Source organism: Netta rufina (genome assembly GCF_964035555.1).
Source record: "Netta rufina genome assembly, chromosome: 13".
NCBI lineage: Eukaryota > Metazoa > Chordata > Aves > Anseriformes > Anatidae > Netta > Netta rufina.
In genome coordinates this window covers 12,020,838-12,081,785 of record NC_140136.1, presented here as the reverse complement: position 1 = coordinate 12,081,785, position 60,948 = coordinate 12,020,838, and the positions used below count along the sequence as shown (strand labels likewise).

At 51.8% G+C, this 60,948-nt stretch overlaps 2 protein-coding genes across 9 annotated transcripts; both read right to left on the bottom strand.

Annotated features, from left to right (window-relative positions):
• Positions 1 to 373: 373 nt before the first annotated feature.
• CTCF (CCCTC-binding factor) lies at positions 374 to 35,377 on the bottom strand. Of its 5 annotated transcripts, none has more exons than XM_084294473.1 (13): positions 35,206 to 35,329; positions 30,673 to 30,822; positions 28,615 to 28,767; positions 12,659 to 13,451; positions 11,825 to 11,995; positions 11,016 to 11,149; positions 9,425 to 9,545; positions 8,480 to 8,629; positions 6,718 to 6,878; positions 6,105 to 6,287; positions 5,251 to 5,386; positions 3,049 to 3,216; positions 374 to 1,927 (listed from the first exon to the last, which is right to left on the bottom strand). In XM_084294473.1, exons 4-13 carry the CDS (start codon positions 13,437 to 13,439, stop codon positions 1,746 to 1,748), a joined length of 2,187 nt encoding a protein of 728 aa, XP_084150599.1. In that variant the 5' UTR covers positions 13,440 to 13,451; positions 28,615 to 28,767; positions 30,673 to 30,822; positions 35,206 to 35,329; the 3' UTR covers positions 374 to 1,745. The 5 variants fall into 5 exon arrangements, with proteins under 5 accessions (XP_084150599.1, XP_084150597.1, XP_084150596.1 ...); XM_084294471.1 differs by having other exon boundaries at positions 12,659 to 13,447; XM_084294470.1 differs by having other exon boundaries at positions 12,659 to 13,447; positions 28,615 to 28,738.
• A 6,046-nt stretch (positions 35,378 to 41,423) lies between these two features.
• RIPOR1 (RHO family interacting cell polarization regulator 1) lies at positions 41,424 to 60,938 on the bottom strand. 4 transcript variants are annotated; one of them, XM_084294461.1, is made up of 23 exons: positions 60,748 to 60,938; positions 52,996 to 53,122; positions 50,589 to 50,738; positions 50,138 to 50,216; positions 49,828 to 49,851; positions 49,485 to 49,538; positions 49,191 to 49,343; positions 49,044 to 49,107; positions 48,926 to 48,969; positions 48,664 to 48,789; positions 48,330 to 48,478; positions 47,972 to 48,101; positions 46,324 to 47,145; positions 45,976 to 46,115; positions 45,436 to 45,610; positions 45,150 to 45,285; positions 44,909 to 45,070; positions 44,662 to 44,820; positions 44,103 to 44,299; positions 43,937 to 44,020; positions 43,436 to 43,526; positions 43,129 to 43,192; positions 41,424 to 42,391 (listed from the first exon to the last, which is right to left on the bottom strand). In XM_084294461.1, exons 1-22 carry the CDS (start codon positions 60,824 to 60,826, stop codon positions 43,170 to 43,172), a joined length of 3,168 nt encoding a protein of 1,055 aa, XP_084150587.1. In that variant the 5' UTR covers positions 60,827 to 60,938; the 3' UTR covers positions 41,424 to 42,391; positions 43,129 to 43,169. The 4 variants fall into 4 exon arrangements, with proteins under 4 accessions (XP_084150587.1, XP_084150585.1, XP_084150586.1 ...); XM_084294459.1 differs by lacking the exon at positions 43,129 to 43,192; XM_084294460.1 differs by lacking the exons at positions 43,129 to 43,192; positions 60,748 to 60,938 and adding an exon at positions 57,376 to 57,471.
• Between the last annotated feature and the right edge of the window lie 10 nt (positions 60,939 to 60,948).

The following is a 60,948-nucleotide window of genomic DNA, read 5'->3' as shown; positions in this document are numbered from 1 at the left end:
TACCTAAATTTACCTAAATTGCCTAAACACAGCCCCAGCAGAGCAGCTTAGACACCTGGGACACAAAGGAGCTGCTGTAAGGTAGCTCCGTGCACTGCCTACGCCGCAGTAATGATGCCTGGTTATCTGCACACTCACCTGTGACTGACAGCAGCACGCCACGATTTCATTTCACAGCTTGCCACCCCACATTCAGCACGCTGTAGAGGAACACCCACGACGAGAAGAGCCCAGTGCACTGTAAGCAGCTGCTCCGTTTGTGCAGGCAGGCCTGCAGCATCCTTCCAGGAGGGGCTTTACAGTCCGGAGATCACTGCCAGCTCACGCAGTTGTTATGCCCAAAGAAAGCAGCCGGTGAGCACGCATGTTAATCCATTATTATTTATTAGCTGTACAGCAGTATATTCTCCTTCCCAGCTTTCAAACCCCATTACATATTTTATAACAGTATTTTTTTTTCCCATGTTGGCTTCCTAAAATAATGAAAAATATCACACAGTACAGCTAAGTACAAAAATGCATCAACCTAGAGTCTGATAGCTAAACTGATAGCTCTCTTAAAAGCGATACATAGAAGAAAAATTTGTTTGAAATCAGCAAGACTGAGGCTCTATAAAAAGCTTACATATTTTAACATGTGACAGTTTCATATACAGGCATCATTTGTATTTCACATTATTCCTTTTTTTGTCTTTATTAGAGATCCAAAATTGTGTAATTACTGACCTATTAAAATTTCCTGGCCCAGGTTTTGAGGGCTGCAGTGACCCACTTATAAATCACCACTTCTGCCTTAACATAGGATTCATAAACACAAAATACAACTACAAGATAGAGCAAAGAAAATGTAGTCGTGAAGTTATAACTCAAAAAGAAGGTTAATTATACATGTTTCAAATGCCAGTTTTGTGCATTTCAAAACCAGATTTCATGTGTGGGTTTCTGTTGTTCTGCAAGCAATAGTCTGGGTACATCTCTACGTGATTGGTTATCAACAGTTTTTCCAACATTTACACTCTATCGATCTTCTTGTCACTTAGTTCAAAAGGAATTAAAATACTGGGGTTTATTTAAACTGCATTTTTGCATACCTCTTAATTAATGGAAAAAGATTTAAATGTAAAAAAAAGTTATTTACAAGCTTGACCATTACAGAAATGCTTTGCAGAAAGCAAAGCATATTAAGGACAGAAACCAGTTGGAGCATGCCAAAACTACCGTGTGCAGCCGACTTGGAGAACCGGAGCTAGTCAGTGGGGAAAAGCAAAAAACATTTTAAAAGTCTAGAACCCTCCCAAGTCTGCATTTACAGTTAAAAACACTACTGAGAGAAGGAGGCTCAAGGACTCTGGGAACTGGAAGGGCAAGTCCGGAGTGGTTTACCACATACTCTAGTCAAGGCTTCCACTTTTGTATAATAAAAATTGTTGCATGTAAAGCTGGCCCAAGGACCGTGTTTACGATGCAGTTCAGAGCAAAACTAATCAAGCACCTCACAGGAAACCCTCAAGGACTCCAAAATATTTCCTAATGTTCCATGATCCTGTAATGCTAACATAAAACAGCAAGTTCTAGTTAAATCACATTCTAACATCATTTTGAAGTTTTATTTCCCAGTATGTTTGGTAAAATGGTCTAAAATGATGCATTTCCCAAAGCCAAGAAAAAAGGTAAAAGGAAAAATAGATTTGAGCCGCTTAAACACAGCCCAGGCCAGTTCAGTCATCCAGCGTGGTCTTCCTCCATCACCGGTCCATCATGCTGAGAATCATCTCAGGAGTGAGGTCTCCGTTTGGAGCTTCCACTACAGCAGGCTGAGCTTCCTCCTCTTCCTCTACTGTTTCTGCATCGGGTTCTTTCTTTACTTCAACTATAATATTTTCAATTTCACCAGTGTTCTGGTCTTCAACCTGAATGATTGCTGCAGCTAGAAGGGCAGAAAGAAAAGGGTGAGGGAGAAGAATTACACTTTTTTTTTTTTTTTTTCTGTTGTTGTTCCAGAGCTGGTCTCATCAGATGATTTTTTTAGTAGGCATTTAGACTCTTGCATGGAAAGAGAAGGCGGGGCCCACAATGAAGGCATTCCCACATCAGTGCAGTGATTCACTCTGCTTCACTCATCTAATCTGCCTTCTGTTTCCTTGCCTCTGTATAAATACTTGCTACCAGCACAAGTATCATAAGGTACACTGGAACTTTAAGACATTATACAAAGGGGATCTTGCAGAGTAATCCACAAACAAGGCTACACCAATGTCTGGATGTGTATCCAATCAGCCTCTCTTCATTCATGGTGCAAGGAAAAGCTTCAAATTTAGGTGAGTCTGGTGACACTAGTGACAGAGTCAGCACAAAATGCTTCTACAGGTTGTTATTCTAGGAAGGCCACAAGGACATCTGTAGCACTGAGCAGACAGCCAAGCCCTGCGGAGCCATCACCCCCTGCAGGAACAGATTTGCCTTTCCTGCTTTGTTCCTAGTTGGTTGTTTTGTGTTTTTGCTTTTTTGTTTGTTTTTTGTTTTTTGAATTTCAGACTTTGCAGAGTTATTGATTTTTATTCTTAAGGAGAAAACTCTACAGTTGAAACTGTCTGCACTCATGTTATGCTCAGCAGTGTGTTCACTTGTGGTTGAAGTGTGTTAATTTGTGGTAATATCTGCAAAAGCCTGCAAAGGTCAGAATAACACAGTGATTATACTAACAATTACTTTAACAGTAACTGTACATTAATACACACACCAACTAGGGAAAAAAAAAAAAAGCAGTTTGCTCATCTGTGAGTTTAAATAATACTAAAAAAAAAAAAAAAAAAAAGTCCTCTCCTTTTTGCATAGGCTGAAGCAGTTATGCATCCTCATGACCAGGAAACACTCGTAACTCTTTTCAAACCAACAGTGTGGTCTTTGCAAAGTAGAGGCAAGTACAGTTATTTATTTATTTATTTTAAATTAGCTCACTTGAGGGGATCAGTTCTCTTGTAAGAATTGCCAAATCCAAGGAACAAAGCAGTTCAAGCAGAGTAACACAAGCTTCAAGCAGTGACTTACGCTGGGATTGTTTTGTTTGAGTGGCAGCTTTGCCTGGTGGTCTTCCTCTTCTTTTCTTACTGGGAGGTGGTGCAGGAGCCTCTTGCTCGACTTCTGGTTCAGCCTCAATTTCTACTGCTGTCTCCTCCTCATCTTCATTATCATCCAAATCTGGTTCAGCATTTTCCTCTAAAAGAAGTATTGTACCAGTTAAATCTCCAGTTTAAACAAAAACGAAACATCTACCTACAGAAAACCACCAAATCCTCATCCAAAATGAGTCAAGTCAGGGGAAGAAGGCAAACAAGGCCTTTGTTGAGACGCTGGTGGCACAGACTGCCAGTTACCTTCACACTATAGGTGACAAATGGCCATTTAGAAAGGCAAAATGAAACATGACTATGTTAGACTATGCAATAAAAGCCCATGAAGGAGGTCAGAGAGATGTTGGCCAGATGGGGAACCCAAACACGACACTGCTGGGCTACTCCCAGGCCCATCAGAGGGGCCATCAGCCCACTGCAGCGCCACCTGCACAAGAGCAGGCAGGAACCCAAACCAAGGACTCTCAGGAACAAACACCTCGTCCAAGCCACTCCCAGGAGAGCCATCAGCCCCGCTGTCTGAAGTGCTTCATCACAAGGGTCTGCTTCACCATAGCTTTGCTCACCATTCTTAGAAATGTAGAAGTTGCAGAAACTCATGAAACTGCAGATCAAGAGATAAGAACAACACTGCACCCTGCAATTCTCAGCAGAGAATGTAGTTGGAACCTCGTCCATACTGCTACTCAGCTCACACTGGCGAATTATTTTTCTATCAGATGACTCCTGAAGAAGTCAGTTGAGACTTGGCAACTCATGTGAGGATGGAGGAGTTGTCTCAGCCACAGTCATACAACACTCACCAGTTCATCTAACAAGCATGATTCTTGACCACCTTCTCCCAAAACAGTTTTGAAACCCAGGCAATACAAACTAAATAAAATTAGGGTTTTCAACCTAAGTGATTCTATGATTCTACATTTACTGGAGGCCTGCAAATCAGATGTGATTCTGGAGTATCTAATTTGTAACATGTTTTGATTTGGTTTCCATCAAGATTTTGCTCTTTCTGGCTCCAAGATGTTTCCATGTTTTAAATGAACAATTAGTTACATGTGCTTTATCCAACTAACATTTTTTCAAGAATCTGTACAAATACAAGTTTCAGAAATTTGAGTTTCTGCTGCCAAGGTTTGCACAACCAGCAGTTTGACCATACCCATCTTAATTCCTGTAAAACCTGTTTGCCACGTAAGATTTTCAGATGCACTTTCACCAGAACGTATCCCTGTTGCCCCAACCTACACCCCTTGTTAATTGCAGAAAGCACTTGAGATGAAAGACTAATTAGCAACACTGCCTTTGCAGAATCATCTTTGAGCTGGCTGGTCTTTAGACTCCATCTGGATTTTCTTGCTGAAGACATGACTGTTCTCCCTCCATCAGGGGGAAAGGCTAGGAGCTTTTCCTTCACAAAGAATACCACAGTGAAGGCAGTTTGTCTGCTGCAACAGCTCCTGTTCTGGAGAAGCTTACAAACAGTAGCCACCCTATTACGAATTACACCCAACCCATCTTCTGGCATGCTGGCCAGCACATCCAAGAGCCCCTCAGCGACCATCTTCTCAATACCAGTGTGTCTGCAATGACACCTGTCAAGTGGAAGACACCACCAGCTTCCTGACCCTTTAACTGGCTCAGCAGGCTTTTTCCAAGAGTCCATCAATTGCCAGCACTCTCTCCACCGCTCTCTTGTATGCTCCCTTCCCTTTCCCACAGAAGGAGCCAAGCTAATCCAACACTGGGGTTGTTTGGACATGCCGCATGCCATCCTGTAGCAGTAAAGTGGGAGCACACGGCATTTCGTAACAGAGAAAGACTGAGTTTCTTCTGGGACACTAAAAACACTACCAGAGAATGTAACACACACAAAAGCAGGAAGGGCAGGAACTGAGTTTTTTCAACTGCATGGTCTTAGGAAGAGCAAGGATGGCAGAATCCATACTATCCGTTACAGGCAGTCATTTCTGTACCTGGCCGTATACTACTATTTTTTGGTTACCAACTACATAAAAGCCTTTAAAGTACCAAAACAAACCTGCAAAGCGGACAAATAAACAGCTAACAAAGACTGAATCACAGGTCTCTAACTCTCAGAGTGTACTGAGTTGTTTCTTACCACTGTCAGAGGAATCTTCTTTCTTAGAGCGCATCTTCCTCTTTCGGCCACGTTTGCCCTTCTTTGTTTCTCCCCCATTCTCTCCTTCCCCACCATCTAGGCCAGAACAATTATCAGCATGTCTGGCCATTGTGTTCTACTCCAAGGAAAAGAGGGAAAAGAACAAAAAAACACAACATACATTAAAATAGGATCAAATGTTCTGGTCCTGTATTTACAAACATATTTCTGACAACTTCTGATTAACTAAGAAACCTGATCAAGCTGGAGAATTGGGCCCACGTGAACCTAATGAGGTTCAACAAGTCCAAGTGCAAGGTGCTGCACCTGGTTCACAGCAATGAGACATGAGGACAGAGCGAGAGAACTCATTGAGAGCAGCCCTGCAGAGAAGGACTCGGATGTTCTGGTGGATGAAAAGCTTGACATGAGCCAGCAGTGTGCCAACTGCATCCTGGGCTGCATCACCACAGGAGCATCCAGCAGGTCAAGGGAGGTGACTGTGCCCCTTTGCTCTGCCCTTGTGAGGTCCCACTTGGAGTCCTGCGTCCAGTCCAGGGCCCCAGCACAAGAAGATGGGTCTCTTAGAACAGGTCCATAGGAGGCCCACAAAGATGATTTTTATTCGTAAAGTTGAATTTTCACTTTGTTCACAATGTCAGTGCTAGTACACAACAGTACTAATTCTGAGTTATATCAGGTCTCGTCTAAGAATTGTTCTGTTTAAAAGGGTAGTGTTGTGGCCTGTATCTCAGTGACCCTTCCCTGTGGGTAAATATGTCATTGTTCCCCTCTTCTCCCCCCACCGAGCCTCACCAAAAAAATCTGTAATTCAAACCAGTACGTTCCCTTACCCTGCGAGTGAATGTTTTACCACACTTGGAACAGACAAAGGCAGCAGGGACAAAGTTGGGATCATGGTATCGTTTGAAGTGCATATCAAGGAGCTGTTTCTGACGGAAGGTTTTATCACAATGGCTACAGGCGTAAGGCTTTTCTCCAGTATGGGTCCGTTTATGCATGACCATGTGCCGCTCCTGACAGGAACAATCAAGACAGCAAGAGTAACTTAAGTAACTCATACAAAAACAGATGAGATGATTTTTCAGCCACAAAGAAGCCAAACTTTAGTTTAAGAGCAGCGTCAGAAAAAGATGGTTCTGCAGGAACGTGAGAACATCTCAACGAATGGTATATTCGGTCCTAGCTACTGCCATCCTTACAGACTTATTTCTTCATCAACAGATACACCAAGGTTGTGACTTATCTGCCTTAGAAGGAACTTCTCTACAGGGGGGAAGCACTATACCAAGCAGCACAGGCCACCAAACTTTTCCTTCACACCCTTCAAAAAGAAGGGGAGAGCTTATTTGGTCTTGGCAGTCAAACTTAACAGCTAAGATTTCTACCTCCTGTTGTCATCTCCTGCTCCAGTGCTCAGAAGGGGTGCCAGTCCCACCAGCTTACCTGTCTGCATGCGTAATCACACTGGTCACACTTGAAGCGCTTCTCGTTCTTGTGAGACTTTTGATGCTGTATGAGGGCATAGCGTTCATGAAACACAGCATCACAATAGCGACACTTCTTGCCCTGTTCAATGTAGGAATGCTGCTTTCGCAAATGAACACCTAGGAGCAAAGAAACAGAGGCTTTAACCACGATGGCTTTCCAAACACGGAAGAGACAAGTTTGTGGTCCCTTAGCAATATTCCCTCCACATATTCCTGAATCAAGTCAGGCGACTGAACAGTTAATTTAGGATTCTACCAAAAAAGAAAGATATGTAAGTAAAAGCAACTAGAACAATTTCTAGACAGAAAGGTCTTGCAGAAAATCTCCAAGTTTTCCCACAGTTAAATTCTGATTTACCATTAGTAGTCATCAATGTTCACACAGTGCAATTCTATTTGATGTTATGCCATGTACGGTTTGTTTTTTTTAACTTAAGTTATTATACACAAAAAGCTCTGCAGGCATCTTAGATGATTTTTCAAACCATCTACACTAATCTCAAAACACAACAGACAACAGGGACATCAGCAGCCAGGTCTGATGCTGACAGTATCTGTCCACAAGGATTCCCTTGGAGGACGGTGCAATGTGAGTTTTTGCTAGTGAAATTTATGTAACACATGAAGATTATCTAAGTAAAACATAACAGTCCACAAGAGACTAAGACTACTCTGAATTGCCTGAATACAGCCAGAAGCCAGGTAATATGTTGGGAAACAGGATTTTCTGCAAGACTGGAAGCCAAAGTGACAGGGATAGAAGGCAATAAGGATACCAGCAGATAATCCTCAAGAGAGGTTTTAGCTACTCCTTTAAGATACTCAAACTAAGACCATACCACAGCTGCACAAGGTAACCTGTTGTAGACTAAACCATTATTAGGAGAAAGATTCTTCATAGTTAACATCAGTTTTTCTCTGTTGTAAACCAGTTCTCGTTTGCTCTGGGAGACACCTGACATCATTTGGCTGTCATCCACTCAAACTGCCTCTCATTGTAGCACTTCAAATTCTTCTTTATTGGAAGGGAGCCTGCCTTTCCATTACATGGTTGATATTTTGCTTATTTTGCTTACAGACTGAAAGTTCTGCCAAATCGTGGCTTCTTCTTTCTCAGCTGCTCTGGGCATGATATTATTTTTCACGTTCTTGTGCATCAGAGAGCTTGCCTGCTGGAATCACTGCTCACTAGATCAACACTGCTACTGCAAGGACTCAGGGCTTTTGTGGCAACTCTGTCTCCTATTCTGTCTGTGGCACACAGCTCCACTTCCTGGAAAATGAAAGTATTTATTCAAATTCAAGCCTTTTAGCTCAGTCAGATGTATATGGATGAAATGTAATGGCCTCCGACATGAAGGAGGTCAAGCCAATTGACTTTTTGGTTTCTCAAACCTAATCCACACGTAGTTGTAATATTAGTCTAAATTCAATAAATGCCTTACATCTATAGTCCTGAAAATAGTAACTTGCCTTGTACACTTGGAAAGCATCCTACGCTTTCAAGTAATGAAAAGAAACAGAACGTTCTCAGTCTGCAGCAGTTATGGTAAGCTAAGTGTGTATTACAAGCCACACATTTAAGCCTTTGCTTCATTTTGGAGTTATCAGAACTATTAGGTTAAAAAGCAGACAGCAGTTGGCTTACTTGAACTCTAGTTTTGGGAAAGTCTTTTGTAGTTATTTTCACCAAATGACCGCTTCTCAGAGATACATACCCAAGTCACTCTTTCTCGCTATAACAGTATCACAGTGAGGACAGTGAAATTTGGCCACGTTCTCTGTGTGCTTCTGCAAAATGTGCATCTTCATGGTACCACTTTGAGTGAAGCGAGCATGGCAGATGTAACATTCATATGGCTTCTCTCCTTCAGTAGCAGAAAGAAAAAAATAGCACAAGTACTTTTATTAAAAAAATCTAACCAAGAAGCCCCGAACCTCTCAAACTCTCAACAGACAGCTAGAAGATAGAAATAGTAACTACAGAAAGATCTCAATGTCTCTTTGGAAGTTTTAGTTCTTTTATGCATCTTTCTACAGAGAAACTAAAGTCCACTCTTTAAGCAAATCAGTTAAATTCATACCCTGAGGAAACACCTGGAAGGCTACCTGCTGACTGCCACAAAAAAAACAAGTAGCATCAGATTATCTTTTTTTTTTTTTTTTTGGGGGGGGGATGATAAGGTTTCTGAATACTTATGTACATGCAAGGGCAGTTCTTCCTCCTTCAGGTTTAAGGGTATCATCAACCTGGCATTCCAGTAACATTCTGTGCTAAAAAATGCTATTTCTATCAAAGAAAAAAAATCAGGGTCTTTATGAACTACAGACATGAGATGCATTTATAACTACACAGTTATGAAACTGAAAATGGCTCTAACCTTTAACTGAAACACTAATAATAGAAGAAATGTCTTCTTTTCCTACTAGAAGGGGACATATTTTAACACCTTACATTGAAACCAGATCCTCCAAAAGCTCACTTCTCAGTGTAGTAATTACTAACGTTTTATGAATTTTATTTGAAGTGCTTATAAACTATGGCGCATACTCTTCAGCTACAGAAAGTATTTCTTTTTTTTCCAATTAAGAGTGTCACCATGCATTACACAGTCTCAGCAATCTGACACTGAAACAAACCAAAAAAAACATGTCAACAATACCGGAGTGGGTTCTCATGTGCCTCTTCAGTTTGTAAGTATCCCTGCTGGCATAGCTGCACAAGCTGCACTGGAACGGACGCTCCCCAGTGTGAGAACGAATGTGGCGTTTCAATTTGCTAACCTGAAAGCCCAGAATAAGACTGAAGTTAGCATAGATGAGCAGGTCAGACTTCCAAAAGTACAAGTCAAGAAAAAGATTTTTATTTTACCTTGTCACTAAAACAAATATAAGCAAGCACGTTTCAATACCACTCTCATGCAGCACATAACCACTCCCTCTCTCCCATTGTACTTCATCTGCCAACCTCATTCACAAACAAGCCTTGTCCTTCCCACATGCAGCACAGCTTAATTTAGAGTTTTATGCTCCTTACTGGTATCAACTATGTCGTTGTTTGAGGACATACTAAAATTTGAAACTACCCTGGAGAGAAACAATAAAATGTTCTGGGAAACCAAAGCACCTAAGGAGAATATTGGATGGTGGGGGAAGAGCGTAATGTCCCCCCACACCATACATTTTTCTCCAGAGGGTGCTTTCCTGAGTGTTCTCCATTTACTTTGAGACAGAAGATAAATTCTTGCTAAGAAGAGCTGAAGTCTAGACCTACAATCAACAGGGTGACTTCATTCTTTTGCTCTCCTGCTTTTATCTAGAAGGCGTGAACCCAGGTTAAAAAAAAATCAGCATAAGGAATTTTCTGCTCAAGTAGGAGCATGCTGCATAATCAACAACCATTGTCCACAAAATGCAGCACAAGCTCACATTAAGACCAATTTGGTCGCTCTTTCTTAACACATACTATGAAAAATCATTGCAAATGCAGTTTACTCAGCACTCGAAACCACAGGGCCCAAAATTACAGCACTGCAGTCACAGCTCAGGGAGATAAACACAATCCCTTGCTCAACATCCCCCACTGTACCCTTCCTCCACTACACACGTCCCGTATTTTAAGTCACATTGCTTATATCTTGCTCCAATTTCTTATCCCCGTCAATTCCTATTACAACACAAAGGTTGTTCTGCAGCATCAGAAACAGCACTGCATTGGGGAAATCATTCAAACAAGCTTTGTTTACTTGAGCAAATTCGACAACCAGCAGATAGCAGCAAAGTTGATTTTCAGTAATATTGAGGCAAAGGGCCATTAATTTTGGCTACAGTCACCTTAACAGCATAAACAGATAATGTGTAGAATACATGTTTCTAAAACTGTCTGCAGAATACATCCTACTCAGGAGATGGCTGCCTCCTTCAACATGGAGCACACTACAGTTCCTGTCATCACCTTTAAGACCAATTACAAAAAGCAAAACCAGTAACAACTATTGTCACCAACAAAGGAAATGGAAGTCATCTAGGATCTCATTGTGCTCTCAGTGCTCTCAAACCAGTTTCTCATTAACTGAGGAAAACCCAACATTTGTTTCCAAGAACAGACCTGATTTATAACTTTTTTGCTTAGATTTTTTTTTTTTAAATGGCCAAGGAGGAAATGCCTAAGAGCAGAGCTTGTAACAGATGGTGAACAAGCCTTGAACTATACAAGCTTGAACTATTCAGAACTGTAACAATTAACTCACATACCTCCACACTAGCATAATCGCACATTGAACATTTGAAGGGTTTCTCATGGGTGTGTTTGTAGCGGCGATGCCGAACCAACTCTCCACTGGTCACAAAGGCCATGTCGCAGTCTGGGCACTTGTGAGGGCGAGTACCTGAACAGTTGCAGCAAGACAGGAAGATGATGACATTCAGATTTAGCGACAAAAAAAGATACAGGACACTCACAATACCTCTTGGTTATTCACAAATCTCAAAGCACCCAGCTAGACATAACACGGGTATTGATAGGAAGAGAAAACAAGAGATTACCTTTTTTTTGACAGAAACATCACAAGACACGTATAGTTTCATCACAGTTTAATTACCTGTTGTTTTATACTAGAAACTTAAGTAAGGATTAACAGAAATGCGCTACAGATCCTACCACTAAATTGGTCCTGTTTTATAAACACCTCGTGTTTGTTTTCAACTCCCTTATGTTTATCTCCAGCCTCTTTCCTTATCTTACTTCTCTGCAAGAAGCAACAGCCATGTGAAGCTTAAAACACAACTACTACTAACCAAGACAACTGGAACATTTTCTGCAGCTTTAGGTAATTTCAGGTCAAGCCTGGGACTGGTTTTCTATGTACAGGATGAGCTCTGCACCTGACCTGGCCAGGCAGAGAATAACAGCATGTATATGAGAAATGGACAGCAGCCTTGCATAGGTTCTTCTTTAGCTTGTTCCATTAACAGGTAATGAGAGATTCAAGATAGATCACCTTGCCTTTGCTCTAAAGACAAAGCAGATGCTCCAAAAACAACTTATACAAAAGCAAGAGTACCTGTGTGAGTGTTGAGGTGGTTCCTCAGTAACGTGACTGTCCGGAAAGCCCTGCCACAGAGATGGCACTTATGTGGTCTTTCATCAGTGTGGCTTTTCATATGGCGGTCCAAGTTGGAACGACGTGGACAAGTGTAACTGCACAGTTCGCACTGGAATGTCTTCTTTACACCTAACCACCAAGGAAATAATCTTTACTCTCAACAGTACTGTGGTCTTCCTCATAACATTAAAGAACAGCAGTGAAAAGGAAAGATTCCTGTAGGTTTAGCTGCTATGACGAACAATCTTGTACCGTTAAATCCAACAGCATATCCTTAGGAACACAGGCAATGACTAGCTTGGCTTGAATTTTCATTAGTATGCCAGTACTCAATGTTCTTACTCCACTTTAAAAAGGGCTCCTTAATTTACAGTTTTAAGTTTCCAGAAAGGAGAAGTCAGATGTACAGAACGCTGTATTTTACACCATTTACTCTACTCAGCACTTGGTTAGAAAAAACAAAGCTTATTATACTGTTTGTTACCGATGTAAAATGTGCACACAAACTCTTAAACATGTATTACAGCAAAACGCAGAATCTTTTCAGCTGTGGTTATATGGGAATACAAATGCCATATCGTTAAACCAAAGCAAATGAACTCCTCTGTAGCCTATATGCATGACAGGAGACTTACCCACAAAACAGTAGAGCTAAGTACTCTTATGTAATGCAGCAACACTGGACACGTCTCTTTTACTCCCACTTGCATCTACCCGGTCACTGCAACCATACGGCAAGGTCCCCTCCTAACAAACACATTCCCAAAACCCCCTTGCTAATGACAAGCTTACCTTTCTTTTTAATTTTTGTTGGTTTAGGTGGCTTCATGTTGCCCACCACCTTTTCTGCATTGACCTCAGACAATAAGCCCTCCTGCTGCTCCTCTTCAAAGTCATACACAGAGACATCCACGTCTTTGCCTTCCTCAGTGTAACGAAGCTTACTCTTTTTGTTTTTCTTTGTTTTTTTGGCTGGTGGCTGATAGTCTGGATCTTTTTGCCAATTGGGATCTTCCTGTGGCTGGAGTTCACCTTGTTCCAATGTCTCCACCTCACCATTTGCACCCACTTTCACTACTTGGAAGCCTTCTGGTAAAGGCAGGGTGTGGCAGATCATGGGCTCTCCTTCTTGCAGGCCTCCTTTGGAAACCTCGTTTTCATAAGCTCCCTGAAGCTCTTCCACAGATGTGGTGGCAACAGGTACAGTCACTGGAACAGGTACTTGGACCAGCTGAAGCTCACCGAGGTTTATAGGCTGCTCTTCCATATTAACAACCTGAAGAGTTATGATCTGTGTGTCATCCACCGTGGCCTCTGTCTCCTGAGGCACCGCACCTTCCATGACTTCAGTCTTCATTTGAAGAAGAGTTGGATCCAGCTGTTCCATCATCACCATCTGCACTCCGCTGTTGACATCCTGCACTACTTCACCTCCGTCTGCTTGGTTTGGTGGTATATGACAAGCATCGTCCTCCTGTCCGCCTTCGCGGCGTCTTTGATAGGTTTTTCTCTCTTTGCCCTTAATAAAAGTTTCTGATTCCTCCACAATAGCTTCAACTGCCTCACCTTCCATTTCACCTTCTTGCTGTAAAAACAAAGAGAGAAAATGAATGCTGCACATCATCCGAGGTATTTTAACAATTGCACAAAGCCCACAGAGGGACAAGTGGCCTAACAGAAAACAAGCAATGCAACAGCTGCAACATATTGTAGTTCTATTCAGCAAACAGAAACTGAGAATTAAGGATTAGTCTCTGCTAGCCTCCTGTCCCTGTAAACCAAGTCAGTCTCAGAACGCTCTCAGAGGTGAGACGACTCTACCAGTTCCTTGGAAAGGAAGGAAAACAAAGAGATGAAGTGATATACATATTCCCACTTCTCAAAGACCGTAAATCCTACTGGAAAGACATAAAGTCATATTACTCTTTATTGAGCTTCTTTAGTATTTCATTTAGCAATATCTGTCACTCTTTGGCTATAAATATCAAAAGCAAAAAAAAATACCGTCACAAGCAAAAAACTTTCTATTTAAACTATTACTTTTGAGAACTACAAAGTTTTTTCAGGGAGAAAAAGCACTAAAAATTGAGTACAAGAATTTAAGTCTTCAAAGTTACTGTATATATTCTTAGCTGTTTGAGAGTGGAAACGGTTATTTCCTGTACGTTTAAATTTCTCTGCACACTTGACTGGTACTGTTATTGAAACAAAAATTAAAAAAGACATGATCAAGTTATTCAAGCATACTGTAAGCAGCCTGAGGTTCAGTTCCTGCTCCCACCCCGGGTGCTGCCTGGCCTGAGAGCACAGTGCCCTCCTCCGGTTGAACGAGCAGCAGCAGGGCTCAGAACAGCTTCACTTCGGTGTAAGCGATCTGCACTCAGAGCTGGGGGACTCTCAGCCTTCTTGTGAGAACTGGGTTAATTTTATCTACACAGACCCAAGCACACAACAGTGCTAAAGCTGTTTGGGAAGGCTGTAATTCTGAACTGTTGTAATTCTGAACACAGCCATACACAAGCATAGCATTTTATGCTCTTCTTTCTCCCCAAACCATCCAGCACTCTTCTCAGCATTTGCCAAGGAATATGCAATTCCTGTACTCTGATTCTGTAGGAAGGTTGCTTCAAATCATCATTAAACAGTTATGTCTTTCTCAAAAAAAAAAATAAATAATAATGCCAGTTTCCCTATGGACTTCTGATAAAATTCCAATCCCAATACCAGATTTTATCATTTCCACATTTTCCTATTATATCACCTGACCTTTCAAGACCAGACCTCTTTAACCTGTTTTTTCAGCTCAGCAGTTAAACCTCATTATCACACTAGTTTCAAATGTCTACACAATCTTGGATATTTATTTTGGAGATACATGGGTACATATACATGAACACGAAACACAGCCGTCAGTCCTCATTAGCTGTTAAGAGTTACAAGACACATTATTTTTAGACTGGCTTTTCTAATATTCTCCACTTCTGCTGGGAGAACACGGTTCTTACTGTTCTTCAGCCTGTTCTGTCTAGGGTCATCTATTTACACGTGGTCTTGATACTGGTTGCATTTCTTTTGGGCAGCAGCAGTCTCCAGGGGGCACCAGATACCCAGAAATACTGGCATATGGCTTCACAAGCACTCCCTGCAGGGATCCTGCCTCTCCTTTCTTTAGCACCCCTCAGCATTTCAAGTCACAGCAAATCCATATGGACAAACAGCTGAAGTACCCGAGATGATGCAAGTACTTAACACTAGCCAGCAGGAGATCAGAACAGAGATTTGCTCTTTGGCCTAGAGCAGCTGTGAAACAATCAGAGCAAATTGTCTTTCAATTATCTCAAGTATTTGTAGGGATAGAGAAGGAGAAGCCTTTTCAGGTGACCAAAAGTCTCAAAGGAAAGGAAGGAGGGAGCTAAACAGAAGAACACGATAAATGGCTGGGGTGGGTGGGAATTAACAAAGGATTTCTGATAAGGCCTAAAAATACTGAAAACCCATCTGCAGGGCTAAGGCAATTCTGTCCTGATGCACGGCTTACATTGGCAGGAAGGTTTGTCAGTTCCAGAAGTAACGCTGGGGTCGCTCAGGCTCGTGCTGAGACCAGGTAAGTGTGCAAGCAAGACCTTGTTCAAAGGGCACTCGCAACGGGAGGATGTGCACACGTGTGGCACAGATGGAAGGACTCACAGCCACTCAGCAAAGAAACCAAGCCATCCCTGCCCCTTCTCCTATGCTAGGGACAAGCATCTCTCGCCCCAGAGCTCCCCAGCACTACCACGATGTCTTCCAGCAGCGAGCCAGCCACACGGCAGCAGCACTACCAGGAGGGTCTCAGCCCCAGCTCATAACCAAGGTAATTGAGCAGACAAACAAGGATTTACTCCTGCCTATTCCGTGCTATGAGATATGCTCTGTTCCTTGCGGTAAAAATAAATTGATCTGAAAAATGGCTGTATTTTTAAGCCAGGTTCTTGTCACCAGGGGAAATGCTACAGTATCTTACAGAGAACTACCAACGATCCAGGCCACGTTGGCAGTGTACCACCAAAAATAAAAAAAGAAAGCCGCATAAATGTACAGAAGGTGTCTCAGTTATCTCAGTGAGTCTTGGCCAGCTCAGAAATTGTGTCCAGCTGCCCAGGTTTGTCCCCAAGAAAGTCTGATTCTTCAGATTAAAATCCTCCTGCAATGCATGCACATGGATGGACGGATGGCCTCTGAACTCAAGGGGAAGGGAGGCAAAAGACTCTACCTTTGCACTGCCCGTCCAGCTTCACTTCTCAATCTTTACCTTCAAGTATTTTTTGCTCCTAAAAGTTATATTCCTCCCAGGCCAAATTCTGAGACTGTTTCCAATATTTCAGAGAACGTGTCCTTTGCTATCATGAAGGACATTATAGCAGGAAACTGGGAATAGTAATTGCTGAACATATTTTGTCTTACCACCTCCCAAATTTTTGTTTCTGGCTTTTATCTTCATCTCTCTTCCTAGCAGTTACCCTACCTTTTATCAGTAACTTAGTTCCAGAATGACTGAATCTAAAAAGGAAAACAAAGAAGCAGGCTAACAGTAGATGTTAAAGTAAAATCAAGACTGAAAACAACTTCCAGAAGGAGTGACCACTTAAAAACCACAGAGCCTCTGAAATCAACAACTAACACAATTCCCACATCATAGTTCAACCAAACCTTCACACACCTGCTTCCTCAACAGGCTCTAACCATTCAGATGAGACACAGCATCACTAACCAGGTCAACGCACTGTCACAATCCAGCTAACCAGATAAAAAGCTGGAATGCCAAAAAACAGATCTAAGATTATTCCAACAGGTTAATGAGTTACTTATCTAAAAAACTGAAACAACCAGAAATATGATGGGGGCAGCTTATTCGAAAAAAAAAAAAAAAAAATCAAGATGTTGCTTGAGAGAAAGAAATTTAATTCCATTCAGCCCTGCTGACTGCTGCACAGGAAAAGGTCTCAGCCACGTTACAGCACAACATTTTGCCACCCAGGGCCCCTCACAGAAGCCTCACGGTTAACTGACACAGCATTCATATTGAAAGTTTAAAATCTTAACATTCAGAAATATGATTTCAGAACATTTCCAGTACAGCACAGCTGACAAAACTCGCAGTAACAAAGATTGAGAGACACAGCATTCAATTAACGCATTCCCACAATAACATTCATCTTAGTCATAGAAGCATTGAAGACAACTTGCTGTGGATGTCAACGCAGACTGTACAAACCCAGAGACAGTTGTTTACGTATTAGGACTGCTAATGCCATTGCATGTTTTTCTAGCTGGGTTATTTATAATAAAGCTACAGTCACAAAACAACATTTGCCTGCCTCTCAACTGCCTCTGAAACAAACCCTGAACCACATCAAGCTTCATGGACCAAGTAACAGCAAGTATTTATTTGTTGCCAAACAAAGCACGGTCATTAAGAACCGTGGGACATTCAAAGAAATTGTATATTGCGGCTTTAAATCTACTTTTCAGTTCACTTGAGACAAAAAATCAAAAATCAATAGGAACAATGAAGCCAAGAGCTAGCTGTCAATATTTTTTTGGCCTTCATAAAGTAACAAAAGCCTCTGCAGCTGTACCAGTGCAAGCAAAAGCAGCATAGCATCCAGACTGAACTCAAGTCAATCCACATACACATCCCACTCCAAAACCATCATGGCTTTGACACTGATGGATTAGATACTTGCTAAAATTGATATGGCAGTGAAAATAAAACTGTGTGTTAAAACATAGGAACCTTGATGTTTCTCCTGCATACCTCCAACTTTTGAGACCTAAAGGGAGGAATAAGCAAAAACTTCACCTAACAGCCCCCAGTCATGCAGTGTTTCTGCCACGTAAAGCAAGAAAAGAATTTAAAGGAAAAAGCATACATCCAATAATGCATTTTTTTCTCATTTCCCAACACGTATGTCTTTTTAATTTTTTTAAGGGCATTAGTAGACACACAGATGTGCCGGAGCACTTGGCCGTTCTCCTTTCCCCATCACAAAAATATCCATAGCTTTCTTTCGAAAAGCCTCCCACTAGACACAGAGATAATGCAGATAAACTGGTGAGCTTCTGCATTTGTTCCAGCAGGGCTTCACTGATAAGAGATGAACACGCCATGAATGCAGCACAAAGCATTAAGTATAGATGTTCCTAGCACTGCTCTTATAATAAGATTTAAAGTTGATTAACATCAACTGCTTCTACCACTCCTCATCACAGTCGCTCTCAGTCTCCTGGGCTTATCGATAGCACTCCTATAAGCAACAAATCCAGAACGTGAACTTGCTGCATGTGCCTCCCCCTCAATTTAAAAGGATGCCAATTCTCCTTCTCCACACAGTGTGGCACTAGAACCAAAGAAATCCTCACAACTGGGAAAGCGATACAGAGGTAGGGAAAAAGCTGCATGGAGGGCTGCACACAGCCAAGCAAGGTTGCCAGCTGGGGGCTCAGCACTCCCCAAGCACAGCTGTAAAGGTTTTGAACTCAGGATGGTTCTAGAAGTAGCTCAGCCATATCTGCATGGTACTACACTCCAGCCAAGATGTTCAGATGACTCAAACAGGCTCGCTGTGCAGAACACCAAAGACCAAGTGTTTAAACAGAATTCAGATTATAAAGATTGAAATTTCCTGAGACTCTCACCCATTTCTGTTGCTAACTGTCCAAAGAAATCTAAAAGATTAATAGGGATAAATTTGCCTAAGCATCCAATTATAAAAGTCATACAAAGGCTTAATCTTGTGTTGAACTCTTTAGGAATACATGAGAGAAACAACTTTTTCCTCTTTTTTTTTTTTTTCCTTTTAAAGGTAAGCCTACCAAATGTCAAGCTACTTGACAAAGCTCACAAAGATTTAGCTAACAGGTAGCAGCATCACATGAATAACCTGGGGTAGGATACCTTCACAGTGCTATCACACGCAAAACTTGCCAGATTTACTACCATCAGCAGAAATTAAAAGCTGAGATCAGTTTATTTTGTAAAGTAATTTTCTCATGCTGCAAACTTAAAGCTTTCATTTGCCTACGTCCACTGGCTACAACTGCTACGCCCATCTCCAGCTGCTTTGTTTCCTCCTCGCCACCCAGAACCTGGCACTGAAAACATTTAAAAAATAACATTACTTGACAAACATCTGACAACTTTTTTTCTTTCAAAAAGACAAGCTCATTAATTCACTAGTAAACAATTACTTGGAGAAATATTTTACCATCTCAGAGAATAAGGAAATTAGGAAAAAAAAATCAAGAGGCCTAGAATTGAAAAGTAACAAGTTCATCAGAGGTTAATAAATGCTTCTGGTTTCTCAGTGTATGAGAAGAAGCCTATCAATATGTATGAAGAAACCAAGAAATATATAAAAAGCTATGTGAATGACAGCTGCAATTGCAGTAAAGGGTTACAAGCACGCAGCTGTAGGATGGCTTCCTGAAGGACTGACCCTTAGGGACAGGACACAGGCAGGCAGCTCTGATAGCACTTCAAGTCCTGCTGGTAGTTACCTAACCAAGGTGCCTCTGCTGGCCTCCCTAAACAGGGCAGGGAGAAGAGCACGTTCTTCCGGGGAATGATTCAAAGCATTTAAGTGGATCCCTGTGCCAAATTACCAGCCAGAGGAATCCACCTTTCTTCCCATTAATCAGATGGGACAACAGATCCTTAACTTGTACAGTGATTTCACAATCACTCTAACACAGCAAAACACCGTGCTGCCTCTCAAAGAGCTGGCTTCACCTTTTCCTTTGCACTGCTAGAGTAATTCACTCACCTGCATAATTAACTTGATCAATAACTAACTCCAGCTGAAAGTTAATACAGGAAAAATGGTTAATTATGTCAGAACATGTTCAATCCCTCACGTAACTCCCCGTATGAATGCTTGGGCAGACAGGGTAGGGGAGCAGGTTAGAAGTGCCAGCACCACTCTAAGCAGCAGTGAAAAGCAACCACAGCACCAGGAGCCTTCATCCCAGAAGCCAGGGGCTGCACTGAGCCGTGTCCCTCCACACTGTGCACCCCACAGTGACACTGCTTTCCCTCACACATTGTGCAACCCCCCGGGTCACAGCCAGTTTGTGGGCACCTCTTCAGTATCACTAGCATTCAACTGTCACCAAAAACACACTATTTCATTCACTTAGCTCTTCACTGTGAACCAAAGGTACTTCGGTGAAGGTAGCACGCTTTGGGCCAGATGTTATCAAAATTAATCTTTACCTTTTTGCCTTTATTACGCACTCCCCAAGAGCACGGCCAATAAATCTCCCTGGATGCAGGACAGTCAGCACCATGGTCGTTGTGGGCAATGAATTAGAATTACAATGCATCCGTGACATTTCTACAGCTACCTCAAGCCTTTTACAGAAGACATTTCCAATGTCCATAACGTATGAAAGCAATCTTCCCAGCTGCTGCTCCTTCCCCTGTTCACCCAGGGATTTTACCAGAGCTCTTTCAAACGTGCCTCAAGAGATAACACAAAGTGATGAGAACTTGCAGCCAGCACCAACGCCTATTTTTCAGTGAGTAGTGCACACCAGTGGTTTTCTGCTATTATTTAGGATAAAGTTAACCTGTTGATTTGGATCAAGAACTCAGGGGAAACACTCTTGTAAGACATGCAGAGAGAGTATATACACTAGGCCCCCCAGCCAGACAGAAGGAATCTCAATTCCATCTCTTTCCTAAGCAGTTTGTAGAACAAGCTCTCATAACTTCTGCACCTCACAGTGGCAAAGGTGCCAGATTCACAGATCTTCCAGAACCAACACTGATAATTCTGCCACGAGAAGCTGTAGCCTTCAATAGAGAAAAGCGTAAGAGAATAATGTGAAGTTTCAATTACTTGAAACTTCCATTGGGAAAAACTACTTCAGTTACTGATAACGAATCCCACACACATTCAAGTCTCTCGGCCTACAACTAACCTCTAACAGTAAGCCTTGATGAAGAAAGCAGGCCAGTGGAAGAATTTCAGCTTTATCTACAGAAGCATGATGTATTTCCTTGTTTTTCCTGAAGATTTGCAAAATTAAAGCTATCTTAAGAAGAATGTAGTTGGGACACCTTTATTTAATAATCTTGTTCTTAAACCTTGTTTCATTCTTCGACTTCTCTATTGCTACCTAACATTCTTACACAACTAGTTTTACATTTTTCCTGTTTCTTCCAATTAAGTGCTACTGCAGTCTCACTAGATTACACCAGTTCTTCAGTCATGCACAGTAAATCTCGAAGTGAAAAAAAGGGAAAATATGAATTATATGTTCTCACACCAACCATTTTTCAGAAATAGTTCTCTCACATTAAGTGAGGTGCTCTGTTTTGGTAACCTGATGGTTCATTTCAGAAGGACAAACATGCAATTTTATCTGGTGTAAAATATAGCAAGATTTACATTTTACAAATAACAAGCACTGAAGACTTCATTTTTCAGCTGATTAATAGTGTCTGGGAACTACTCAGTCCCTCCCCTCTTAGAGCTCTTCACAATATAAAAGTGATGAAGGAGCTCATAAAAAGAGCAGCGGAATACTTGAAGGTAATAAATTGAGAACAATGGAAAAATATTTCAAAAGTCAAAACAGCCTGTGAAGTCAACTGCCACTAAAGGGAAAGTCTGATACAGTAGGCAGATTTTTGGAAAAGATTAACAGTTTTATCGATAAGTATTTGTGGTCATTTCCCTTCCACACACGTTGATTTTGAAGAAATCTTTTCCTGCTTTTCGCAGCTTGCTGATACCCTAAATGGAAGCGTGAATCAGGATACTCTGGCCATCTGATGCAGCCTTGTATGATAACAAAATGGCAACACCAGATACTACCACACCTGGAAAGAGACCAGTGTGACAAGTTCCATGGCATTCTGGAGACTTCAAAACAAGGCACAAATATTTGGATTTCGTTTTCCTCCAGGGCTTCATCTAGATGAAGTACCACCCAGGAGCAAACTTTGGGGAAACAGCTACTCCTTTTATCTCCACACAAACACTTATTAAGCAGTGATACTCGGCCTGTACAGGGGAATTCACGCTTCAAATCAGAGGAGAAGGAAGTGCTCATCCCTCTGCCGGCTGCATGAGTCCTGCCCCATCAAAAACAGGCTGTGCGTGCAGTAACTATTAATCACCTCACAAATTACACCCTGATGCATTTAAGGGAAACCAAGGTCAGTGCTTGTTGGGTTAGCAGCAGCTGTAGAGGTGTAGTTTGCTGTCCTTGCAGCAGGGACAGGAAATTCCAAGAGTTTTAGAAACACTTATGGGAGAAGGGTGGACAAGAAAAACGCCTGTAGCCTTAATCAAGTCATCCTTCTCCTGAATCACAGATCTCAGGGAAGTTCGTCTGAATTAATGAGTGTTGGAACAGATGTAAACTGAATCTAAGCCACAAGAACCCTACACAGTGGTCCTCATGCTGAAGTTTTAATCCATTTTACACACATCTCCAATTCATCTGAACTCAAGTTTCAAACATTCTTAATACACCATGCCCTAGAAATGCCATTACAATCAGACTTCAAGCTAGACGAAAATCCCACACGGGCACTCAAGCTTGGATTAAAAAAAAACAACACAGAACTTTTCCACCAGGAGCAAGGCATCATTTTCAACGACTCCTAACCCTGCCAAACAGCCATCCCATCCTTAAACTGCCCGTGTGCTCCCACCCACATCACTTCAACTAGTCCTGGTGTTAGCACAAGTGCTTCCAAGACTGCAACCAACTGGTCGGGAAATCAATCCAGGCCAGAACTCACCCAGCCCCAAAGACACTTATTTCCAGCCAGCCCAGGTCTCTGGTGTGACCAAACGCTTGGGCCAGCCAAAAGAGAAGCACGGTAAGAAGGTTTCTTCCAGCAAAGTGCTAACTTGAAGTGTTCAGGAAACTACTGCCTCAGCGTGGAACACATGGCACATGTTAAAAACTCTTAATTTACATCATGCTCCTGATGCTTCTGCACTTCTGCCTGGACTGATTGGTTCTCTGCAATGTCAGAACACACTCTGGAACTGAATAGATGAGTAGCAGCAGTAACACTACATGGAAGAGAAAGGGAAGATCGGTGAAAAAGCACTGTTTGAATGCTTAATGCTTGTTTAAATAGAAAACGTGTACTCCTACACTGCTATGAACAGCAGCATTGATAATTGCTTATGAACTCCCTCACTTATCAAACAAGCCTTAAACAAAACCCAGAGAGTGTTTCCATCAGCTTTTATCAGGAAGAATGACTGTTTTTACAAACTCCTCTCTACCTCTTCTCAAATTCAACATCTAGTTCTTACAACCTAAATCTCCATAGATCTAGTGTGAAATTAAGAGCACGATGCAACATTTTAGAGCTGGATGTGTCTATTTCAGATGTCCTTCTTCTCCTGTGCTGTGGCATACCAAATCACGACATAAAACTAGTCATTATTGTCAAACAAGTGTAAATTACACAAAGCACAACCTGTTACATGCTGTCAAGGTAGCAGGTAACACTATCATACAGTAACAAAGTCAGCTCTAACACACTTCTGACCTCGTTACCCTGCAGAAGAGCCTCAGCTGGCTGAGGAGTTTTGAAGCCAGCTCCATTACCCTGATCAATTAAGAGCTTAAAATATTCACCTCCACAGAGCTAAAACAGTTACAAGACAGCACAGAACTTCTCATCTGTAATCCTGTTCAATCCGCGGTGTGCATACAGAGTAAAAACCCTGGGAACAGCAAGCAACCCCTCAGAACAATTCTAAAGCGAAACACGTGCTCTTGCTCCACTTGGTGGAGCTGGCCAAACAGTGTTAAATTTCACACTGGTTTCCATGCCCTTTGAATTCAGGTACTTCTTCCCCTGGTTCTTCCGTCATTTATTCAGTACAAAGCACTCAAGTCTCGCTCCTGGCTGCGGTATGTCCCTGCCAAGTCGATTTTTAATTGTTTATCAGCCTCAAAGAGCACTACTGAAAAACTTGGCAGAGAGCTGTGGATGCTCAGCGACAGCAAGCTTTCAAAGAAGGATCTGGAATTGATCTCTTTTTAGCCAACACTTAGTAAAAACTCCATAAGCTGTATACATCCACCGACCAGAGAAGGGGATGCTCAGCAGGGAGCTCCACTGTTAAGGGCACATTACGACTGCTGCTGCAGGCTGCATCCTCCACAGGTTCTGTGCACAGCGGCAGGCAGAGAACATCGCTTCAACATCGCTTCTCTTAGTGGGAACAGCGCCTCTGTTAGTGGAATTTTTCCTCCTGACCTGTAACCGCAGGGAAGACCACTATTTCCCCAAACTTAAGAACTTGTAAGTTAACACCAAAAAAAAAAAAAAAAAAGAGACTTAGGAGTGGATGACTTGAGGACACCTACTGCAAAGCAGCCACCTCCCGCATGGAATTGCATTGTCTGGCAAGCCGTGCCAGGGCTCTTCAACAGCACACATTTAGTTGAATGATCCTTTTTATCTACCTGTTTGTTCATCTTAACTTTGCTTTCCGTAAAATTTTGGCTTGAGGAATAAACTTCTGGTGTTCATAACCAAGTCATCTGCTTGGAAAATGACTTCACAGTGGAGAGACCTGTTTTAGGTATTTGTACCAAGGGCAGCCTCTTCGTAAGGGAAAAGAGACACAAAGCAATGGTGACCGTAGTTCTTTTCCACACTACACACAACACAAATTTAGTGTATTTTACAGGGGCATCTGGCCTTTACAGCCATCACCCTTCTCTTTCCAGAAGGTTTCTCCTTTACGACACAATGCACTGGAGTTTCAGAGACATTTTGCAATAAGCAGCTCAGCCACCACTCAAGAAACACCAGCTTACCAACGCACAACCCAAGAAACAGTTTCCCAGCGCTGCAAACGTACATATTACAAAAATGCAAGGCGTATTTGTCCTAATCCACTGCATGTTAACGTCACAGAGCGTCACAGAGGGAAGAAAAGCCACTCCTACACTTGTTTACTGGGAAAGTAACACGCGCATTTCTGGCATAAAATGCCTTGCAGGAATTTTCCTTTCAAACAGATCTTTGACATGTAGGTACGGTACGGTAAGCTGGAAGGAAAGCAGGATAAGCTGGAAATTTAACAGCTCCGTGTGCTGTTTTCTGAGCTCCTTAGTACACTGACAGATACTAAAAAGAGCCCAGCAGAGGGACACGAGACAATTTGGGGGCAGAATACACAACAACATATGCAGGAACAGGTTGCTCAGAGATACGAAACTTTTGTTTCAGATACTGAAAATGTTTGGTAGACACAACCTTAAACAACCTCACTTAACTTCAAAGCTGCACTAAGCTAGGGGTTGAGCCAGCGTACCTCCAGAGATCCCTTCCAGACCAAATGGTTTTCCATTCAGCAGCACAAGACTATGCAACACTAAGGATAACCCAAAACTTCAAACACCATGAGTTTTTATTCATTTACACAGTTAAAACTATAATGCTCTTAAGACAGATTTGTTGGTCTCACTCAGCACTCACTTCCACACAAGTTCTAGGGGACCTGGGATACTTTTTGCAGGATCCCAAACGCCTGCTAGACCTTAGAGGGCTGTTAACATACAGCAGCACTGTCATTCTTGGCAGATCAGTAATGACCTGCACTTTCAGAGGGGTGAATATACAAAGTCTCCCAGTATTTAAGAGAACAGCATTATCAGAGCAGCAGCTCACTGTGTCATTGTTTAGGAGAGAGAAACCATGTGTGATATCAAATCAAAGCAGCGCTACACAAACACCAACATCAGCCAAAAGCTCCTCTGTGAGCCTCCGATGGAAAAGGTGGAGGCAGTACTGACAACGGACCTCACTTTTTTTTTTTTTAGTTTGTTGCCAAAGAGAACCAAGGACCACAATGAGCAAATCAAAACTAATAAAGAAAATCTGTCTTTCAAGAAAGAAGGACTGATGTGCGCACTTCTCTGCAGAACCTTAAGAAGAGCTTACACTTGGAGTGCCAGGAGGAAGCTGAAAAGGCTCCTTGGCTGCCAGCAAGGCAGAGCCCATGTGAAGAGGCAGCTCTGGGACAAGAACAAGCAGTAACACACCGTGCTGACCAGTACGTGCACTGAACCAAACACCTCTAACCAGGGGGACCCAGTCTGATAGCACTGAATGTCCTGCTTTGTTATCTCCTTTCTTTGCATCTGGTAGAGTTGGAGAAAGCATCCCTAAGGATTTGCTTGCACAAGGCACTCAAAGCAGATGTCTCCAAAAACGTTACAGATGTCACGTCAAGCAAGTCAGACAAGTGAATATTTGATAGTCTGCTCCATCATACTGCCACGGAAGCTGCCAAATTCTTTTTCATGTAGGTCAAAACACTGGCAGAACAGGGAGAGAACACAGCTGCTTCAAGAGGACAAAACTATTTCCATACACACAACAGGAGCCAAGTATAAACTACTCTGGGCTCGTGTAACACTCCGGCAGCTCAAAGGGCCGGCAGAGCAGGTAGAAGTCACCAGTAGTCATCCCTGAGCAGGCTGGAGAAGAGTGCATGAATATGGAAGGCAGATAAGGACCAAGTAATCAGTGAGCACCTTTTGAGTATTTGGTATCACTACACAAATCAGTAAATTTATCTTCAAAGACCAGAAATTGCAGAAAGTTATATGTTCAGAAGGCATGCTAGATAATGCTACCTTCCATCCTCCAAAAAAGAAGGAAAAAGGCTTCAGTAATCTGGTAAGCTTTAACTGAAACCACGGTCTTAAAAATAAAAACTTCCAGCCTGTGGTCTGAGAACTCCTCAAGCGACTGAGGAGGGCTCTCTTGCAGTAAATATTGGGATCCTGGACACTGGCAGCAAAAGACCGTGGAGACCCGCTAGGTTTGGAAAGGTATCGGCAGGTCCAGGGACTGATCAGGCTCCCCAAGGACTGGGAACAGCCCTGAGTCTGCCCGAGTTCAAGCAGCCTTTGGTTAATGCTCTCAGACGTACGGTTTAATTTTTAGGTAGTCCTGTGAGGAGCCAGGAGTTGGACTCGATCACTGGGGGTCCTTTCCAACTTGGGAGATTCTACAATTTGTCAAAACTGAAGTTTATTTTGATATTCCCATCCCCAGTGCAAACAGCCTAGTACACAGGAGAAAGCTACCATTTTAAAATGCAGTATTATTGCACTTTTAAGGCAAGTACACCTAAACCAAACTTGGGGCATTTTTAATCCAGCAGCTTTTCCTGTTTGCATTTTAAATCCCTGGTTAGAGTTGGCTACAAGGTGACAACTTTGCAAACTGAACACAACCAGACAGAGAACCTGTACAAGAAGGTGCAGGAACTGGCCAAAAATCACTATGGGTTCCACGGCAGTGAAAAGTTCCTCTAGGAGCCAGTCCAGAGCGATGATATTTATTTCATTGTTAAACAATGGGAGAATTCAATTCCTCTGACAGTGATTTTAAACATACATACTGCTCTATTTCGGAAACATCAAAAATGCTTAAAAATATCCAAACGCTCTGATGCAAGTAGTGCTCCATACTTGTGGTCTAACTGACCTTTTCAGAAAGCCTCTACTTTCCCCAAGATATTTTGAGGCATGGTGGCACAAAGGCCAAAAACAAACTTGGAGCTTTTCCACTTCAACTTACAACTAACTGCGTGGGTGCATATGTGTAAGAAGAGGCATGCAAAGTCCATGCCCTGACCAACTCATTCCCTGGTGATGCATTTGCAGCACACAAGTGGAAGGACACGGGGTGACAACAGCCCCAGTGGAAGCCAACCTAATTTACCAGGAAAACCATGAATTTTACTTCCCTAAAAGATTTGGTGTTAACTTTCATGAACACAAACAGGAAAATCTCCCTACAAAGTACAATCAGTGTCCATCTAGTCCAGTAACCTGTCCTCCAGAAGCTCGAGCAGAAAACAGTGTAGAGAAGCAATCAGACCTAGTCCTGTCTGTGGGGACGAGGGATCTTACTCTCTGGACTTTCGAAACTTAATGTGTCTCCACAGCCTCTCAAAAAGGTAAATTTTCCATCAGTTGTGTTTTTCCTGTCTCTTCCTGCTACAGGCTCACAACAGGACTCACTGCATCTACCTAAAAAGTTGGCCTAGTATGAATGCTACCAACCACACTGCAGAATAGCAATCAGACTGGACACAGACTGAAATCCTGAAGGAAAAAAAAAAAAAAAAGTAGTAGCAACGGAACTACCGCATTTGCCCTCTTTACAAACTGCCAGGAGAAACCACAGTTGCCAAATTCAAGCTTCAGATGCTTGCACTGAAACTACCAGCCAGAACAACACGTGGGCTGTACGCAAGCTCACTCTGCAGTTGAGATGATTCTCAAGCTCACTTTTGCCCCTTACCATCTTTCTAAGGTGTGTAAGACATGAAAAGGACTTTACAATTTCAGCTATGTCCACCTAGAGATGCTTAGTCCACTGTCAGGCTAATCACTGTAATACTGGAGAGCTTTGCAAATGTCAAACTGTCAAGCCTCTAGACACGAGGCACTACCGAAACTTCAAGCTATTACATGTTGTTTGTTCTTTCTTCCACGGCTTTACCCTCCTTAGTTTCCTTCCTGATTCAGTATATTTACTCAGCATGCATTTTAAAACAAGGATCACTGCGTATGAAGTATTACACAATGCATATAAATACAGTATAAAAACGATTCAGTAAGTATTTTCATAAAATGCATATAAAATAATGATTTTACACAGCTGTATTTTCAGAATTGGATTCAATACCAACCACCTTGCTTCACCCTCACTGAGGGCATCCCATGACACGTCCCTTCCCAGAGAAGGAAGAACCCCTTCAGTGATGCAGGCTTGGGACTGGCTGGCTGGACAGCTCTGCTGGCAAGGTCCTAGGTCTGGTGGTAGACAGCAAGCTGAACGTGAGCTGGCAGCAAAGAAGGAACGCTTATTCCACCAATAGCTCCCTCATTCTATAGCCACAGATAAAGATTTTTACAGTCACAGGCTCGGACTAAACATATGGGACCCTACTTTCAGACACCCCCGATGCACACCAATACCTGTTTACTTCCCCACGTTCACACCATTTTACTGGCTTGTTCATATTCTAGATACCCACTGAAAAGTCCTAAGCCTCTACTTAGAAAGAGGGAAGCTGGCAAAAGATGAACACGAGGAACTGCTCCCCATCTGTTTTCTTTAACACGATGACCCACATTTGATCACCTTGCCTGACCTCTCATGAATTACAGTTCTTAAAGTGTACACAAAACAAAAAAAGTTCAGTACCTTGCAGTGGACTGAAGCAATTTTCAGTATTTTTCCACAACATTTCAGTATTTTTCCACAAAAGATATTGATAAATAGAGAAATGCACAACTGTTCTTCATATCACATAGTCCAGTGGTTAATCACCTTCACTGTGAAAAACCTGCATCGTGTAAATTGACCTTATCTGGCTACAAATTCTTGTCGTGTTTGTCAGCAAGGTTAAAAAAATCTAGCTCACTAATCTCCCTGGCAAGATAACAGTGGGTGTACCTGAGGACTAATCAAGTCACATCTCAGTTTTGCTGAGAAGCTGCACAGTAATCTAACATTTTACTGCATGGCAATATTTCCCAGCTCTCTGTCAATTTGGAGATTATTCCTCCTTGCAGCCAGCATTATTATTTTTATTATTTTTTAAAGTGCTGCTGCCAGAGCTGTACCTTGTGTTATGATAATGACTTCACCCCACACCATACAGGTAAGAACGCTACCTCCACTCATTCCATTAACGCATTTGGCAATTACATTAGCTTCTTTGTCACAGCATCACCTTGGAAACTCACGTTTAAGGTGTTTATGCACTAAACTCCAAAAGGCAGTTCAGCCACTGCTTTCTAGGATACTGTCTGCCTTGATTTAAATTCAATTGAATCTCCTCGTTCCCAGGCGTATAGCTTTACATATGGCAGCCTTAACACACACATTTGAATGACCTCACAGCCACGATTGCTGCCTCATTGCTGTTTGCCATTCCACGAGCCACAATTTTATCCTGAAGAAGTTCTAAATTGGACCAGCACAAAACCAGTAATGAAAAATTGTGACAAGTTCCAGTTTTTGCCAAACTTCCCTGGAAACTATTCTGTCTTGTATAGCCCTGGACTATTCTTAACCTATCCTGAACCACATAGCATTTACTGACTTTGTGTACTTTGTGTTTTGTGAGTTCCTCAACGCAAAGGTACTTTTACCAAAGTCAAATAGTAAAGGTAACAAGCTCTGGTCTCCTGAAAGCCTTATTCACTGGGATGAATTACTTAATTTCTTGTTAACTACTAGGAGAGCTGGCATTAACGTGTGCACACATGCACTACCATCGTGCAGTGCTAGCCAAAGACCCAAGGTGGCTCACATGTCCCCATGGAGCGCTACATCACTTGCTGTCACGTTTATCTGCTTCATCTCCTTTTAATGCTGCTATATCAGCATTTCTCCAGTTTCCTGGGATTTCCTTATTATTCGAAAGTGTATCATCTATGCAATACTCCTTCCAATACCACAGCTAGGAAGGTTCCGGTGATCAAAGTGGAAAAAACATGCCAGCCAAGACAAACATCTTTCTCCCCTCCCAACATATTAATGTACTTTTATTTTATTAAAATAATAATTAAAAAAAAAAAAAAAAACACAAACAGGAAGAGGAATTTCAGAAGCTGCAACTTATTTCTAAATACCTCTAGAGGGAGTAAGGATTACTGTGACTTCCCCATTAAAGTAACTTGGTCCAAATACATAACAAACGTTACTTCTCCTCTAGCTTACAGATAGCTTACTTTACCTGCTGGTGTTTCAGAGACATACAAGCTTCTAATCTTGATGCATATTAGTACAGACAAAGGTACATTTCATGCTCCAAACAATCTGTGTTTTGGCTTCCGTTTTGTTAGCATTTGACAAGTTCAATGATGTCAACATAAATTTTTAGACTCTGGGGAAAAAAGAAGAGAGGTTAAATAAATTTTTCAGTATAACCCAAACTTAGTTCATAGTCCCTTTACATTTGAGTGGCTTTAAAAACTTCAGGGGTTTGTTTCTGCGGCAGAGAAATAAGAGGATGCTGACAGCTGACTGACAAAGTATTTGGGCGTATTATCTGAACTGCAGGATGCAAGGAAAGTACCCTGTAACGCAGCTCGCTGCACTGCTACAGCAGTCCTTGCTTGAGTTACCTGCCCAGAATATCCTAGCTGAAAGCTGCACACCTTGGGCTGTTAAACATACCTGGCCTAGTCTCTTAGCATCAGCTCCATACAGCTCACAGCACACCAAAATCCTTGGGTAACTGATGGTAAAATGTGGGAGGGCTGGAACTGAAAGGTCCACAAAACCGGACCTTCACATAAAACGTGCAGCTGAACATCTGGGAGACGATTTAATCGCATGCTCATCTGCAGGGGCTGTTAACAGAGCTCTTCAGGAACCCACCCTATCTCAGGTCTCCCAAGTCATCAGCACAGTTCTTGTACTATTTCTGGATTTTCACCCTTAAGAACCGGAATGGAAAGACATTTAGACTTGATAGCTTCCAAGTTTTTATAGCACCGAGGAAAATTTCACCTTAGCTGTAATTTATATCAGACATCAAAATTGAGTTATTCGCTGTACCTGAATGCTAACACGACCCGAAAATAAAACTCACTACCCCACCTTTTATGTATTCTACCCTCCTTCTCAAGGTTATTTTTGTTAACCAAAAAATACTGAGATCACTCAGCTGAGCAGCTATTTAGATTACGTATTAAGTATGTCTAGCACAAGCGCATGCCATACAATTCCTGGAAAAGGATGGATTATTAGCAAGAAGGGGGAGAAGCAGCAAAACAGAGGGTTTTAACTGAAATTTGAGCATCCTCAAGTACAAGGAAAAGTAACATCTGAGTTATACTTTCTGTAAGACAAAGATGCTAAATTTCAGAAAAAAATAGAAAAAAGCACAAAAACGGTGTTGTGAACCATTTTTATGAGCAGTAAATATAGTCTGAAACAAAAAAAAAATGGGGGATTTAGTGGATTTCATGGATCTACATGTAAAAAACAGACCAAGTGCAGAGCAGCAGAGCTGGACACGGTACTGAAATGTCAAGGTTTAGCACAACAAAGATGGGACCAGGCATCTGAGCTAGGGCCACCTGGATGAAGAGAGGTTTCCAGTTACACAAACAGATCAGTGCAGTTCAGTAAGTTCATGCAAACAAAGCCACCAAGGCGAGGCTTTGGTTTCTTTTAGCTCCGCTGCGGGACCTGAAGACTCGCAGCTCAGTCACCATGTGTGCAGGGAGCAGCGGGGCCGTTCCTCGCTGCGAGCATCTCTAGAGCACGCGCTGCGATCCTGCTGCTCTGCTGCTCCCTCGGGCATCCCACCTCCAGGGGACAGAGGTAAGAGAAGCACAAGTTGCCAGGAAGGGAGAATCACGAAGTCATTATGCCAGGGTTTAGCAAATATAATCAATGGGTAGAAGAAAGAAGCCTTGAACTTCGCAGTGGGATGGCGTCCAAGAGAGCTTTAGCCTCTCCAGAGAGGCTTCCAAGGTGCCAGATCTGAGGCCAGAAAACAACTTCCCTGGTAGTAGTCAAGAAGGCAGGAGGCTGCTGCAGCAGCGAAGGAATTGGATTCTCCTTCCTCTATCCAATGGAAGGAGGCTTGCTTCTTTGGCACTTCTGATGCCCTAGGTCCATCCCCACTGCAGTAACTTTGGTCTTGGTTTCCTTCCTGCCTAAATTACATTTTTTTTAAATATATTTTCCCCGTTGGGTGCTTGTTTATTTTGTTTTGCCTTTTTTTCTCTAGAGAAAACGTAGAAAAAGCTGTGACAGAGCAGGAAGAGCTATCCAGAGCTGTGAGAGCTCACCATAGCTCGCTGGTACAAGAGTTAAGAACTCACCTAGGTACGGAGCATAAGGGCAAAGGATCGCTCCAGCTCTGCTCAGAGAGCAGATTAGCCTAGCAAAGCTCAACACCTGCCTTCCAAAAACGTTAGCAGGAAAGCAGAAGTTCTTGGCTATGAAGCACCACGGGGAAGAAAAGAAATTCCTAAGCAAGCTAGTAATCACATACGATTAGATTTTTCAGATAAACGCTAAACAAACAGGAAAATAACCCAAGTCAGCTTCTGGCGTTTTTAAGACAACAGCAATGGCACCACATCAGGCAGGTACCAACCTGCAGCCACAAAAGCTGGTAATGATACACAAATTAGTTCATATTCAAGATACAGCCTGCTAATACCAGAAGCAGGTCTTGAAATAGCTCTCTCCCTTGATAGCAGCGTAGGCATGAGTTGCCAGCGAGCTTAACGCTGTAGTGACAACTCCCCAAACTCTCCCTGAATCGGACACGGCTTGCTGCGTATTATTACAGCCCAAGTGCCACTTGAGAGTACAAGACCTGTAATTTAGCACCTCTTATTCTGGCGTTATTCCTCAAAAACATCCCACAAAGTGTTTCATGAGCATTAGGGAAACCGCTCTGTGCATCTGAAGGATCTTTCTGATGTACACTATAAATACAGAGGATATTAGAAGTGAATTAGTCCTATACATCCAGAAGAGAAGCCAAACAGAGGTAACGAAAATCTATCACCCTAAAAAAAAAAAGAAGGAAGCCACTGCTTTGCCCCTACGCTCAAATTGTTGCTTCCTTCAGCCTTAATGATTTCTTCTGTACTAACGTGAAAGGTTAGATGTGTCTCAAGAAAGAACTACAGCTTGGATACAGCGCAGAGCTATTTCTTATACCCAAAGGACTCCTGCAAAATCAACAGGCTCTGCATAACTAGAATAAACGGCAGAACCTGAGAAAATGTTTACACTTCCCGCACTGAAACAGAAAAAACACATAGGCTGGAAGCAGTACGCAGAGCATTTCAGATACTTTTAATGACACCTCTGGGGTTTATTACCAGAATTCAGCAACTGGCAGGAGGTGAAGAACGGCTATGCGCTTATTTGAGGGAGGGGAGGGAAGGGAAAAAAAAAAAGATCGGGTGAAAAAATAGGAAGTCACCAACAGGAAAGCGAGCTCATTCGCACCAGCAGGCAAGTCCCAAGGATTGCACGAAGCAGAAAAAGACGCGTAAAGAACGCGACAAAAAAAACCCTGTATTGGAGCTGTTTGACACAGGGAGAAGAAGCACGATGCTGCCCAAATCCTGGCGCTGGAGAGGAAACCCAAGAGTCGATGCCGGGCACAAAAAGCCAACTGCGGGCTGAACATGTGCCATTATTTCCACCCCCACGCACACACACACACACACACCCCGCGGGGAAGGCTCAGGCTCTGAGCCTTCTTCCCCACGGAGAAGAAGGGGAGGCCAATAAATAAATAAATAAATAGATAGATAAATAAATAAATAAGCGTTTTCACAGCGGGTTTTCGGCCTCTGGCTCCAACACCGAGGTGCCTCGGGGAGGGAAAACCGAGGACCTTGGGGGGGGGGGGGAGAGGAGAACCGGGGGGCAACCGGAGCCGGGCAAAGAAGCACAGGGGAAGGGGAAGGAGGTGGAAAAGGGGGGTGGGGGGGTGGGCAGCGGGAGGGCAGCAGCGGCGAGAGCGGGCGCCCCCCAGCCGCGCCGTGCCGTGCCCGCGCCCCGGTGCTGCATGGCGCTGCTCAGCCTGCCTTGCAGAGGGAGCTCGAGTCCCTCTCTGCGCCTCGCAGCGCCTCTCCCTCCGCAGCACACGCCAGCGCAGCGAGGAGGTGGCGGCCGGCCGGCAGGAGAGGAGGCCGCGCAGCCCCCGCCGCTGAGGGCCCTGAGGTTGGAGCAAAAAAGAGAAAAAAATAGTAATAACGATAATTAATAAGGACGGCGGAGGAAGCCGGGGACGGCCCCGAGGAGGTTGGAGAGAAAGGGGGGGGAATGGGAGAGGGGAACGAGGGAAGAGGGAGGTGGGGGGGGGGGGAACCGGGCCTGGCTCGGGGCGGGGACGGGTGAGGAAGGGCCGGGACGGGAAGGGAAGCGGAGAGCGGGGGGGGGGTGGTGGCGGCGGCGGAGACAAAGGAAAGAAAATGGCGAGGGGAGAAAACGGCGGCGGCCTGGGGCCGGGGGGAGGAAGAAGAAGGAAGGGCGAAGGGGGGGGGGGGTGGAAGAAGCGAGGCCCCGGGGCTCGGTCCGCAGCCCAGCGCCGCGCTGTGGGGAACAGGCGGCGGTGGCGGCAGGCGGGGCAGGCGCCGGCCGCGCTGAGGGACGATAGAGGGAGACAAAGCCCCCTTGCTTCCCCGGCGGCGGCCGCTGCGGGGCCCCAGCCGGCGCGGAGGCCCCATCGTGACACCTAGAGGCCGGCCAAAGCGACTGCAAACCCCCCGCCGCCGCTTACCTGCCGCCCGCGGCCCCGCCGAGCTCCAGCTCCCGGCCTTAAGCAGCAGCCAGCAGCAGCAGCCGCCGACCTCGGCCTCACGCCCCCGGGCCCGCACGGAGCCGCCGCCCGCCCAGCCCCAGCCTCAGCCCCAGCCCCCGCCCGCGGCCGCCGCTCCGCGCCGGGCACCCGCTCGCGGTTTAATCGCTTCACAGTCGCTTCGGACACAAAATGGCGGCGGGGCGGCCCGACTGCGCCTGCGCGAGCCGCGCGCGGCTGCCCGCGGCCGCCGCCGTGCCGTGAGCGGGGAGGGGAGGGGGGAAGGGAGGAGGAGGAGGAGGGGGGGGGGGGGTGTGGAGGGCGCGCGCGCGCGGGGAAGCGGGCGCGCGGGGCAGGCTGGGAGGGCGGGGCGGGGTGGGGAGGGGAGGGGGGAAAATGGGAGGGGGGGGCGCGGGGCGCGCGCCAACTTCAAACGCGGGGCCGGGGGGGGGCGGCGGGGGTGGCGTCACTGGGGCGCGCGCGTGCGTGCGTGCGGGGGTCACGTGCTGCCCGAGGGCGGGAGGTGGGGGGGTGAGGGGGGGAGCGCGCACGCCGCCCCTCGGCTCCTGAGGGGAGCCCGCGCGCGGTGCGCGGAGTGTGGGTTCGGTGGGGAGACCTGGGGACCTGTCAGGGTCCCATTAGGGTCCTCTTGGGATCCTCTTGGGATCCCTCTGGGTCCTGTTGGGGTCCTTCTGGGTCCCAGTAGGGTCCCCCGGGTCCTCCTGGGTCCTCTTAGGGTCCCGTTAGGGTCCTGTTAGGGTCTGTTGGATCCTCTTAGGGTTCCGTTAGAGTCATGTTAGGGTCCTCTTGGGGTCCCCCTGGATGCTCTTGACATCCCATTAGGGTCCTCTTGGGGTCCCTTAGGTCCCATTAGGGTCCTCTTAGATCCTCTTGGGGTCCCTCTGGCTCCCATTAGGATCCTCCTGGGGTCCCTCTGGGTCCCATTAGGGTCCTCTTGGGATCCCCCTGCGTCCCATTAGGATCCTCTTGGGGTCCCTCTGGGTCCCATTAGGGTCCCCCTGGGTCCTGTTAGGGTCCCATTAGGGTCCTCTTGGATCCTCTTAGGGTTCCATTAGAGTCATGTTAGGGTCCTCTTGGGGTCCCACTAGGGTCCTCTTGGAGTCCCTTGGGTCCCTGTAGGGTCCCTCTGGGTCCCATTAGGGTCATCTTGGATCCTCTTGAGATCCCTCTGGGTCCCATTAGGGTCCTCCTGGGGTCCCCCTGGGTACTCTTGACATCTCATTAGGATCCTCTTGGGGTCCCTCTGGGTCCCATTAGGGTCCTCTTGGATTCTCCTGGGTACTCTTGACATCTCATTAGGGTCCTCTTGGGATCCCCCTGGGTCCCATTAGGGTCCTCTTGGGATCCCCCTGTGTCCCATTAGGGTCCTCTTGGATCCCCTTGGGGCCCATTAGGGTCCCCCTGGGTCCTCTTGGGGTCCCTTAGGTGCCATTAGGATCCTCTTGGGTCCCATTAGTGTCCCCCTGAGTCCCCTCAGGTCCCCACAACCCAGGGCTGGTGCCAGCCCCAGCCCCTATGCACCTCCCCTCAGCCTCTCCCAAGCCCTCAGGCCCTCCTGGGCAGGGCAGCTCAGCCCCTCGGCTGCTGTGGGGCTGGGAGTGCCCCAGGATCCCAAAGGCCCAAGCTGATGTTTGTGTCCGTGCCATGGAGGGGTCTGTAGGCTGCGAGAGGGGTCCTTTCCTTAAGCTGCGTGAGGACTCAGTGATGCTGGCTTGATCTAGGGCGATTTTGTAAATCCCAACGAGGTACAGGAGTTAGGGGGCATTTTCCCAGTGGTTTTGAAGCTTTCCAGGCTGGCAGTCAAGCAGACCGTGCTGTAGGAGTGGAAGATGGTGCCTGTGGTACCGGCTGTCCCACAGGGAGCTTCTGGGGACGCTGCTGCGGGGACTGCAGCCCCCCGACACCAACTCCTGCCTGCAGCTTTCTCCCACTGCCCCCCAGAAGCTGGAAGCAGCCGTGGCACCCGTAGCACCGAGTGTGTTGCACGTGGCTGTGGTGCCTGTGGGCCCTGCGTTGGGATGGGGCTTGATTTTACATCTTAGTTGGGTTTGGAGCAAGTGGCCTGCAGTGAAATGTAGTGAGGTGTCCCCGAAAAAGCGCATCTTGCAAAGGTGGAGGAGGTGATAAGCAACAGCACATCCTTAAAAACTGTAGGGGCTTCTGTGTCCTTCACACTGTGGCGTTTTCTGCAGTTTCCTGTGGTGATGGATCTGGGTTTAACACATTTTCTCGTCTCCAGTTGTGTTGGTTGAAAGGCAAGCTGAGAGGAAGAGAAATTTCTGTGAGCTCGCGCTACATCCCCTTTTTATTTTCTTACCATTAAAATGTGAAATGAAGTGAGTGTGATGAGTTAAAGAACTAATAGTTTGAGATGCAGTGGAACGAAGCTGCATTTCTTCCTCCTTTTGTTCACCTATTGTTCTCTGGAGGATAATAAGGCAGGGAATTCACAGGGAAGACTAAACCTAAAGAAACCTAAGCACAAACTCTGCTGCCATGACCAAAGAGTTCTCGTGCTCATACAGTTGAAATGGTTAACAAAAATCTTGCCCCGAATTTTCGCCTTGCGAGGTGTCATTGCAGCACAGAGTAAAAGCTGTTCAACAGCCCGGCCTTTACCCCAACCTGCTGAGCAAGTGACACAAATATCAGACAAATTCAGCATATATTAACACGTCAAAACAGTGCCCTTCAATCCTAGCCTGAATATCGCTGTGTTGCAGGGAGTGAGAAGAGCCTGCCAGGCTCCTGCTGTGTGGAAAGAGCTTGGCCAGGAGGTGTTGGTGAGCGAGGAGGTGAGGACCTGGGTCTTGTGCCCTGGCTTTGAGGGCTTCTCTCACCTCAGCTCCGCCAGGTCGCAGGGCTTCATGTCTCAGGGCTGTTGGTAGCTGAGACCAAGATCCCTTTGGAGGGCTGACGCCACCCAAGTCCCTTAACGCATTTCAGCAGGGGAGCTGCGGCACGGTGAGCAGATGGAGAGGGCGAGCTGCGACTGCTTGGGTTGCTGGGCTGGGGCTCTGCTCCTTCAACCTCAGCTGGAGGTGGAAAAAATCAGTGATAAAGCGGTGGCAAAAAGTGACGGTTACAGGAAGGGAGAGGGTGCAGCCCCCAGCCGTGACCTCCGCGGTCGTAATCGCTTGAGAAACGTGGAGGATCTGCTCAGATCGTTTCTGGGGAGAAGAGGTTCTGCAGTGTGAATTTTTAAAAGCTGTTTCATTGTAGGCTGTCAAGCCATCGATTCTTATTTTGGGGAGAACGGCGTATTTTTCATCTAATGCCATAAATCCCACTTTAAGATCAAAAACATAGCTCCGGCATTGCTCAGCGTGGAGAGAAGCGCGAGCTGTAGGTCAGGTCATGTTTTATATTCCTTTAAACACTCATACCTTCAGTCGGGAGCCATCCTGAGACAAATGTTGCTTATCGTTGTATTAGGAGCATCACTGCTTAGGAAGCAGAAGTAGTTCTTGCAGGCACCACCTCCTCCTGGACTTTTCCTTGGCAGAAGTGTCAGACACCATCCCCAGCGTGTGCTGGAGGGGGTTCCTGACCTACTGGTCCTGTGTTCCTCACTTGGAGGCGCTTTTGAGCCGGTTTGCAGAGGATTCAAACCCGGGCACTTCAAGCCCCTCACACCCCAGCTTCCACCTCCTGAAAACCATCCTCCTGGCGCCTCTGAATTAGACACCCAGGGGCAGGGGTTGCTTTTTGGGAAGCTGTCAGAGAGAGGCCTGTCCTAGGGACAGCTTGCAGAAAGGCAGGAGCCGGAGCTGAGGAGCGCCCGGGCGCTTTGATGAGGCCCTGGCTGAGCTCAGCCCCTCATATCCTGCTCCTCACAACTCTGTGCTTCGATCACCCTCGGTCCATACGAGACAGGAATCACCCCTGTCCCTTCAGGAGGGGAGTGGGTGCGTTTGGGAGCTGGCATTAAATTAAGCTTTGGAGTCTGCCTGGAGCATGCCTTGGTCTCTGTGTGAAATGCGGCCCCACCTCAGGAGCAGGCCCGCGGTGCGTGTCCCTGACAGCCCTGCGAGGAACGAGGCGGTGATCTTGAGGGGGCTGCTGCTTTGCTGGGGCTAAATGCAGAGTGCTGAGCTGTCTGGATCGTTTCTAAGTGCCTTAAAATCTGCACGTAGCGAATGCCTTGGAAACGTGGTTTCATACCAGGTGATAGCTCCAAATCTGAGCCTGCTCAAGCAAGAGTATCCCAAACTACAGCCTCTCTCCCCTCCTAAATAAGGCCGAGCATCAAAATTTGAGTAATTTCTTAGGCAGGAGGGTCAGCCAGAGCTTGTGACACCCCAAAGTGGCAGTGTCTGCCTGGGGTCGTTCTGGCTTGAAGAAAACAGCAGCAAATGGGGGAAAGGAAAATCTTTCTAGATCCCAGAGCACATGGCTAATGTAACCATGACAGAGACACCCTCCCACGGACTGCAGCTCACACAAGAAAAGCAAGGAGCTGCAGCAGGCATTGGTGCTGCCGAGCGCACGCACGTCCGTGAGGGAGAGAGATTTTAAGCGCTGACACAGATTTGGCTGACAAACGTGGTGCTGGAACACTGTCTCCTTTGAAAGAGCAAACGTGCTGCTGCAAAATGTGCTCTGCGGCGCAGCATCCATCCCGGCGAGCTCGTCCCACGAAGCAGTGAGGTTCCTGCACGAGGGCTGGAGGACACGTGAAGTCCTGGAGGGAGAAGTTTGGTCCTCACCTTCCTCTCAGGCCGCTGCTCCTCGTGATGGCTGTCCTGCTGCTCCTCGGCAGCCCTCAAAAAAAAAAAAAAAAAAAATAGATGAGCAGGATGCAAACTGCAGTGAGTGCTTTACGTGAGTGCTGCCCAAAGGAGAAAAGTCTTAGGAGTTTATTCCAGCTGAAGTGGTGGTTCTGTGTTTCCAGGTGACCTGGCAGTGTCCGTGGGGATGGACATCACCAGTAGGTCCTTGGGTGCTGGAACGGACCCCTTCAGAGCAAGGGGCTGGGAAATACATCCCATAAATTACATTTTTTTTCCCCAAATATTCTTATAGCCCCAGAAATACATACAAGAGGTTCTTCCTAGGAGCTCCAGAGTCATTTTGTCCTGACGTGCAGCACCCTGCCGGCCCTGACAGAAGGCTGCTTTCCTGCTCAGGTCTCTGCAGCCAAGGTGCAGCTTATCCTGGAAGGGCTTGGCAGGGCACAGAGAACACCCCCGTAGATGAGTGAAGTGAATGCATGGCCCTGGCCACTGCAGCACGGGGCTGTTCTTATTCCGAGGAGTTGCTCAGGGGAAAAAGAAACAACACCAAAGATAGAAGTAGTCTGGGCCACTTTCCACCTCCAGGATGCTCTTGTCCTCAGCAGTGCCGGGGTCTGAGGCAGCCTAGCAAAGGGTTGTTAGTGAGGACAGAGGGCCCGGAGGCTGGGGCTTGCTGAGAAACCCAGGGAGGTGCTGATGGAGCTGGCCGTGGTGGTTCCTACCTCTGCTGCCATCAAAGGAAACCCAAGAAGTCCCAAATCCCCGGTGGGGATGGATTTCAGAACCTAGCTCAGCTGGGCGAGCTCTGACCCTGGCTCCATTACCTGGGATCATGCCACAGGCACAAAACAGAGTAGAAACCAGGGCTGCCCCAGGAATAGTGGCAGTGCTCCAGGGGGATGTCACCCTGATTTCTGGGATGTCCCCAAGCCTGCCGTGCCAGCAGCCACCTCCCTTTTCTGAGGGCAGATCGTGGCTCCCTGTGCTGGGCACCAGCTCTGCCACGACCCTGCTCTGCCTCTGCTTCCCATGCCCAGCAGCCAAGGTTTTGCAGCATCTCGGGAACTCCTGCAAAGCTCAGGCAGTGTGGAAACTCCTTCCGCTGCTTGAAAAGAGACACCTGCCCTCCTCTGGGTGAGGCCAAAGGCCAGCGTCAATCCTCAGCTTGCCAAACACTGAAGAAACACCCAGCTGAGCCCAGCTGAGCCGGCCCAGAAGCAATCCCCTGACAGACAGCTGAACCAAGGTGCGTTTGCAAAGATGACACTGGAAGCAGTGTTTAAATCACCACCGTGACAGGATCCCTGGAGGGCAGGACGGCACGGCACACCGTGGGAGCGGGCAGAAATCCCAATCATCCCCCGAAACCCCTCCCGGCCCGGCAGTAGCTCACACTGCCCCGTGGCATCGGGGCCAGAGAAACACCCACGCAGCGACACCACGGCTCATTAAAGGTTTGTTTTTATTTCTGGTTTAAAATCAAAATTAGTCATTCTCTGTAATTACATTATATATAGATTTATAGAGACATTATAGAAAAGGATTTTTTGCTTTCGTTTTTCTGCAAAAATCTGTAAATAAAAAATAAAATAAAACCAAAAAAAAAAAAAAAAAGGTGGCAGCTTCTGTCCGTCCGTCCGTCTGTCCCTCTGTCACTCCTCCTGCCCCTGCCCTCCACAGCGCTTCCCAGCAGGGCAGGAAGGGCTCTGGGCTGGGGCCGTTACCTCGCTACGCTCCCTGCAGCCGCCACCGGGGAGAGGGACAGGAGCACGTGGAGCTGGAAAGAAGAAACGCCAGCAGAATATATTAATATCTCATCTTTCATTTTTATTTAAGTCCTGGGGACTTCCAGGCGGCGAAGGGCAGCAGTCCCCACAGCCCAGGCGACTCCTGGAAAGAAACGGCGTCGTTTCCAAAGTGCAGCTCCTCCCGGGAGAGGGCACGTGCCCTCGCGCAACGGGAAGGCAGGAGGCAGAGAAATCCAGTACGTCTCCCTGCCGGGGCAGGAAGGGCGGTTTCCTCGTGTATTTTAAATAGCAATCGAAGGGTGGGATGTGCGGCAAGCCCCCCCCCCTTCTTCCTCGCCTGGGGGTGCCTACGTGGCACCCCGCACGGCCAGCGTTTTGGGGGCAGGGGAAGCGGTGCTCCGTAAGGCAGTGTGCGGCCGCGGCCAGCTGCCGGCGGGGGTAATACTGCGCTGTGCTGCCGCGAGCTGGGGGCTGCTGGCTCCCGGCTGGGCCCAGTCCGTGCAAGCCCAGGTAGCCCAGCGGTGCCTTTGGCCTCGAGGGGTGGCGGGTGGCTTCGTGCGGCGTCTCAGAAAGCTGTACTGGCCATGCTGGCTGGCGCGAAGATCCTCGGGAGGCTGTCCAGGGTCTCCTCCAGCCGCCGGTGGGCTGATTTGCCATCTTCCCCTGCAAGCACACGCTGTGGTCAGTGAAGCAAAGCAAACTGCAGAAGCTCTGGACATTGCTTGTCCCCATCTGCCCTCCCCGGCCTTTAAGGAAAATGTGGCTAATGCCCGGCAGAGCTGAGCCAGTGTGGTTCAGACACAGAGCAGAGACTTTTCCTGTTCTCCTTGGATGGGTCCCAGACAGAATCAGGCTCTAAAAGCCCCCAGAGCCCCCGATTCTGATGCTGCAAGTCCTGTTCTTCACCTGCCTGCCATCCCTGTGCCCACACGGGGCAGGGATCACCCGCAGCTCGGCTCCAGGAGCACTGGCTGCTGGCCCCACATGCTCGCGGACAGCCAGGGCTCGGGGCTGTGCCAAACAGCACCCCAAATAGCTGTGCACATCTGCATGCACTCACACGGGGACCCCCGAGGGCTCGCCAGGACCCCCACATAAACACAGGGATGCACACGTCCACACCACAAGCCGGCTCGGGGATCTTTGCCGGGCAGCCCCGCACACAAATCTGCACACAGCGGCCAGCCCCAGCAGGAGCTGGTGACGTGGACAGTCTGCTGGGACACAGGACACGGGGCACCTACGTGTGCCGGCGGTGCCACGGGGGTGGGCGCTACGGACAACCAAGACACACAGACTCCAAAACGTGACACGGCTGACAGGCTCTAAGACGGAGACATTCGTGAGCAAAGCGGCAGGAGCGGGGACTTGGGGGACGAGGACGGCTCACGTGTCCCAACCTGTGCAGCAGCTGCCGCGACCTGGAGGCCTAGAAACCCACTCAGATGGTTCTCTCAGTGCCATCTAGCAAATAATAAATAACAACCATGCTTAGCACTGTGGCCGCAAGACTCCTGGCCCTCGCTGCCCACCGCCAGCCTGCTCTCGCCCCACAGAGCTTGGGGCACCATGAGCCAGAGCGTGGGGTAGGCAGGGACCAGCGCAGGTTGCCTTCTCCCGCGGGCAGCGTGGGGCTTGGAGGTGCCCCTTGGGGGCATGGAGGGAGCCGTGAGCGTGGAGGGAGCAGGGGTGCCGCAGGACACTCACCGCACAGCATCAGGCTCTGCTTGGCTGCCTCCCGCACGGGCTCCTTGTCGGTTTGGCACAGGTAAACCAGCTGCTCGATGCTCTCCTTGGCCTGCGGGAGAGGGGCAAAGGGCTGAGCACTGCTGGCAGCACCGTGCACGTGGACACGGACCAGAGGGGAAGGCAGCACAGGTTCCCAGGTCCCCATGGCAGGACCCAGGCCGGCAAGGCAAGTCCCCAAGTCCCCATGGAGCTCTCCTTCCTCCAGCCCAGCCCTGGGCAGCAAAATCCCTTGACTGTGTCCCTTCCCTTTTTCCTTCCCAGTGCCCCTGCCTGGTTCTCTGGCAAGTTTTGGGCACCACCAGCTCCTTTCTCCCAGCAGCAAGAGGGTATGCAGAGACCACTGGGGCACTGCTGGGCTGCCCTGGGCACGTAGATTCCTCTTCATGCACCCCGTGGCCAGCCCAGCTTTGAAAATGAATGACCCACGAGCTCTGCTGCTGCTCCTCACACCCCTCTCACCTTGAGGCAGCCCAGCGCCGCACACCCGGCCACGCGCGTCTGCACCTCCTCATCCTCCAGCTGGTCCAGGTAGCACACAAGGGCCTGGGGTAGAGCAAAGGGTCAGTGCCACCGCTCGGGGCAGCGTCCCTGGAGCCCACCTCCTCCCCTCCCGGCCGCGACGTACCCGCTGGCGAAAGCGTGGGTTTTCCGCCAGGCTGCGGAGCTGGGCCGACACGGCGCTCACCACCTTGCTGTTGCCCTCCACGAGGAGCAGGCTCAGCGCCTTCAGCCCTTCCTTCTTCAGGCGGCCCTCGGGCACGCGCTTCAGCGCCCGAAGCACCACGTCCTGGTCGTCCGAGTTGAGGTTCTGCGCCAGCAGCACTGCGGGGACGGCCGGGTGAGCATCGCCAGCCCGCTCGCCCCTGCCTCCCTCCCCATGCTCAGCCTGCACCCACAGCAGGCACAGGGACCTCACACAGGGTGACCAGGGGCAGTGCCCTGCTGCTGGGGCACCGAGCTGCGATGCTGGGGACCTGTAAGGTCCAGAGGGTGCCCAGGGAGGCAGCGTGGGAGGCAGCTGTGCAGCAGTAATGGGTTGGGTCCACCCCAGCAATGGGGGAGCGTTTGGGTGGTGGCTCGTGGCGTGTGGAGGTGCTGCACACCCTACAGCATGGCCTCTGGCACCCCATACTCAGGGCTGGGAACCCCAAGCCAGGGTTTTGAGAGGGCAGGAGAGCACCCACCTTCCTCCGCCAGCTCCATCACGTAGGTGTCGAGCACCAGGGCGCCAAGGGACTCAAAGTGGCTCCAGTACTGGAAGATGGTGACCTGCTCGCCTTGGGTGCCGCCGGGCCGCCGGGGCAGCCGCCGGTTCAGCACATCCTCCACCAGCTTCACACACACTGCGGGACAGGGACGGGGTCAGGCTGTGCAGCAGTCGCAGGCACCTTGTTGTGCCGGCGGCTCCCTCCCCAAATCCCACATGCTCACCTGCATCAGCCAGCCCTGGGTGCCTCTCGTTGACGGGCGCTGCGTACTGGGCGCTGAGCACCTGCAGGAACCGCTCCACGGGGCAGGTGTAGACGTTGGGCAGCTCCACGCAGCGGTCCCAAAGGGGCAGCACCCCGTCCTTCCGCGTGGAGAACTGCACCACTGCGGGGACAGGCGCTGTCAAGCCTCCTCTGGTGGGGGGCTGCCACCTCCTGCCCGCCTGGCCCCGCGCCGCCTTTACCTCCGGCAGCAGAGGTGGCTGCTTCCAGTCGCTCCTCCGTCAGCTGGCACACGATCTCCAGCACCTGCGCCTCCCGCAGCAGCCTGTCCAGGGCGTACATCTCATGGCACCGCAGGGGCCCGAAGGTGCCCAGCTTCTGCAAGGCACAGGCACGCCGAGGACTTTAGGATCGGAGCGCAGTGCCCAGACCCCAGCACAGCGAGATATCTCAAGGGGGTTTATCAGGGCCAGAAGCTGCAGGGAGCCATGGCCAACCCCACCGCCGTGCCCCAGCCCCTGTTCTCACCAGCAGCAGGCGGTTGCAGTTGTGGAGGTGAAGCACCAGGGCCTTATCCAGGAACTCGTTGCCGGTGCTCATGGGGTCGGCACTGCCGTCGGAGCCACTGCATGTCCCGGTGTCGTCTGCTCCCACCTCACCGGCACTGGGGGCCCTGCTTACACGCCGGGCTCTGCTGGCCCTCCTGCAAACCGGGGAGAGACCGAGCCAGGTCAGTGCAGGGAGCCTGGATCCAGCCCATCCTCACCCGCTGCTGCGGGGGCAACACTGGGCAGTTTTTGTAGGACCTACAGTAACACAGCTACTCAGGACTGGACAAAGGAATCAGTCCCAGGATCACAGGGCACCCAGTCCCCATGGAGACATGGGGTGTCCCCAGCAGGGCCAGATCCTTCTCCTTCATGAGCTGGGACTGTCCCCAGCTGAGATGGACCCACTGAGATGTGCTGGGGCAGGGAGGCACCCCACCACAACTGGGCACCCCCATCCCCACTGCCCCTTTTCCTCATCCTGCCCCAGGCCCCATTCCTTGAGCCCCCTGCTGCCCACCTCTCGTCCTGGAGAGCATCCTCCTCGGAGCCCTCTGAGTCCTCCATGTCCGAGGTGTTGAGGAAGCTGAAGCTCTCCAGAGCGTGCTCCACCGTGAGGCTGATGCTCGAGGCCCGGCTGAGGAACACACCCTGCTTGTGCTGTGGAGGAAAGGATGGCACAGACGGGTCTTGGCACGGACAGGTCTTGGCAAGGCAGCCAAAGTGACCCCACCACCCTCATCCCTGGTCACTGCAATCAGTTATGGCCCCACCACCCTTGTCCATGGTCACTACCATCAGGGATGGCCCCACCACCCTTGCCCCTTGTCCCCAACCACTCCTGTGGCCTCCTTCTGAGCCTCCTCACCAGCAGGATCTCCTCCAGGTGTTTGAGCTCCCGTTCCAGCGGCTGCAGCTCTGGGAACTGCCCCCGATAGTCATCCAGGGCTGAGGCCAGGAGGCTGATGGCCTCCTCCAGCCCTGAGTCCACGGCCTTCACCCGTGGGACTGCTGGGGGGCTGGCGGCCAAGTGTGGGGCGAGGACGGGCTCCTCCTCAGCGGGGGCTTGTGCCAGCACCGCGGCCGGCGCGGGGACCTCGCTGCCGCAAACCTCCTGTGCCGGTGCCGGGCTGGGTGCCGGGCTTGCCACCGGCTCGGTCTCCGTCTCACAAGTCTCAGCCCATGCCACCACAGCACGGGGCTTGGCCTCGGGGCCACTGTCCTGCCCTGCCCAGCCCTCTGGCACCGAATTTGAGGCGCCAGGGAGGGAGTCCGCATCTGGCTCGCCCACACCAGGGTTCTCTGGGCTGGGAGAGGGCTCCCACGGGCTCTCCGCAGCCTTGGCCTCCATGCTCGCGTCCACGCTGGCTTCACTGATGTGGCTGAGAGTCCGGGCGTAGGGCACGTGCCCGTTGGCCACTGGGTCCTTCTTGCGGCCGCCCTGCTCCTCCGGGTGCCCCGGCAGAGCTGGCCCGGCGGGGACACCGCCGCCAGCCCCGGCCTCCTCTTGCTGCTGGGAGAAGGAGATCTCGATGGCGGGGGCCGAGGCCTGCACCTCGGGCTGCACGATGGGCTTGGCGGCGTGGCGGGCGCTGCCCGACAGCTGGGGGCTGGAGGAGTCGTCCGAGGACTCGGAGGAGATGGACCAGGCCGTGCCGTTCTCCAGCTCCTCCTGGCGCCGCAGCATGTTCTGTGGAAGGGACGAGGAGGTGTCAGGAGGCGCCGAGGCCATGCAAGGGGCGCCCCTCGGCGCGCTGCTGCCCCTTCCAGCCGGCGGCACCCAGCGCGGCGGGCGCGACACCACGGGGAGGCCTCGGCTGCGAGGAGAGCGACAGCCCCGCCACCAGCCCACAGGGGGCAGCACCGCCATCACGATGATATCATGATGATGTCACGACACCACGATGACATCACGGCAATGTCAACAACATCACACCAGCGTCACCCCAGCCAACCTCACACCAGCGCCGCGCCAGCACCGCGCCACCTTAGCGCCGCACCGGCACCACCACGGCACGGCACGGCCACCAGCAGGGACACGGCCAAGGCCTTCTGCTCACGGGCGAGTAGGAGACGAGGAGCGGCTACGCTACAGCAGGACAGGACGGCCACGCCACTGGGCTACGCTACAGGCCGGCACCAGCCCTCGCACTTACGCGGCCCGGCCGCGGCCATCTCCTGAGCTCGACCGAGGAGACGTCGCCGCAGGAGCAGCTCCGAGACAGCTTCTCCAAGAGTGTCTCCCGAAAGATGTCCAACAAGGACCAGCCGTGCTTGTCGGCTGCCCGCGCCGGGCTCTTGGGCAGAGAGAAGAGGAGCTGTGAGGGTTGGAGGGCCGGTGCCGTGGGCCGTGGTGGGACGGATGGAGCAGAGCTCCGGGGCAGGTCTGCCTGCCCCTGTCCCCAAGCTGTGCCACCCATCGGGACTTCTCCTGGCAAGCTCGACTCAACGAAGCAGATCCCACCGAGGGCCACCTCGCCCCAGCCACAGGCAGCTCCGCGTGGCCCCGCACTTACGTAGAAAGCCTGCTCCCGCAGGGACGGCGTGTCGGGAGGGCTCTGGTTGTAGGTGGAGAAGCGCTTGTTCACTGTGGAGGCCTTGTTGACGCTGCTGGCTGCCGAGGGCTGGTCATCCTTGTCGAAGGGGCTGCAGAGGAGAGCAGGGAGGTGAGGGGAGCTTCCCAAGCCAGGAGGTCTCAACCCTGCTCTGCAGTGAGCGGGAGGTTGTTGGACATCACACCAGCGTGCTCTTCAGCCCAGGTGTGGCTTTCCAGAATTGCAGCCAGGTTTTGGGATGGGTGAAAGCTCAAGGCAGGCCAGCTGTGTGCCCCCAGCCCTGCCACGCGCTACCAGCAAAGCCTGCTGGGGTACTCACTTCCAGGTCACCTCCAGGCTGAGTTTGAGGGTACCCAAGTCGTTGATATCCACAGCCACCACTTGGGGGAGAGCTGCAAAGAGGTCCTTGGTCTCACAGGACACGTTGCCCACCACCACATGGTTGGCCAGGCTCTTGAGCTCCGTCACCTGGAGAAGGAGGAGGAGGAGAGGATGAGACGAGCCCGCTGGCAGCTGCGCACGCAGCACCCCTGGTGCTGCCAGGATGCCACCACCACCAGACAGCACCCTCCATCCCCAGCACGGGCTGGATTTGGGTGAGGTCCTGGTCCCCCACCAGGTCCCGGTGTTGCCCTCCCTGCAGGGCCCCATACCTTGATGGAGAGGAACTCGGTGATGAGAGGCAAGAAAACCATCTCCTCGCTGTCCCACACCTGCTTGCTGTTCACCTCGATGCGCCCCCGCAGCTTCCACCGCTGCCGCCCGTACTTCATGAAGATCTGGGGAAGGAGCAGAGACATGGGGATGGGGGCACCAGCACCCAGGACAAAGCCCACCCATGTCCCCCAGGCACAGCGAGGACCGCAGGGAGGGAGGAGAGCAGATCCCCGTCCGTAAGCCCAGAGCCCCACGCACCTCGTACTGGTCACCAGCGCAGAGCCGGGCGAAACCTGCCAGCCCTGCAAGAGAAGGCAGAGGGATGTCAGGACAAGATGTGAGGGCGTAGGGCCGGGGCTGTGGAGGGACGTGTTACCTTTCATCCGGACATGGAACTCGCCCAGCTGGCTCTCCAGCTCGCTCTCCAGCAGGCACATGTTCTGGGGACAAGGGACAGAGCTCCCGTCACCCACAGCCCATGGTGTTGGCACCCTCCCAGCCCACCCAGCGCCCGCTGTCTGACCTCTGTGTACTCCTTGTAGCCTTTGCTGGCCTCAGCCAGGCTCTCGCGTGCCTCTCGGCTGCCCGGCGAGCCCGTGCTGTAAGCCTTGACCATGTTGTGGGCCCCATCGCGGAGCCGCCGCTGGATACAGTAGGCTTCGTAGAGCTCGTCGATCTGCAAGGACAGGCCAGAGGTGCCGTGAGGGGCAGGGGGACAAGCAGCAGGCAGTGATAGCAGCTTCTTGAGGAGGTCTCCCAGTCCCTGTGCCACACGGAGGCCAAAAGCCCAAAGCCCAACCCGCTCCCCATCTCCTACCTTGCTAGCATGAAACTCCAGGCGACGCAGAAAGCGCTCAATTGACTTCACTTGCTGGAAAAACAGAGGAGATGGTGTGAGAGGCTCCCCAAGAGGAGCTGGACTGGACACAGTCCTGCTCTGTGCTCGTGCTGCAGCTAGGACATGTCCCAGGAAGAGGGCTACAAGCCACCAGCGGTCTCTGTGTTGTCCCCTGCCACCCTGCCACAGAGCCCCAGTCCCAGCCACCCAGAGGAAGGAGGGCAGTAGAGGAGGAGCACAAGCAGGGAAGGGGCTGGCGGTGGCACATCCCTGGCACTGGGATGTGGGGAGGCAAGGGGGACGGGGCACCGCTCCCGCTTACCTTATCCAGATCGTAGAGGAAGCCCTGGAGGAGAGAGGAGAGGGATAAGACGCAGCACGAAGCCAGCTCTGCCCACCCAAAGAGCCCTGGCACACGGCACACCCGTCACCCATAGCATGTCAGCATGGACATGCAGCACCCAGCCAGGGCTGGAGAGTGCATGGCAGCAGGACAGGAGCCCCGTGCAGCCCGACACCAGAGCCCAGGCCGGCCCCTGATGTCCCCACAGAAGCAGGCTGGGCGCTGGGGCACAGCTAAACAGAGTCCCAGCTGTGACCACAACCCCATGAGGCTTCCCAGCGTCACTCACCAGGCGTGAATTCCTCTTGGACTCGCGGATCTGGGTGCTGAGCTTCTCCAGTTCCAGCTGGTGCACCTCCAGGTAGGCTCTGGGGACACCAGCACCATGGGGTCAGTCTGGAACCACACCACCGAGCCCCACACTCCGTTCCCCACCCCAGCAAGGGAGCCCACGTGAGCTTCTGTGTGGGATGTGACCGGGGCACTGCTGCAGCACTGGGCACACCCCAGATGCGGATGGTCTCAGGGAGGTGATGCCACTGCATCCCTCATGCTCTGGGACACTGGGACTCACACTCCCATTCCCCACACAGTTCTTGTGCAGGAGCAGGAGAGCTGGCGTGTCCCTGCCAGGTGGCTGTCACCCCAAACCCACGCCCAGCTTGATTCGGGGGGCCCACGGACACCCATGGGGGCACCCTGACTCCAACCACCCGGCCGTGGGGGGGCCCAGCACTTACGTCAAGCCCTTCTTGAGCGCTTCGTACACCTCGTCCAGGCGGTTGGGCTGAGGCACCTTGGGTGGCGGGGATTTGTGGGACATTGAGAACATCCTACTGACCCTGGAGCCAGTCTTGCGGGAGACAGTGGGCGTGAAGGGCGAGAGGTTCCTGGCGAGACAGGCAGGCAGAGCCGGCGCGGTCAGGGTGAGCCCGCAGCGCCGGGGTCCCCCTGGGCACCCTCTGTCTCGCGACAGGGAGCTCTGGAAAAGAGGCCAGGTCCCGGGAGCTCCGTCCGGACCTGCCTGCCTCTCCCACGACTCGCTGGCAGCCAGTCTAACCGGCCAGCGGGGCCGGGCGAGACGGGGCTGTGCAGGGCTGCGGGGCCGCCTGCCCCACGCGCCCGCGCCCCGACGGCTCCCACCCCGCGCCCACAGCATCCTCCTGGCTGCTGGAGGAAGCAGCGGGGGCAAAAGGAGCCATGCAGATGTTTGGTGGGGAGCTCGGGCACCCCGCACGCAGGGAGGAGAAGCGCTTCGTGCGCCCTTGCTGCAGAGCGGCCAGCTGGGATGCGCGGTCCACAGGCACCGAGGTCGGTCCTGTGCCCGCTCAGCCTCCCCGTGAAGCCCTGACAGACCTCGCTGCCAAGGCAGATGGGAGAGAGAGGAGGGAGAATGGCCCCTGGATGTATTCGGCCACCCCAAAGTGGACACGGAGGACAAGGAAACATCTGCTTAGCTCATGGGGACAGCGGGGAGCTAACCCCATCTCAGAGGGATTGGAGATGCTGGCCATGGGGATGCCTCTGTGGGGTCCCAGGCTCCTTTTAGGGGGAACAAAGGCAAACTTGCACCTCCTGGAGCTAAGCTGTGCTACTGGAGTAGCTATGGGGGCATCTCCAGCCCTGGCCATCCGCCAGAGGGTCACCAAGCTCTCGTCAGCACCCCAGGTTGCCACTGTGGGGTTACAGAGAGGGACCGCAGCCGGTGTCAGCACGGGAGCAACGTGGGGACGAGGAGCCTGTCACCCCCTCATCGGCACAGCCACAGGGAGCAGGGACATCTCTCCTGCCACCCCAACACCGCCCTTCCTGCCTTGTGCAACAGGCGCTCCCCGGCCCCTCCAGCAGCGCCAGGGCCGGATCTTCCCTTCCGCCCTCCAGCGTGGCCGTGCCACCAGCACCGTCCCGGGCCGGACCTCCCATCCTGTGCAGCTCCTCGGAGGAGCGGCCAAAAAACTTCCCCGAAACATTGGTAGGGGAAAGCGAATGTCTTGGCATCGTATCAAGCCAGCATGACGGGCAAGTGCTTGTTTTCCACGGCCATCCCTCCTCCTTCTCATCCTCCAGGGCCCTGGGCACCATGAGTGTCTCCCCATCGCTTGCTTGCCACTCCAGCACCCCCAGATCCAGAGAGGCGTGCTGGTGGCCAGCTGCTGGAGCCCCACAAAAAGGCTCGGAGGCTCCAGACAGGAGCATCCTGCAGAAGGGGAGCAGCTCCTCAGGGCGAGAGCTGAGCAAGGCTGGAGGTCTGCTCCTAGGCATGGGGAAGCTCTGCCCAGCCCTGTGCCCACCCCGCTGCGGTGCCCACAGCCTGGCAAGGCTCCTGGAGGTGCTGCTGGAGCCTGGCTCGCTCTCGGCACTCCTTCCCCCCGCCACCCGGCTGTCTGTCCTGGCTGGGAGGTGCTGGGTGCACTGGGAGGTAAGGAGCATGGAAATGGGATCAAAAGCATTAAAATGCCACAGCCCAAACCCACGGCATGCCTGTCCCGAGACGCACCCGCAGCTCCCTCCCCGTGAGGAGCTGGGAAAGGAGCAGAGGGTGCAGGGCTGAGCAGCACCTGGGGTGGTTCCCCTTGACGTGAGGTTCGGCCAAGAGGGAACCATACGATGGGTCCCATAAAATCACCAGCAGCGGAGAGGTGAAGCAGGGACCTTCTGCTCACCGCTCCTCACAGCAGAGCTGATGGAGCAGCCAGGAAAACCTTCCAGCAACGGGTTTGCAATGACCCAGAGGAAGCCCTGAGTCACGCCGGCACTCAAACAGAGAAACTCGCAGCCACAGGACGTCGAGGCGGTCGAGACACAAAGCTTCCAAACCACACCAGCTCCTTCACCGCAGGCATTAAACACGACGGAATGGTCACAGGGAAACCCTCGAGGACTTCCTGAGGACCATCGTGATCTGCCTGCCCCCGCCGCGCTCCAACAGCAGGGCCCTTCCTCCCGGCTGGGACAGGGACAGATGAAGGTTGGGGACGGACTCAGGGTCCCACCTGGCCTCATTGCAGCCCCCGGTGCGACATCCCCTGGGTACCACGAGGGTCCCTGCAGGAGGTGCAGCAGGAAGGGGCAGCACCTCGGGCCCTGCCACCAGTGCTGTCCCCGTCCCTGTCCCCATCCCTCGCAGCGCCAGCACCCTTCTCCTACCTGAAGGGCCGGTCGGCTGTCGAGTTCACTCCGGCGAACGACTGGCTCCTATTGATCTTGGCGACGAGGACTCGGCGCTGCGGGCGCGCAGACAGCGACATCGTCGAGTGCGACCTGGAGGGCCTCCCTGCGGGGCATGAGACAGCGGGGTCAGCAGCAGCAGTGCACGCAGGCAGGGTGCCACTGAAGCAGGGACAGGGGTGGCACCCAGGCAGCAGGGTGGCCGCGGCACCTGGATATGTCCCCGCATGGCCCCGTGCGAGCCACGGGAAGAGGCTGATGCCCAGTGCCCAACATCACGGCCAGCCTCCTGAGCCCCAGTTGGTCCCCAGAGGTGTCCCTCTGTCCCCCAGCCACCCCAGCCACCTCGCCACCGGGGCAGGAAGGGCGCGGGGCCGGACCCTGCTGCCCGGCCCTTTGCCGTCTCCATGCTGACTTCCTCTCGCTCCGGCGAGCAGGATGGAAACCCACGGACAACAAAGTGCTTTGGAAACTCCCCGGCCCTTTCCAGGAGCTCTGCATCGGGAAAGGAAAGGCAGAGCCATTCCCTGCCCCTCCTGGGACCCTGGGAAGTCCCTGCAGCCACCGCAGAAGCCCCAAAACTGCCTCCTGTCCCCAGGACAATGCCAGATGCGCGCCTTGGGCAGGGTGAAGCAGATTTTTGAGCACCGGGGCCTGGACCCCGCTGCCACCCTGCACCATGGAGAGCATCGCTGCATCCCTGGCCACTGCTGGAGGTAAACAACCACGGACAGTCCTCAAGCAGAGGCTGGGGAGCCCGGTGTCACCAGCCTGGGCCTGGGGCACCTCCACAGCCAGGCAAAGCCTCCCCTGGTGCCGCAGAGCCCTGCAGCCCGGCCCCAATGTCCCCACGCACCTGCTCGGCCGCCGCAAAGCCATGCCCCAACCTCCTCCAGCACCAGGGTGAGCTGGGGTGTTCTCAGCTCCCAGGGCGAGCAGAGACGGGAGGCAGGAGATCCACGTCCCCCCCTCGCTGCTCGGTCCAAGCCGAGCGGCTCTGCGGGTCCCACAGCCTCAGCGTTACCTTGGTGCCGGTCCCTGCAGTCGCCAGGACAACACTGTCCCAATTAAGCTCATTAGGAGGAGCTGTAATCCCTGCAGGGCCCGGGCAGATTACCCTCTGCAGGGCTGTTTAATCTGCTCCCCACTGAGCGAGCAAGGCCTGTGGCACTGCTGCTGCCCACATCGCAGCGTGGGGGCTCTCAGGAGGGGCATCGGGCACCGGGGTGTGCGGGTACTGCACGGGGGAAGGATGCTGGGGGTGTCACAGGGGCAATGCCTTTCAGCAGCACAACTCCCCAGGATGGATTGATGCCTGACGTCTCTCCAAATCCCTCAAGGAGCCTCAAGCAGCTGGGACGTGCTCCTGCCTTCGAGCATCAGGACCAGGAGCGTTGCCACAAGCTGTGGCCACTGACAGCACCACGTCCCTGTGCCCCAGCCCAGGGACCGGTGTCCTCATCCCATCCCAACGCTCTCCCCGCATTGCAACATCCCAGGGACTTCTCCCAGCACCTCCAGCACCCCACGCAGTACCCCACAGCCAGGAGGGGGATGCCCCACGAACCCCATCCTCCCCCTGACCACGGCGGATGCTCACGCCTGGCGCAGGCAGGCGTCGAGCTGGGCACGGGGGGGTCTGTTCCTGGCACACTCCTCCCGCGGAGCAGGGGAAGCCCCAGCGCGGTGCATTCCTGACATTACCGAGATAAGAGGTACCTGGTACCGGCGGCGCAGAGCAGAGCCCGGGGCACGGAAGGGGCAGCTGGCCCCGGCATCTTGCCCACGGTGGTCTGGAGCCCCCTCAGCGCAGGGAGAGCAGCACCAAGGGGACACCGACCCGCTCGTGTCCCCGCCACCAGCCGAGCCCGCTGCACGAGCCCTCTGAGAACGAGCCCCGAAGCTGAGCGGCCCCACGGAGCCCTGCCAGCCCCACAAAGCCCCCGCCCCCTGCCCCTAATTACAGCGCTAACGAAGCCGCCTCCTGACGAAGCTTTCGCACCTCGCCGCCGTGCCCGAGTCGCCGAGCGCCCGCAGCTCTCCCCTGCCACGGAGCACCAGCCCGGGAGCCTGTCTGTCCGTCCGTCCGTCCGTCTGTCCGTCCGTCTGTCTGTCCCTGTCGTTCTGTCCAGCCCTGCCCGCGGAGGCAGCCGGCAGGGCCGAGGATCAGGGTGCTGCCAGCCGTGCCGAGGGCGGCGGGGAGCGCCGGAGCCCTCCCCGCGGGCTCTCCAGCCCCCGTCCCGGTGCCTGGTGTTCTCCAGATGATTCGGACACCAAGAATGCTGCTACCAGCTTCCTCCGGCGCACCGAGGGGGCAGTCCAACCGGCTGGGTTGGTCCCAGCTGGTTTCTGTTTCTGACACTCAGACACCAGCCTCAGGTCGCTCTTTCGAGTTTATCAACACCGCGCGGGAGCTCGAGACGCCCCAGGAACACAAACCGGCTCCTTCCGAGCCCCCCAGCCCCACCGCCACGTCCGGACACATCGCACCCAAAGGTGGCCAGCGCGGCGCCCTCCGTCCCCTTAGCCCCCCAGGGCTGGCACCCACAGCCCGGCTGGAGCACCAGCAGGGTGCACCCACCTCCCCGGGCACTGCAGGGCACCCCAGCAAGGGCACCTTGGGGCGAGCTCGCCCTTGCTAGCAGGGTGCACCGCAGGGAAAACCTTTGGAGCCTGCAAACGCGGGAGTTTGGCGCCGTTCCCTCCACTCCAGCCACTGCGCCCTTGTTTGCACAGCTGCGTCCCTGCTGCCTGAACCCACACGCACGCCCCGGCCCCCCGCCAGCCCCTTTCCGGCTCGGGACAGCGTTTGGCCACGCTCTGCCTCCTCCTTCCCGCCCCAGCTCGGAGGATGGGAGCATCCGGGGCTCAGCACAGGGCCTGGGAGCCGCCTCTGCTCTGACCTCCTCCGCGCTCTGCCTCTCCGGGGCCCCTTCCCCGCCTGCCCCCAGCCCAGCCCGTGGCACGCCAAGGGGGGGATCAGCTTTGGGAGCGGGATGAGTCAGAAACCGTGAGCGGCACCGTAGCCCCCCCGGGACTCAGCTGGGAGAGAAAATCCCGGTGCTACGGGTCACAGCCCCCCGCCGGAGCCGCAGACCCCGCTGGCACCCGCGGAGCCCTGAGCGCGGTGCCGGCGTCCGCCCTCGCTGGCCGGCTCCTTGAGCGGGAGGGAGGCAGGAAAGGGAAGGAGCTGCGAATGGGAAGAATTGGAGGAAGTGCTTATTTACCCCTCGGAGCGTCCCCAAGGAAGGGCAGGGCTCACTGCGGGGGGGACACGGTGACATCCCGGGGCACCCACGGGCTCCTCGAGGGGGGTGCAAGCCCCAAATTGGCACCCAGGGGGTGTCCCCGATGCACAAGGTGTTTCCTGGGGTATCTGACCTGTGGCCCTGAGCCACCTGGTGAAGGTGGCTGCACCGGGCAAGCTGGATCCCCTGCAGGAGGACAGGGCACAGACCAAGCACCCAGCAGGATCCCCGTCCCTTTGGAGGTGGAGGGGCTGCAGATTGCCTCTGTGCCCCCCAAATGGGGACGTGGCCCCTCCAAGGGGCACCAGCCCCTGCTCCTGCTCTGGAGAGGGCTGTGAGCCTTCTCAGAGGCACTGAGCAGAGCTCACAGGGCTCTGATCCCCGAGTGCCTCTGGAAGGATGCTGGTGGGGTTGGCAGAACCTTGCGAAGGTCCCAAATGCCTCCTTCACCCCAACCTGCTCCCCTCCAGGGTGCCGTGTTGGGCACCAGCAGCTCCCCACCAAATCCTGCCAGGGAAACGTGGTCCCTGTGTGGGGAAGGAGCCCAAGGACCCCCCTGCTGGGGTGCTGGCAGGTCCTAGACCACCACGTACCTATCACGACGCCACATGTCGTGACAGCCACCCCTCAGGTCACGGACACCCATCCCTGCTACCCCAGCAGGGACAGCTCTCCTCCCCGCGGCAAGCAGGGTGCAGTCCCTCACCCAAAAAAGACCCCAAAAGCCCGGCCACATCGCCCTGCAAACCTCAGGGCCCCCCCACCTCACCACCCCCCAAGTTAGCAGGGTCTGCCGAGCGGTGGGGACACTCGAGCTCCCGAGCACCACATCTGCTGCACATCAGCTCTGAGCTCTCTGCGGGGCCACCGCTTTGGCCAGGGCTATGGGGAACGGAACCAGCATCCCCACAACCCCACATCTCCTCCCCACGGCACGGAGCATCTTATCCTAAACCTCCCCAACCCAGAAAGACGCTCACAACCCAAGCCCTGAGCCACGTCCCCCTCGCCCCTCTCCGGCCACGTTTTGGTGTCTGGGAGGCTCAAGGCTCCCCAGGTGATTTGAGAGCTGGGCGAAAGCTCCGCCAAGCCCTCGGCGGGCGCTCGGTACCTTTCTGCTTGCCGTTCATGGTGGGATGCGTCCCCCGTCCGGCGGGGCGCTGCGGGCGGCGGCGTGGGGCTGCCTCTCATGCCACTGGGGTGCGCGGGGCCGCGGCGAGGGCTGCCCCGTTTGGCTGTCCCCTCCCACGCTTCCCCTGCCCACGGGCTGACATCACGGCCCTGCCGCGGCCCCCGGCCATGACTCAAGGTCCGGGGAAGGGAGGACGTCCGCCTGTCCGTCCGTCCGTCCGTCCCCTCCGCGGGGAAGGGGCCCCTTCGATAAGCCCGGCGCAGCGCGCACGTCGCTGCTGCTCTCTCCTGGATGGCTGTTCTGTTTGCTTTGTTTTGTTTTGTTTAATTTTGAAGCTTTCTGTGGGTGTCCCACAGCATGCCCGCGGTGCGCCCTACGTGGACACCACACGCAGCAGCTGCCAGGGGAAAGGATTTCCCGGCCCAGGCTTTCCTAGCCCGTGTCTCGGAGAAGCTGGCTTCAGCAAGGAGCTCCTTGCAGGGCTCTGGAAAGATGCTGGGTGCAATTCCCACGTGGGGACCAAAGGGCATGGCTGTGGTACCCATAACAACGTGGGGTTTCTCCCCAGGCGCTTCACTCCGTGTAGGAATTCGGCACTAAAATCAGCAGGGCATGAACGGTGAGCCAGAACAGGCTACGTTCCCACGGGTCTCCAGGTCCCAAGGGGCAGGAGAGGTGCAAGGACAGGGAAAAGTCCTTTGCAGAGCAGTGCTGAGCCTAAGGGCAAGAGGAACCCGAGTCTCTGTCCCTGGAGAGCATCCCCACAGCAAGGGGACCCTGCAGCCTGCCCGTGGCACAGATGTGACCCAGTTTGGGGCCACAGGTCCCTGCCTGGGTCCTGGCCTTTGTCTGGCCGTAGCCCCAGCTCCGAAGGAGGAGGCTGGAGCAGCCCGGCCCCATCCCGGCTGGAAAAGGCTGCCGTCACCACGGCAGGAAGAGACGCCTCCCTCCCCGGCTCCCTTCCTGTTTGCTGCTGCTTTTAGAGGGAGGTCAGGCAAGGTTCAGGATGAAAAGCATCAGGGCAGAGCCTTTACGGGGTGCTCACAGCACTGGGGTGCTACTGGTGCCCCCTGCCACCCTTGTGCCACACGGAGTTGCGGGGAGGTGGCATTTGGGGGATGTTTCCCCCAGCAGCCTGCCGAAAACATCCTGGTGCTTGCTGCAGGGGAAGGCCTCCACGCCAGGGAGCTGGCAACAGAAATGTCTTGTCACCCTCCTGCCCGCAGCCTCCTCTCCGGTGACACGGGCACGGAGCAGAGCCCAGCCCCGAGGCGCGGCGAGATCCCCCCATCTCCCCCGGCCCTGCAGACCCCCCGAAAAGGATGCACCAGGAGGCCACGCGGCACCCTTCACCCCCACGGAGCTCCCCACGGAGCAGGGAGGCTGCAGCATCATCGAGGCCGACCTCCTGCACGGCCTCACTGGCAGCTGCATGGGGCTGGTGCCCGGCACACGCCCAGGCAGCGCGCCCGCAGCCCCGGCCCGTGCCAGCTCGTTTGTCCTCATTAAAGCTCAACCCCGACTCCCTGCGGAGGGTGGGCGGCCGGTAACACAGGCAGCAAAGGCACAGCACCCGCTGGGAGACCACCAAAAGACCCCCGGGATGTGGGTACGGCACCCCACACGGATGATTTCCGTGGGGTGTCTCCTCTGTCTGCTCCTCTGCTGGGCCTGGAGAGCCGCCCCGAGCCTCCCCCATCCCAAACGAGGCGTCTCCAAACGCAAGGTGCAGGGATCGAGGTGGGAGAGCCCCTGGATCAGGCCATGGCAAGAGCCACGGGGTAAATGTCACCCCCTCAAGGGTGCAGGGGCATCCAGACGCAGCCTTAAATCCCAAGCAGTGGAGGCACGGCCACGGGCTGGGTCCTGGCAGGCTGAGGAAGCTGCACCAAACACGGGGACATCCCCAGGCGGCTCCCTGCTGCCCCCAGCACCACCGCAGCGTGTGACAGAGGAGCCAGCTCCGAGGCCACCTGCCCAGGGAGCGGGGTCCCCCGCTGGCACCAGCAGCAATTAGACAAAGGCCGAGGTGATGGAGGAGATATTTCAGCCCCTTCCTGGGGACAGCACGGGCACGGCAAGGGGCTGGGGAAGGAGCTGCTGCCACCCGAGCTGGTGGACATGGGGGAGACCCGGGGAGGGGGCAGGGGGTGACAATGCTGGTGACAAAATCGTCCCCGGTGGGTTGGGCAGAGCAGGCTGGAGCCCTCTCCGTCACTTCCTCGCGCCTTCCCCATGCGGGGCAGAAATAGCGCAGATATAAACGGCAGCCCTATAAATAGCCCCAAAGCACAAGCCGGGGAGATGGGCGGTGGGAGCAGCCCTGCAGCGGCCTCCACCCACACCAAGCTGGGGCTCCACCGCTCCATGTCCCCCCTGGGGACGGCGGGGACAACTGCCCTGCCCTGACTGGGGCCCCAAAACCTGGTTCTCCACTGCGGGGCATGGCAGCGTGCCCGTCACAGCCTGCACCAGCGGAGCTGGAGCCCGACACAAGGGCATTTTGGGGGGCATGCGGCCCCAGGTCCCTCCAGGCACCCTGTTGGGATGTCCCCCTCGGGAGCACGGCGAGGACACAGCCCAGAGCCACGCGTCAGCTCCCGCAGGTCCCCGCGCCCCTGCTCGGCTCCGCTGTGGGGACAGCACCGGGCACCCCAGCTCCCACCCCACCGAGCTGTCCCCTGCCCCGGGAACGTGGCAAAGCCTCGGGGACCTCCACCAGCCACCACGGCCGGGAATAAGGGGTGGTGGGACACACCAGGTCCCCTTGATGGCCACGAGGGTGCCGTGTCCGGATCCATATGGGGCCGGGGCACAGCCCAGCCCTGTGCCGCAGCAGGGAAGGGGTTAATGGCGCTTGGCTTCCCAAAGGATTTCTTGGCAGGGCCGGGAGATAGGAGGATGGGGCCCGCAACAAAGCCAGATCTGTCTCATTAATTCCTCCGAGCATTCCTCCCTCCATTGCCCAGAGGAGGAGGAGGAGGAGGAGGAAGCAGCCCCCAGCCATGGCCGGCACCCGGCACCCCAGGACCCAGCACCGGGCTCTGCCGCAGCCCCGTGGGGCAGGACGGGACCTCAGCCCCTCAGCCCCTTGTCCCCTCAGCCCCAGACCCCCGCCCCGACGTGGGCAGCCGGTGTCACCGCTGTCACCGCCGTCCCCTTGTCCCCTTGTCCCCGAGCACTCGGCCCATGCGCCCGGTGGCGGTGGAGCCCCCAGCCCACCCTCAGCGCCTCCGTCCGGACCCGGGGACGGAGCCCCCGAGCCCTGTCCTTGTCCCCACCCCAACGGGGACCAGCTGACGGCGAGACCCCGCCACAGAGCCCCCCGCCACGGGGCCGGGTGGCACTCACATGTCCCAGGAGAGGCGGGGGACGGCGCGGGCGGCGAGAGCAGGCCTGGCTGGGCGCATCGCCTTTGTTCCTCTCCCATGGACGGGGAGCAGGCAGGGAAGGCTCAGAGGCGCTTGGCAGCGCCCACCCCGGCCACTCTCCATGGAAACGCGAGAGCCATGTGATTTCGGCAGGAAACCACGGCATGGACGGCGCCAATGG

Bases quoted from the DNA above. Each gene is read 5' to 3' on its own strand.
- CTCF (XM_084294471.1), bottom strand. From the start codon at position 28,642: ATGCCCTCAGTGAGGGTGAAGCAAGGTG. The intron at 11,150-11,824 runs GTACTCTTGCTT...GCAACTGTTCAG, and splicing joins CCACCTCAACACTCACACAG to GTACTCGCCCTCACAAGTGC. The intron at 3,217-5,250 runs GTAAGAAACAAC...TACTTCTTTTAG, and splicing joins AGAAGATTCCTCTGACAGTG to AGGAAAATGCTGAACCAGAT.
- RIPOR1 (XM_084294459.1), bottom strand. From the start codon at position 60,826: ATGGGAGAGGAACAAAGGCGATGCGCCCAGCCAGGCCTGCTCTCGCCG. The intron at 50,217-50,588 runs GTAAGTGCTGGG...TGGTGTCCCCAG, and splicing joins GCGCTCAAGAAGGGCTTGAC to AGCCTACCTGGAGGTGCACC. The intron at 45,286-45,435 runs GTGAGAACAGGG...TGTGCCTTGCAG, and splicing joins ACTGCAACCGCCTGCTGCTG to AAGCTGGGCACCTTCGGGCC.